This window comes from Lycium ferocissimum, chromosome 10, assembly GCF_029784015.1.
Source record: "Lycium ferocissimum isolate CSIRO_LF1 chromosome 10, AGI_CSIRO_Lferr_CH_V1, whole genome shotgun sequence".
NCBI lineage: Eukaryota > Viridiplantae > Streptophyta > Magnoliopsida > Solanales > Solanaceae > Lycium > Lycium ferocissimum.
The window spans coordinates 30,996,316-31,050,023 of NC_081351.1; the positions used below are offsets into that span (position 1 = coordinate 30,996,316).

General features: G+C 32.8%; 3 protein-coding genes and 1 pseudogene across 3 annotated transcripts; all 4 read left to right on the forward strand.

The window, feature by feature from the left end:
- The first annotated feature begins 5,393 nt into the window (after window positions 1–5,393).
- Window positions 5,394–7,134, forward strand: LOC132035316 (patatin-like protein 2; annotated as a pseudogene).
- An 11,658-nt stretch (window positions 7,135–18,792) lies between these two features.
- Window positions 18,793–22,447, forward strand: LOC132033351 (patatin-like protein 2). The gene is made up of 7 exons (XM_059423303.1): window positions 18,793–19,049; window positions 19,583–19,764; window positions 19,860–20,049; window positions 20,648–20,809; window positions 21,270–21,572; window positions 21,720–21,895; window positions 22,219–22,447. Exons 1-7 carry the CDS (start codon window positions 18,900–18,902, stop codon window positions 22,292–22,294), a joined length of 1,239 nt encoding a protein of 412 aa, XP_059279286.1. The 5' UTR covers window positions 18,793–18,899; the 3' UTR covers window positions 22,295–22,447.
- An 11,442-nt stretch (window positions 22,448–33,889) lies between these two features.
- Window positions 33,890–40,018, forward strand: LOC132035318 (patatin-like protein 2). The gene is made up of 7 exons (XM_059425588.1): window positions 33,890–34,095; window positions 34,658–34,863; window positions 34,958–35,144; window positions 37,646–37,822; window positions 38,337–38,639; window positions 39,422–39,597; window positions 39,716–40,018. The coding sequence occupies exons 1-7, from the start codon at window positions 33,964–33,966 to the stop codon at window positions 39,789–39,791; spliced, it is 1,257 nt and encodes a 418-aa protein (XP_059281571.1). The 5' UTR covers window positions 33,890–33,963; the 3' UTR covers window positions 39,792–40,018.
- A 4,658-nt stretch (window positions 40,019–44,676) lies between these two features.
- LOC132033352 (patatin-like protein 2) lies at window positions 44,677–49,031 on the forward strand. The gene is made up of 7 exons (XM_059423304.1): window positions 44,677–44,883; window positions 45,565–45,749; window positions 45,840–46,014; window positions 46,505–46,666; window positions 47,173–47,475; window positions 48,242–48,417; window positions 48,536–49,031. The coding sequence occupies exons 1-7, from the start codon at window positions 44,746–44,748 to the stop codon at window positions 48,603–48,605; spliced, it is 1,209 nt and encodes a 402-aa protein (XP_059279287.1). The 5' UTR covers window positions 44,677–44,745; the 3' UTR covers window positions 48,606–49,031.
- Window positions 49,032–53,708: the final 4,677 nt, after the last annotated feature.

A 53,708-nucleotide genomic window follows, 5' to 3' on the forward strand; every position in this document is an offset into this window, starting at 1 on the left:
GATATCTTAAAAGTTCTTCGAATGTTGGTCTAACTTTTTGTAAGATGAGAAATGAAGGCTTCTCGGCCCTTGGTTATGTGGACTCTGATTTTGCAGGTGATCCTGATAGAAGGAGATCAACAACGGGCTATATCTTTACTCTTGCAGGTAGTGCCATAAGTTGGAAGGCAACTCTCCAGTCTATAGTTGCTTTGTCCCACAACAAAGGCTTTAATATATGGCGACGAAAGCGATAAATAAGGCTATATGGTTGAAATGTTTGGTGTCATAATTGAGTAGGGTTCAACATGAACCAACTCTAAAATGTGATATCCAGAGTGTTATTCACTTGATAAAAAATCAAAGATTTCATGATCGCACGAAACACATTGATATCAGATTCCATTTTATTCGTGATGTTGTTGAACAAGACACTGTTAAGGTCTTGAAGGTTGACACAAAGTACAATGCAGGGGATATGTTGACCAAGGTGGTTCCTCTTGTCAAGTTCAGTCATTGTATGAATTTGGCAGGAGTTCGCATCAACTGATGCGTCAGGATGGAGAACGGCAGGGCAAGGTAGAGCTACAAGTATGTACAAAGTTTCGGTTAGTGTCTCTTGTTTTCTACACGGAGTTAGGTCACGTAGGCTTAGAGACATTGAACTGAATGACGTTCATATGGAAGCTCGAAATTCATCTCAAGGAGGAGATTGTGAAGTTGAGAAAATATTCAAACTAATTCCTACTCAAAAGCGGAAAGAAATAAAAGGAAATTTTTTTTCTTTGTTGGTTTTCTAGTATTATTGGGATTTAGATCCTTTCTAGGAAAGACTTAGACCTAGTAGTATAAATACATGCTAGCTAGGATTTATTAAGGCGAACAGATAGAAGAACCTAAGGTATTCCATCTTGTAACTTATTTTCTCCCTTGATAATAAGAAAAGTGTCAGCCGTTCTCCGTGGACTAGGATCACATCGATCCAAACCACGTTAATTACTGTGTTTTATCGTTTCCGCATTAACATTAACAAATGAAAATATTCCCAAGTCATATGTCACAACCCAAATTACGGGCAATGCGGGCACCTACCGTATTATTACCTAGTAGGTGAACCCTTACCAACTAACCCAATATTCAACACATTTTTATTATCAGCAATACACTTAATGTTCACAAATTTAAAAAGTAAGTACTCAAAATGACTCTGTTATCAATACAAGAAAACTGAAAAATCTCTGGGATCTAGACTAGACAGGTACAAGAGCTCCTATTACACAAGAACAAAACCAAAATAAACGACACAGCCTCTGCCTGGAACGAGATGAGCAAGGCTATAGGAAGATGTCCGGAAATCCACTAAGAGAAATTTTAAGTAATAACTTGCAACACATCTACACCCCAAAAAGGATGTAGCAAGAGTAGTATCAGTACACTAGACATACTGGTAAGCATCATAGGTCGACTAAGACTAGTTCACGCAACACAATATAAAATCAATAAGATAAACAGATAAGTCAACGTACGTCCTCAAGACTCCCAATATAGACAATTACACTGATACAAACTCACCTCTCTAACTCCTAGTTATTTCAGTTCCCTTATTTCCACAGTATTACCAGTTATCCGACTAGTCAGGTGTAGTCTTACCTCGCATTTCCTTTAGGGTCAAATAATTAAGTCTTATCTCCTTGATTTCACTAACGTCTACTCCCTAATTATTAGGCTTAGAGTTTTCTATCCAGTTTACTCGCTAAGGTATGATGCATCCATGGAACCTACTCATCACACGTCCACTACACACTATGACTCTCTAATCCATCAGATTTAACACAGAGACCCTGAACTTAATACTTTATTCTTATACCAACACCTTTATGCATGATCAAAACTCCCCAGACAGTTCAACACAATTATAAGAGATGCATAGTACAAATGTAGTAGAATGACAACATGTAAATATGAGTATATGAAGGTATGGAATGCAATGCGGTGCAATGACCAAATACACAATTGTACATACATGCTAACTGGTGTGATTGACCAGTAGTCATGGCCTGCACGAGACCCATGGTGTCCATGTACCCTCGTTCCGGAATGAACCTCGGACCACAAGCTCACAACCAGGCCACATCCTCACCCCCGATCAAATGTGCATGTTCATATATGTATGTATGTATATATATATATATATATATATATATATATATATATATATATATATATATATATATATGTGTGTGTGTGTGTGTGTGTGTGTGTATATATATTTCCACATCACTTCCCATGACTGACTATCAAGTAGTACTTCATATTCCACCCAACTCGGCCTTAAAATGGATAACTCAACTGATACTTACTCAGACTTTCCGTCTCATGCAGTGTTCAATAATCACACGCAACATGTGCAACAATTCTAGTGAATGAGATAAATGCCATGAAATATGCCCTTGACGGGCGTAACACTATTATGCCTTCGCTTCAACTTACCCAATGGAACCCTCTTTATTGACAAACATAATCAGCCGTATGAATATTTCAAGTAACTCAATAATTTAGTGCGGAAATTAAATATACCTTGGACTAATTATGCTAACCTATGGGATAACCCTTTTTAACAATGACAAGTAATCACTTCCTATCCGTAACACATAGACATCAACAATTGTAGAACTTAGTACCCATTTATACATTCGTTGTTACCCTAGTTATTGAATATACATAAACTTCCCTTAAATTATGAACATATCCATCCAAACTCCGTGTCCGAAGACCTAATCATGCATTCTCCCGTCAATTCTATACGTATATGTGATTCACTAATCAAAGTCTAACTCAAGTAAACCGTAACCTACCTTGATGACGAACAGCTATTCGAACTTCCATGTAGTATCCCCCCTCCTAGCCTTTATCCAAATCCCTGAGAAATATAGTTGAAGGGGAAGATGTGAAGAATGTTGGAGGAGCCTCTTTTTCTTGGTGTCAAGGGTTTTTCTTCATCTAAAACCTACTAGCAGCCTTGAAGGGTCTTTTATTAAAAGGGAGGGTGAAATAATAAACTAAGTATGGAAAAACGCGCCCACTGGTTCGCGATGACCGCGGCAGCACTATGTCGGTTATGGCAAGACCGCTGCGGCGGCGCCATGTCCGCTATGGCAGACCAATTTCTGCCCGGGCCCATGATTTTTAACTCTTTCCGAAATTGATTTCTTCCCGCTATTAATCATTCAAACACCCCATAGGGCTTATCATTTAAGATCGTAGGCCTAGATTGGGTACGAGTTTTGCGAAGTATTAAATAACGACCGGGCGGGTCGTGACATCATAACTGTAAAGTATATTCTGCAGTGTTACAGAAAAAAGAAATATCGTGAATAAACATTTGATACTTGAAGCCAAAAGGTCTGATGCATGTGATTCAAGAGAGGAAATTAAAGAGGAACATTAAAAAGCATTTTTACACTTCTACTTGAAAAATTATCGTGTTTGCAATATTAATATTATCGGGTATAATATGTCAATATGACACTGTTTTATATATGTTCTTAGGAAAATCTCTTTCGACGTTGAATAGTAAACTTATGCCAAACTTCTGATTTAACCAATTAAAGAAGCTTGAAAAGTTCAGCTCCAATAATATATATAGGAGCACAAGAGACTAGTATTACTCGTTGTATGCAAGACGAAATGTTTTGACGACTTTGACTATTTCTCCCAATTTATACTCATTTACTTTCACAACAAGAAATAATATTGCACTTAAACTAAAGAAGACTAAGAATCAGACAAGTAGCGTTACAAGTTTACCTAAGGAATGTGGTTGGATGAATAAGATCCACCCGTTTTTATTTAGAGATCTCAGACTCGAGCCTTGGGAGTAGATAAATTTTTAGCAAAGAGGATTTTATCTTAATGGACCACTAACGACAAATCTAAATCGGTCAGATAAGTGAGTTTCGGATACCAACTGAACAAAAAAGGAAAAAGAATATCTTACTAGGCTGACAAATCAAATCTTCGAAAGCGTTCCATAGTACTTAGATGTGGTTCATACGATAACCACACAAACTTTACGAGTACAAGAAGTACTTTTCAGTGCAAGAAAATTCAAATGTTTTTTTGTTGTTCGGAGTCCAGTTTAATTGAATAAAACCTAGGACAAAGGTATAAATATATAGTTAACTTTGCGATTTAGAGCAGATATATCTCTCATTAAAAAAGTGATACATACGTACCCCTGCCGTTACACAAATGGTGCAAATATACCCCTGCTGTTACATAGATGTTACAAATATATCCTTTTCGCTGTCAGATTTTTTTTAAAAATCATTTAGCTTATCTTTTAATTAAGAAAATGTCATGTGGTTTTAAAAAAAATAAGTCTACCCATTTTTTTAAAGCCACGAAGCAATTTTTTTTCTAGTGGGTGGTCTTGTTCGTTTTTAAATAATATCTCCTTTGCTTAAAAAAAAACCAGTCTAGCCAGTTTTTTAAACGAACCAGACCCAACCCACCATAAAAAATTACCACGTGGCTTTAAAAAATAAATCTACTAAAAAAATAGGTAGATTTATTTTTTTAAAGCCAAATGACATTTTTATTTAATTAAAAAACAAGCTAAATGATTTTCTTAAAAAAATTCTGTCAGCGAAAAGGGTATATTTGCACCATTTATGTAACGGCAGGGATATATATGCATCACTTTTTTCACAAGAGTTACATCTGCTCTAAATCACAAAGTTGAGGGATATATTTGCACCTATATTAAGCTTGTTTAATTTGCACTTCATGATACTCGGTCCTTATTGCTAAATGTTTCCCAAATTTTTCATTGAAACTTTCTTGATGTAATAAGTCAATCTTTGACCCATTAAGTCACCAAATTTCTCGAGAGCTAGGCTTATAAATATGTTTCCTTATACACAACGAAAGATATCATAAACTAGTTCTATAATATTCTCATAATACACACAATTCATAAATTCAACCCCTTTCTCGTCCAAGCTTTCTAGCTCTTACAGTAATATTATTTTATTCATTAAGAATCAGTTCTATTACCCTCTTTTGATTAAAATATCAGTTTAGAAGATTAAATCATCACAAATGGAGAGAAAAACATCTCAAATCCAACCTCCAACTTACGGGGACTTGATCACTGTTCTAAGCATTGATGGAGGTGGCATTCGAGGAATTATTCCAGCTACCATCCTCAGTTTTCTTGAATCCTACCTTCAGGTCAATTTTCTTTTATACACATAATTATTATACATAATGATCCGTCAATTCCTCTGTTAGAACTTTATTTTTTGCACGCATGGCAAATAAAACTGGTCATACTAAATTTGCAGGAATTGGATGGAAAGGACGCAGGACTTGCAGATTACTTTGATGTGATTGCTGGAACGAGCACCGGTGGCCTTGTGGCGGCCATGCTAACGGCTCCCGACGAAAACAATCGTCCACTTTATGCTGCAAAAGATATTACCCCATTCTACTTAGAGCACTGTCCAAGGATTTTTCCACAAAAGAAGTGGTATACATTTATATAATTTATTCTCTAGTGTTTCCTTTTATTTGTACTACGGCTAAACTACAATTTTAATTTGTTGAACTCACAAACATGCAGCGGTTTATTTGCTCCAATTGGGAATATAGTGCAAACTCTAATAGGACCAAAATACGATGGCAAGTACCTGCATGACTTGATCAGGAAAAAATTGAAAGATACTCGCCTTAGTAACACTATCACTAACGTTGTAATTCCTACTTTTGATATCAAGAAGTTGCACCCTACCATTTTCTCCACTTATGAGGTACATCTTCCTAAGTCCATCTTAATTCAGTACTTAATCATATTAATTAGTTTGACGCAAACGTGAGTAAGCGTTTCCTGTAAACTACTACTCCACTATTCACTATAGTCACTGCTCTGTCGCTAAATTGCTGATAGCTAACAAAATTTGATGATAACCCGCCAATAATCCGTTACCAATCCATCAGGAAATAGAATTAGCAACCGATTTTTTGTTTAGCTACAAAATTTGCATGTCGCTAATTCTTGTTTTTTTAGTAGTGATTTAGTTCTTAACCAAATGGGATCTTGATTGTTTGGTTGCAGACGAAACGATCAGCATGTTATGATGCAAAGATGTCCGATGTTTGTATTAGTACTTCAGCAGCTCCTACTTATTTTCCTGCTCATTCTTTCAAAGTTGAAGATAGCAAAGGCAAAGTTAGAGAACATCATCTCATTGATGGTGGTGTTGCTGCAAATAATCCGGTACTACAATTTATGAATACAAAAAAATTAACTTGTATATACTGTTAATGTAATTTTTTAATGAATAGTTTAATATTTTTAAAAATATGTTGGCATGTTGTTTTTCAGTGTTTGGTTGCAATATCGGAAGTAAGCAAAGAAATTTTAAAGGACAACCTAGATTTCTTCCCAATAAACCCCCCTGGATTATGGGCGTTTCCTTGTAATATCAATAGGAACGGGAGCTGCAAAATGTGAACAAAAATATAATTCATCCATGGCAGCCAAATGGGGTATTGTCGATTGGTTATTTCACAAAGGTTCCACACCACTTTGGTCGAAGTATTCACTCAATCAAGTCTTGATATGGTTGATTACCATAATTCTGTTGTTTTTCAAGCTTTTCACAGTGAAAATAGTTACCTTCGAATTCAAGTACGTATCATTTTCTTGTGTCTTATTATTATCCTTCTTTTCTTTTTGGAAGGATTTTAATAGGTAATGGTTGATTAATAAATTTTTTGATCGTTGAAATTAATAACAGGAGGATGAATTGAGTGGGACAGAAGCTTCAGTGGATGTGGCTACAAAGGAAAATTTGGAGAGGCTAGTAGAAATAGGGGAAAATTTATTGAAGAAGCCACTTTCAAGGGTTAATTTGGAAACAGGTTTGACAGAACCAATTCCTAAAGGAGGCACTAATGAGGAAGCCCTTAAGAGGTATATTATCACAACTTTGAGAAAATAAAATGGGAAGTATGTCAAATATTTGAAAACAAAATTACGCTACTATTGGACAACAAAAAAATGTGTTAGAAAAGGCCCTTTGTCCTTTGTGACTAAATTAATATATTAAGCATCGATTTAACCATGTATTCATTAATAGCATAATATATTTTTGTGTCTTACTGCTATGTTGTATCTAAATATAAGAAATTGAAATTATACATTATTTTTATCATAAGTTAAATCATTAAAATCTTTTTTGGTGACAGGTTTGCAACATTATTGGTCAACGAAAGAAGACTTCGTGAATCAAGATCGCCACTTATCAAAAAAGTCTCAAAATAAAAGTTCCTATATATTGGGGAATATTAGGCATAGGGTACTAACTTCATAAAATTCGATTTATTAGAAGTGTATTCATCATCATTCATATCCATGACCTATATGTAAGAAATGCTCTGTAGATTGGTATATATAGTCTGTACTTTGTACAAAATTCGTCTTACTTATTAATATTCTTTATTGTCTGGCTAAAGTCTTAAAACTTTTTTGGAACAATCAGCAGCATTTTTAATATGTTATGGTGTCCCAGTTGAGTTTCCAATAGATTACATAAACTAGTAAAAACAAAATTTTAACTTTTTCTTAAAGCTAGCACACAATGGTAGACGTATGTCACCACTTCAATTACAATAGTATGGGTTTGATTACCAGTTAACAAACTAGTTATTCCTAAATATGTATCTTCTACCATATTAAAGGGTAGTTTTATGCTAAGTTCCCACTTAATATACAAATATTAGCTTGATAAAAAAAATAAAAAAAAAACAAATTTCTGAGGCTCTATTTTAACTAGCATATCAATTTTAGTAGATTAAACACATATGGAGGGAATAATATCTCAAACCAATCTCCAACTTATGGAGGCTTGATCATCGTTCTTAGATCTATGGAGGCAGTGGGAAAGTCAGAAATTTAGACAAGGAGATTTAAAAAAAAAAAAAGATTCCATATGAATTCACACTTGTTATCTAAAGTAATTTTTGAACTCTGCTCCATTTCACTAAGCTTTTTCTTCATATCAAGAGAACTCAACAACTCATATATAACAGTAAAAAGTATTTCGATTTTGTTATCTTAGCTCAATACTATTAATTATTTTAGGCTTAATGCATATGCAGCCCCCTAAACTTGTCATTTTTTTTTTATATATAATTCACGCCATAAGTGGTGCCACCTTTTTATTGATTGACAAAAATATACAAAACATAGACAGAGGGGGACTAGGCCAAAAAACCTCTGCCATCGAGCCTACATCGGGAAACTATACAGGGGTAATTCACAACCCATAGATTGAGAAAAATATAGCCAAAAAACAGCTTTCAAAAAAAATTATTCTTGCGATGTCTGTGTCTTATGGAGGGCAGTTGAGTTTTGTCTAGAATATATGACCCGATCGCAGATATAGGAAGCTCCTTCGAATCAAAAATACTGATTTCAGCATTGTTTATCCCATATTTGGCCAAGGCATCCGCAACCTGATTTGATTCTCTATAGCAGTGTTGAATCTCAGAATCGGTACTTGAGAGAATCATTCTAATATCCATAATGATGTCGTGCAGATTCCACGCCAAACTGACTTTTCCTTTTATCATATTAACAATCAACTGAGAATCTCATTCTACGATAAAATTCGAGAAGCCGTTTGAGGTACACTAGGAAGCCCCCATATATGCAGCCTTGGCTTCAGCTAAATTACTGGTGCCTGCTCCAATATTGCTAGCAAAGGCCATAATCAAGCTTCCATCCGAATTTCTCACGATTCCTCCAGCCCCTGTTTGATTATCCCCATTGCGACTACCATCCGTATTAATTTTCGCCCAGTCTGGCCTAGGTTTAACCCATTTAACAAGAATGGTCTCAATATGAGAAGTAAGCGAGGAAGCTAGATCGCAAATGGATTGCCACTGCCATGGCCAAGCAACACTGCCCAAATTCTTAGATATGGCCCATCTCATATGATAAATTACCTGATGCTTCATTCTAGAAAAGGAGACTCTGTTAGTCCCTAAACTTGTCCTTTTTTTTTCATTTTGAAACCTCAACTAATTAATGTTGTTTCTATTGAACCCCTGAATTCGTCCTCAAGTGTGTCTATCAAAGCCTCTAAATCTGATTTTTATTAGAAGCAAAAATTAAATTGTGGTAATGAAGGTGAAGTAATATTTTAGACGTGTGGTAAACTATTCTTTAGGTCATGGATGTGTAGGTTTCTACTAGTTCTACTCTTCCTATCCACTGTCAGCTTAATTAAGAGCTTACTCTTTTTTTCCCTCTCAATTGTTGCTAATCTTAGCTAAAAGGTGGCATAATTAAATTAGAATATATATTAGCATGTTGCTACATTGAAGATAGAATACTATGTAAGTCAGATTGTGTTTGATAGACACACGTGAGGACCAGTTCAGGGGTTCAATAGGAATAACACTTAGTTAAGGTGCCAAAATGAAAAGAAAAGAAAAAAAGGAACAAGTTCAAGGGGGTGCATATGCATTAAGCCATTATTTAACTAAGGAGATTATGAAATATTTTGGCCTTCAATATTTTCGCTCCAAATAATACACATATCCACTAATTATTCTACTTGTGCCACACAAATACCAGAATGCAACGTCAAATATATTAATTTAAATACTTAAGAAAAATCAACTTTTTGAATAAGCAGCTACAGTATTGTGGAGACGTGGATCATATCCATCGTGATCATATCTTATAAATTTTAAATGTTGCTTCAAGGTAAAGGATACACAAAATTAATGTTGCGGTATTGAAGAAAATTCTTGATTATTGACCGATGATTTCTCAAGTCAACAAGAAAACCTCGTACTTATCACTATGGATCAAATTTCTAGCCATTTTGATTTTTTAAATTAACAAAGCCTCGAAGCGTTCAATTTTGCATCTGAATCATCTTCTAATCAACAATAAGTAGAATAAATAATATAGTATCTAATATTTTTTGCTTGTTTTGACTAGGACTTCTTCCTATATATTCAAATGATTTAGCGTACTACTCTTTCAATTCTCTTTACTTATTATACTTTTCTATTGGTTATTATACTACTGAACTACTATCTATATATTATTAAAAAGAGGATAGTTTTAGGACATAAATTAGTTAATTAGTTATTTAATTAGTTAGTTATTAGTTATTGTTTGAGTTTGAATTTAAAAATAATTGAATTGAGAAGTTACCAGTTTAATTTAAAATAGAAAATTAAAAAAAGAGGATAGTTTTAAGACAAAAATTAGTTAATTAGTTAGTTATTAGCTATTGTTTGAGTTTGAATTTAAAAATAATTGAATTGAGAAGTTACCAGTTTAATTTAAAATAGAAAATTAAAAAAATAAAAACTGCCGATCAAGTGGTTATAATTTTCAAGGTGAAGTTGTAAAAATTTGTAATTCATTTTCTTTATATTCTACTTCGGAAAGGAAAAATGAAGGGAAAAAATAGAAGGTGGTTTACTAATGAAATAAGAAACAAAGAGGGAGCAAGGCACGTTGCACTCTCCTTTTTTCTTTTTTCTTTTTTTTGTAAAAAAAAAACACACACACACAAAAAAGGGAATTTACGAAAAGGAAGTAGTGTTTCCTTCATAAAAGGATAGTTATATATATCTTCAAAACTCCTATTTTTTCTCTTACATAATTCTGCACATTCCAGATTCCTAAACTTTAGGAGAAAAAAACTCCCTCAAAGTACGATAAATTATAATTACAGTACAATTGCAATTTAAAGAGTCCTATAGTTAAGAAACTAATTTCCAAAAGCAAACCAAAATACAGTAGTTACCAATAGTAAACTGCTAGAAAAAATAACTGCCGTAAAATTCAAATTTACAATATAACTTCTCAGCTCTATCCTAAATTCATTCCCCATTTTCCTCCCACGTCTTACATAGCAAGCACACACAGTGCACTTTTCCCCCACGATCTGCACATTGCACGTCCCATAACACAACACTATATATAAGAGGGCAGATCCTCACACCGAGCATTACACAAAAAAATTACTTGTACCATTCTTTTTTTTTTTTTTTAAACGAGACGGTGCACAATTCAAGGCCCGACAATTCTAGCTTCACATCGCACTAACAAGATTGTCTATGAAGTGAACTAACATATAACAAATCGTGAAAAGAATAATTTCTCACTGAAAAGGTAACTTCTGTTATTGATTTCGTCAAAGAAGTTTCGATTAACATATTCGTCGTATATTTTAAATTTTATTTAGAAGTTCTAAGGGTAATTCACAAAAATATATGAGAAGCTTCTGATGCTCGCTCTCTCAAATTATCTTCTCTAATTTAAATTTTATTATTTATGCATCAAATATTTACATGGTTTATATGATTAAACTAAAATTGAAATTGCAATTTTAAAAATTATTACTATTCAATATGTGAATCGAATAAAAGACATATATATATATATATATATATATATATATATATTAGAAAGAAACTAAAAAAGATAATCAAAATAAAAAGAGGGGGCAAACGTATAAGAAAAAGTATACAAAAAACGATTAAAGTGGATTTAGAATTTAATTTAAGAATTATAATTTTAATCTCATAGGATAAAGAAAAAAATACGTGCCTTTTGATTGGGAAATCAGTGGGCGGTGGATATATGTTATTTATATACATATTTATCACTTCAGAGGTACATGTTTACTTAAACAATGTTTATGAGTATGTGATTATAATTTCCGTATGCTCATATCCTAATGTGGAATTTCTTTTTGTCAAGGTATAACATTATGCTCGGTTTAACTTTATTATTATTATTATTTTGATTTTTGTTTACAATTAACATTACATTTCTTTTATAACAGATGTTGCTAAAGATTCTGAAGTTTCCATAAAGATGATATTCAAAAATACTTCACAATGGAGAATCCAAATATATAAAGGAGTTTTACCAAATTGTCGAGGTATATTTTCATGGTTTATTATTATTATTATTATTGTTGTTGTTGTTGTTGTTGTTGTTGTTGTTGTTGTTGTTGTTATTTAAAACTAACATTACACATTTATCTTTGTCACAGACGTACCTAAGGAATCTGAATTTTCCATAGATATGATGTATACAAATATCTCACAAATGCAAAACGGGTATTTGAAAATGAACAAATACTGCGAGTAACCGAAATATGTAAAAGCGTTTTACTAAATCATTCGTGCAGTGAATGACTAAATGTATTATGAATGTACAAGATTTTTTTTTTTGGCATTATTCACTATTTTAGGAGCACTTCGCAAATAAAAGCTTATTTTGTATTATTATTTTGTTTGCTTTTATTTTGTATTATGTTATTCTGTTTGCTTTTATTATGTTATTATGTGTTTTACAATTCTGAATGCTTAATTTTCTTTCAAAATTACAATGATAGCAAATGGCTTTACTTTTCTCCACTTAAGAAAAAAACTACTTTTTATTTGAAAAAAGATAGAGGCGTTTCGAAAGAAAAAATGCTTTTAAATAGCAGTTAAAGTAACTTTTTTGTTATTAGAGAAAAGCTAAAATTTATAGATTCTCCCTATAAGCATAAATTAATTTTATTCTAAAATGTATTTGGTTTTATCATTTTTGTGTTTGGCCAAATTATTTGAGAATAATTTTATTAATACTAAAATAATAATTTGTGTTTGATCATTATTTTTCCAAAAGTACTTTAGTATTCTTGAAGCTTGGCCAAATAAGCCATAAGTTAATTGCAAGCTAATAAAAAGTTAATATTAAAAAGAGAGGATGATATATCTAAACAACTTCCTAAAAAATTATCTATTTATATTGTAATGAATTTTAAATAATGATTTATAAAATATTTCATTAATGACAGCCAAAATTCGACAAAGAATATACAGGGTCAAGATGTGATTATATTTTATATATTATATCTTAATGTAATAAATTTGTTGTATGTTTGGTCTATAACATAAACTGATGATAAAAGAGACAAAGAAAACAATGAAAGAGTGCATCAAAACCACAAAAAACATGTGATAAATTTAGATTTCGTGAAAAAAGTTCTCATTAATATATAATGATAGTGTGAATCAAAACGATGACGTAAAATTAATAATAAAATTGGTGCTAAGTATATCTAACAACTTTAAGTTTATATATATTCATAAAAATGTCAAACTCGTTAACAAGTCCGTCTTGAAGTTTAATGATGGGATGGACAAAGAGATAACAAAGATACACAAATTGCAAAAATTTGAAAAGCAAAATATTTAATCCTTTTATGTTTAAAATTCTTAAGTTATTTTTCTTACATAAATTTGGTTAGGATGTTGAGGGTTCCATGTAGAAAATAGGTAATTGTATGGGTGGAGTTGATATGTGGAAAAAATAGATCTGATGAGATGCATTAACAATTACTCGAAGTCGTTTGTGATTTTGAAGAAGTATATTGTTCATGCTTAATTTAACTTTTTTTTATAATTACTTTTTAATAATATATAGATTGTTTAAAATTAATATTACATTTATCTTTGTCACAAATATAATTAAGGAATCTGAAGTTTCCATAGATCTTATGTATACAATTATCTCACAAAAGCGAAAGGAATATTTGAAAATCCAACAAGCAAAATGGACAACTGAAATATATAAAGGAGTTTTACTAGATCGATCATTCGTTTAAAGAATGATTATGAATATATTATGTATATATAAGACTCTTAGAGTGTGATATTAGATTTAGTATTTATATACATGTATGTTTGTCTGTGTATTTGAATAAATATTACATTTATCTTTTGCATAATAGTGCATTTTGCATGGTAATAGTAGATGGACGTAGAATATCACAACGGAAGGAGTTATCTTTGTTGTAATGCTTTAACTATGAAGTAATATGATCAGGTAACGCTACCAATATTTTTGATATCTATCTGAATTGATGTTTTATTTCCTTAAATAAATTGATGTAAGAAGTGCTAGAAGCTTAAGAGTTTATGCAAGCAATTTTTTTTTTTTTTGGAATATATATATATGTAAGCAGTTACCTACTCTAATGCTTCCATTCTATCTTCTTTGATGTGAGTCCTTTTTTCCGTATCCGAATCTTGCCAAAAAGGCACCATCTTTGTACTTCAGGATTCGCGTTTCTTTATTTCCTTTTTTACTCTCACATAATATAATCTTTGGGTTTTTGCATACTTTGTTTTGTAGACGTTGGTACACGAAGCAATCCACATTTATCCTAATTTTATTCGAAATTTTTTATAATATATATGTATGCTAAAGATGTAACCATTGATAATATTAGTTGTGTTTGGCACCCAAATGTCGAATCTGCATATGCAAACCATATTCAGGATGAGGGTTTATGGAGATGGAGTTTTATTGACTTTATTAACATGATAGAGTTCTATGTTTTATTTTAGAACGAACAAGTAGCAAAGTTTACGGTATTCCCCTATTGCTGAAAAATGTCTCTATAAGTGGAATTATGTTGAACTTATATCAAATTCAGTTTGTTTATTTGATTAATGTAAGTGTTCATCTGGATGCCATTTTGTAAAGATCTCAACACAAGTATAAACTCAAAATTACATAACTCAATTACATTATTCGAGTCGCTATACAAGTACCTTTTACAACTTAGTGTGTAATATTTGGTGTAGTAGAAAGTGTTATTAACGAGCTAGCTGAATTGAACATTAGAACAATAAATGTTGTGCTTTGCCAGAAGTTTTTTAATTTTTTTAAAACTTATATGACAATATACTGGTAAGTGCTAGCTTATGGGATCTCTACTTTTAGGAACCCTTGATCTGTTACAAATTATTGATAGATTTTATGATAAAAAAACCAATTCTCTATAGATGTTTCACTATAAATATGTATAAAGAAACGACTATTTGACTTTGACATGAAACAAGAGAGAATTTTTTAACACGAATTGAGAGACACATTTTTCTTACATTTTAATTAAAGATAATAAATTTTCATGGATAAAAACTATTTTCGCTATATTAACCGATTAAAGTAAAAAATTATGTCCTTTGTTGTTCATATTTCACACATATATATTTTAAAATATGGGAATTGAGTATTAATTCGAATTTCAGCATAAATTTTAGAATTAGGTTTACATCACTGACGTCGCTAAAATTTTATTATATAAATAATTAATTTTCACATTTCATAATTTATTATTTTAAATATATTAAGCGGTATGATAAAAAATATTATTAGATTCAAATAAAATTAATACAATAATGTGTTGCTTTGTAATCTTAGCCTGGAATCTATGAGTAACTTATGAACTCAACTCTTAAAAAATTACTCCCTCCATCCCAATTTATGTGGCACTTTTCGCTTTTCAAGAATCAATTTAACTAAACTTTGAAGCTAAATTGGATTAGATTAACTTAATATTTTAGGACTAAAATTTATATATTTGAAAACTACATGAAAAGTACTATAATTTTCAACTTTTCTCATATCAATTTGGTGAAAAAATACATCTTAAAATGTTGGTCAAAGTTCATATAGTTTGAATCTCGGGAAACGAAAAGTGCCACATAAATTGGGACAAAGGGAGTATAACGATTCATCAATAAATTAAACCGCTGAATTTTATTGCACATAACATAATATTACTATAATTTTAAATGGAGGAAGTAATTTTTTCCTTTCCTGTTAGCCTTCTTATCAAAGGTTGTGGATCGAATAGTTTAACATTCACAGTTAATCAAATAATAAAAATCAAATGCAAAACTCTAGATATATTGTATCCACTTTTGTGATTGCAATTTTGAACCTTTAAACATTTAATAATTTATACAATGTGCAGATTGATGAGTTATCGATTAGAAGAGAGAAAGTAATTTTGTCTAACAAGCAAGTAGGGGTACCTTTTCTTCATAGACATTGAATTAATTCTCTTTTGTTTTTTCTTCTTGTGTTATAGAAGTGAAATGCAGGAATAGGAATAAATATTGTTAAGAAATACATACTAACTGTTTATATTATACTTAAAGAGGAGTGATAGGCAAGGACATAAGTGAAAAACAAATAAACAATCGTATGATAAAGTACTTAAAAATGCAAACGCAATAAATATGAAACAAGAAAAATAAGAAGTATAAAAAATTATACTGTAGAAATATATATACAAGGATAAGGCATATTCTAATTTGAGAAGGGAAGGTCTTTGATTTATGATCAGAAATATCATACTCTATAGATAGGACCACTAATTGAAATTTTAATAGATATTGAATAAAAACAAATACAATTTAAATTCATATGTAGGTAATATCAATAATTAAAACTAAAATTCAGTATCTCAAATTGAAAACTAAATATAAGTAATTCAAAATCATTATTTGAATTATGGGTAAAACACTAAATAAGAAAATAATGAAAAATATTATAGTAAACAAATGCATACAAGAGGATAATACGGATTGTGTGAGATATTTATGATTTTGGTTAATTTGTAAAATAAATAAAGTAAATAATTAAATAATGCTAAAAGTTATTATTAACAAATTTAAACAATAAACTAAGCTTATAAATTAGTTTGTTTTTCATAAGTATTAACTATTATAACCTGTCGAAGTGCTAAATATGCTAACATTCCCTCATGTAAGCTTTATAGTATTACTTTACAACAAGGTGCATCTTCAAATTGTTCAATAAATCTGTATATTCGTGATTACGTTTATCAACTCACCGCGCATCGCGCGGGTACATATACTAGTAGAATTAATATGTAAGAAAAGTGATGAGATTGACTTCTGATGTACTTCAGATGCTTTGACGGAATTCAGATCCATCCCTTTCTTTTCCCTTTTTTTTTTTTTTTTTTGGTGTAATTCCTTTTCTTCTTTTTTTTCGTTTCCTTTATCAAGAATTGGTCCTCCGTTTGTCAACAATTGGTCCTCCATTCTTTTTTCCTGCTGATTTATACAAGTATCCTTTTTCTGACTCATCATTTAGATTTTTTTCATATTTTTTTAAGTTGTGTTGTGTAATGTCTAAAAAATTTAAACCGTGATTTAAAAGCTCCATAAGTTGTAAAAAAATAAAAAGCAGGTCATAAAGTAGTGTCTCAAAAAGAGATAACCGGCGAAAAGTTATAGTACATATACTAATCTAGACTAAGTAATGACAAACAGACATGTTAGGTCGAATTTAAGGAGTTGAAACGGGTTGGATTGAATTTAAAGAGTTGAAAATGAGCTGCAAAATGGATCAAAACTCGGCTCTTTCATATTTTAGGTTGGTCGAAAACGAATCAGGTAAAAAAATCACCTGTGGTGGGATTAAGGCAGACCCAAACATGTATATTGCTCAAAAAAGGTACACTTTGTGGAGGACGACATAAACCAAGCCTCCACTACATAAAGAAGGATGATGCACTTCCCTATACACTTAGACTGATCACTGGCAAAAAATATGGTTAGGATCGACCTGTATAAGGTGTGCATATTATTTGGCAAAAGGACGGTTACTATACAAAGTGAGACCCAATGGAACATGACGATCAACTTGGATGTAAAGTTTTTGCTTTCCTCATTCTGAAACTAGGCATTTGAGTCTTATCCATCTTGTAAGCTCCAAAGGCTTCCTTGGGCGTGCTTTTGGCTTCATTTAATATCTCTGCAATAAGTTTCCTTCTCTGAAGCAGTGTTAGACTGTAAGATAAGTTTGGCCATATTATATTGGCATGTCAAAATTTTCCTTTTATATACAGATAAAGTATTTATAATTATATGTTTCTGTAAATTATCTTGGACTATATATCAGTATCTAGAAGAGTTCTTCTCAATTTAATGTCTAGCACACCTAAAATGAGATTAGACATTTTGAAGAGAAGGTACATATAATTCATATCTGCTAGCAATATGAAAGATACATCTATTCAAAACATATTAAACGCGTACTAGACAGATTATATGGATATACTTTTCTACTTTAAATTAATTTCTGAAGCTGCAAGACACAGACTCGTTGATAAATAAATCTCAAGAATTAAAGACTTTGTGCCCCTTCAAAGTAACAACATTTTAAAACTACAATAATGAGTTTACTAATTCAAATTAAAATAGCTTAAATAAGGAAAATTCCCCTTCAACCCAATTATTCCGGAAAGAAAAATAATAATGGGGGAGCACATTATTAGCTACTTCCGATATCTAAGGCATTTGCTTGTCAATAGAGAGTTTGCTGTCATCTTTCCACGTAACGAACAAAATTAATTAGTATACACTTACTTTTTCAAGATGAATTTAATTTATATATACGCCGACGCCGTTTACAACTTTTTTATTAAGTATTAACGATGTATGATTTAATTTGACATTGTAACAAGTCACTCGTCTTATTTTTCATTACTACTTACATTTATTATACTAAACAATTATCTAAAAAGCCGTAGAATAATATGAAAAAAAATGTTTATAGAAGTTTAAATCTTGCAAGATAACTATACTTCCGTTTTACGAATCAAAATTTGCAAGAGCTCAGAAAAATAAAATGTTATTGATAAACTATAGTATAATATAGTAGTAATTAATATGAGTCTCAAAAAATTTCTTGTTACGTGAAAGTTTTCGGTTAACACTATAGGCCGTCTTTGACTGGTTCTACATAAATATATTCGTGGTCATCACTCTTGATTTTTCAAAAAAAGAAAAGTAAAAGGTTATATCCAAAACATATCGAGGATAAAGAAGCAACTTGATGGGTATTGAGGACTATAAATAGATGATTCGGCTTTTGCTGGATATATCAATAAAAAGTATAAGCATTGTTCTGGAATATACTTGTTTCATAAACTCATCAATATTATTTCCATCTAAAGTATTAAATATATCCATCAAATTAAAACAAAGTAGGAAAAATGAAGAGGGCAATAATGTCATCAGGTGGTTCATTCAAGGTGCAGCCTCCAACTTATGGTAAACTCATAACAATTCTGAGCATCGATGGAGGTGGCATTAGGGGAATTATTGCTGCCACCGTTCTTGAGTACCTTGAGTCTCAACTCCAGGTGAAATCAATTCCATTATGCAACACACTTTTCGTTTTAGTATGTTAAAAAAAGAATGACATCTTTCTATATTAAAAACAATTTAAACTCTATGCGTAGACAAACACCTTCACATAAATTGATCAGACAAAGTGAGTCGTTCACAATGTTACCATCTATATTAATTTTATGGATATTTATTCACTATGTAAGTGGTTTTACCTCCTTTTAGTCTGTTAAAAAAAAAAAGAATGACATCTTTCTATATTAAGAAACAATCTGAACACTATGTGTCGTCAAACACCGTCACACTTCTCTTTTGAACATGTTTTAGTAGGTTGGTTTTCTTATTTTTTTGGTTACTAGTCTCGCTTATTATAAACGATTAATTAATTGATGTATCTTTTATTGATTTGATAGTAAAAATTTCTTTTTCACCGCCGCTTTATAGAAATCAAGTATATATGTGAACAACTATATATATGCTAAGTACCTTTTTTATGCTAAGTACTTTGAACTTATAGTTATTAAGTTTAAACTTTGGATCAATATAGGAATTGGATGGTGAGGATGCGAGACTTGCAGATTACTTCGACATAATTGCAGGAACAAGCACAGGCGGTCTTGTCATGGCCATGCTAACAACTCCAAACAAAGAAAAATGTCCTTTGTTTGCTGCTAAAGACACAAAGCCCTTCTATCTTGAGCATGGTCCTAAGATATTCCCACTGAAAAAGTAATTTTTTTTTTTTTTTTTTTTTGGAATTCTTGTTTAAGTACTAAAAATATTTGTCTTATTAGGACTGAAACCTTAATTAAACACTTTTACAGGATGGTACTGTTTGGATCAATAATGAAGACATTGAAATCTCTAATAGGACCAAAGTATAATGGGAAGTATCTTCACCAAGTCATAGAGGAGAAATTAGGGGAGACTCCTTTGCATGAGACATTAACTAATGTGGTTATTCCAACTTTTGATATCAAGAATTTACACCCAACTATTTTCTCCACTTTTGAGGTTTTTTTTCTCTCTCTATTCCTTGCCTGCGCTATGTTTATGTGAATAATAGTAGTAATATTTTTGCCTAGAATTTTGATCCTTGAAGATCACTAATTTGCATCCTTATTCCATGATTTTGTTAAAATGAATAGCCCAGTAATAATAATAAAGACTCGTTCAAGTTAGGATAAACCTCACAAAAATTTATCAATTTTTATTACCACGTCAAATTTATCCCCAGAAAATAGCTATTTAATAGTGTTGTTGTGTGTATCAAGTCCGCATATCTAAAACAGTTTGGCCAATTTAGGTGGCATATTACCCAAATTGATTCCAAAAAGGAAGTAATCAAAACTTAGAAAAATAGTCCTTTTGTGATTGATTTGTTTGATATAATCATGATAAAAGAATGAAAAAGCTATTAGTAGTTTAATTTGATAATAAAATAAATTATAGAAGAACGAAAGAACGAATGAAAAGTGATTTTGAATTGGTCGAGTTGGGTGATGATCCCTATATTTATCCAAATTGACGCGCTCATCTTAGCTCAAACAGATATTGATCAGGTTATGACTTAACCTGTTTATTAATTTGGCTTGTTTAACCCGTTTAACAGGCTAGAGAAAAGCCATTAATGGATGCTAGGCTTTCAGATATATGCATTAGTACATCCGCCGCACCAACATATCTTCCTGCACATTATTTCCGGACTCAAGACAAAGATGGCAACTTTCATGAGTTCAATCTTGTTGACGGTGGTGTTGCAGCTAACAATCCAGTACGTCAAATGCTATTTTGACTATATTCTAGTTTATGTGGGTAAATATATTTTGTAAAACATTTTCAAGAAACTAAGTAATTTCTAGTGTTCAAGTGGTTGCCATGAAAGATTCTCAGGGGAACATACTTTCCACCAGAGGAGGAAATGACTTCCTTCACAATTATCTCAGCTATTAACTTTTAACCAACACTTGAACATTATTATGATCAAACTTTAAAATTCAAAATTTCGTCAAAACATTTCTGATTTGCTAAAATTAGCATTGATCTCTAATAAATACTTTTTCCAAAAATATTTCCACTTTCCATAAAATAAGTCATTTTGGAAAAATGACTGCCGACATACTAAACACACCTTGTATACTTCTTTCTTGTTCTCTTTTTTTTTTTCCCGTACATATGACTTGTCAGGTTTGTATAGTCAGAAATCTGTATATTTGACTTTGTTTTTTTGGCAGGCTCTTGTTGCTACTAGTCAAGTGACCAAACAAATAATGACAGGAAATCCAAATTTTTTCCCAATCAAACCCATTGATTATGGAAGGTTTTTGGTGATTTCTATAGGCACTGGATCAGCAAAAGTGGAACAAAAATATAATGCTAAAATTGCATCCAAATGGGGTATCTTGGGATGGCTGCATAATGGAGGTTCAACTCCAATTGTGGATGTTTTTACTCAAGCCAGTGGTGATATGGTTGATTTTCATATTTCTATTGCTTTCCAAGCTCTTCATTCTGAAGAAAATTACCTTCGTATTCAGGTACTATTATATACACTGACTGTATAACAGTAATTATACTACCTAATGTGACATATCACTTATATATCATGTTTTGTAGGTTATATTATTTTATGCTTGCTATAAAAAATATTCTCTTGACTAAAATAACTATATTGTCAACTATAGGATGACACATTAACTGGAACAGACTCATCTGTTGACATAGCAACCAAAGAGAACATGGACAAATTGGTTGAAATAGGGACAACTTTATTGAAGAAACCAGTTTCAAGGGTAAATCTGCATACAGGTTTATTTGAGCAATGCAAAAATGGTGGCACAAATGAAGAAACTTTGAAAAGGTAATTATTCAACTCCTTGTGAATATTACCATGGTAATTATTCAACTCCTTGTGAATATTACCATCTTATCACTATAAAAACAATAGTTAAGCGACGCATATGTTCTGTAGCTAAACAGAAAAATCTATGGCGAATTAGTTTAATGATGATTTAGCGAAAAATTTATTAAAAAAAGATGTTACCTACAAGCTATGTAGCTACAGATTCAAAACGGAGTCCGTAGTTAATTTTAATTTTTTAAATGATATATATATAGAAATATTAATACCAAAAAAGCATTTCGTGTTAATTATTAATATTGAACTACTACTATTTTTGGCAGGTTTTCGAAGTTGCTTTCAGAAGAAAAAAGACTCAGGGATTCGAATTCACCTCATACAAATAAATCCTCAGAGTAGAATTTGTTTGGAGCACCAAGAAATTAATCCTCGTCATTAATTAGCTCAGTATTTAATTTAAAGCTTTAATTTGTAATAGATAAAGTGAATATTCAATTCGTGTATTAGGTACAGTGTAATTCAATTCGTGTGTTATGTGAAAATATTATAGATTATTGTTAATTTTCGGAAGGGCAAGGTTGACTAGTTGGTCATGCTTTGTTATCCAATTCATGTGTTACGAAAAAAATGTTGACTATGTTCCCATATCTTTTTTTCTTTTTTTTCGGTAACTAATAATCTTGTATTAATACCAAGTGAAATAATTACAAACCAGCAAAACTTTCACACAGCTTGCTCAATCTTTTGGGAGCACCCCTCACTTACTACATAACACTACATAGACTAGATACTATCCTATAATCAGTAAATGAGTAACAAGTACCTACAGTCTACTGTAACTTTTAACTCAGAATCTACATAGCAGTAGTCTAGCTTTCATCTCTGGTGGAGCTCTAATAGTGCAGATGCATGTGATTTCTTTAGCAATATGGTCCACTTGTGCTTCCCTTTTTTCAAAGATCCTATTGTTCCTTTCTCTCCAAATAGCATGGGTATACTCTTCATAGATCATTCTAATCAGCTGCGCTTGTCTGGTCTTGCCTTTGTTGCACTTTAGGACTGTTCGATGCTGCAAATCCCAGCTTTGAGTCACTGGCCATTGGAGCTGTAACCATGTCATCAATCTTTTCCATAATAGTTAAGCAAAACAACATTCAAAAAAGAGATGATTTCTAGTGTCATTTCCGTTGTGACCATTTGACAAACAAGATCAACTTGAATGTTCTATTTCAAAAGTCCGTCAATAGTAAGCAACCTATTTTGAATCTGCAGCCACATGATGAATAGAGCTTTAGGCCTGGCTAAGTTCTGAAACCATAAACACCTCCAAGGGACCTTAGGAAAATCTCCAAGCAGTTGCAAGTACAGGTGCTTGATCGGACTGCTCTTAGTGTTCTGGTTAGTAACATTATTGCCAAGTAGGTAGTCTTTAGCCCCAAGAATCTTTCTAACCATCCCCGTTCTCACTGAACTGGGTCAAAGAACTACCTTCCTGGAACTACCTCCTTACTTAGATCGTTCGTTCTCCGATTCAAACTCGGATCAGTTGGCAAGTGAATTCCGTGCCTGGGTACATAACTTGAAACTCGAAATTCGATCTTAAAAAGAGTGAAATCTAGCCTGTCTTTATCTTAGCTTGTTGTGACATCTTTTTTTTTTTTTTTTTTTTACTTTTTCCTCACTTTTTTACCTCCTATTTCTACTTTCTAGCATTTTGGTAGCCAAGCAGAGAGCATTATTGTTCTTGTCTAGATAGTTATAAGCTAAAGTATGTAAGAGGGTATTTTCTTTCACTAATTGATGAAAAAGGGAAAAAAGTGGGTATGTTGTTGCTGTTGTTGTTGATGAAAAGGTGCAGTGAATATTTTTTTGCCATCACTTCAATGGCTTGATAAATCATGACTAATCTGAGGTTGTTGAACAACGTAAATAGAGGTGATATTCTTTGGGTAGGTTACGTAGTTAATATAGCTAGAGGTTTTATTGCAATTAGATCTTTACTTGTTAAATCTGATAATCTATATATAATATAAAGCTAGGCATATATAAGGTGATGTGGCACCTCTTTATGACCTCCATTCCTATATATTTATCTTTTTTCTCCTTTTTTCTTTCATTCTACTAACTAAAAGGACTATTAAAGAGCCTTAAAAATTCCTAAAGAAAATATTCCTTTGGAATAAAAACCCATTACTGAGTCAACCACGTAATTGTAATAAATCCTAAGTAATTGTTTCTCTAGGCCAGCCCACGCAGCAGTAATTAAATCTGTTTATGTAAAACCTTAATAGTCTCAATTATTATCAACTCCAACCTTTCATATTCTATTGTAGCATTTATATCTATTAATACTTGATTTCTTTAATGATACTTATTTAACATCATTATCATTTTATAACGTAAAAGTTACTAAATATATATATAGAGATAGAGGTAATGTGTTGAGGTCGTGGATTGTTTGATAACTTGTGAAACAGTGAATGCAGGCATGGATGGGAATATTCAAATCTCTCAAAAATAATTTTGTGAATATGCCTTCTTTGATCAGTAAGTTTGATATGCTGCTTCTATTCTTTAAGTAAGCATTTTGTTTTTTCATTTTTTGGATTTCTCATAAGAAAGCATTTTCACATGTATTCGTCGTTCTGAAATGTGTATGCATGTTTACTTACATTTTTATAAGGCATATTCTCATGCAGCTTTTAACTTTGATGTGGGCAAAGAATAATATTGCGCATAAATTAAGAATTCTTAAGCTATAAAAAAACTTGAAAGAACATAGTTTCGAAGAGCACCCTGACAACTTCTAACTAAAGGTAAAGCAGATCTAGGATTTAAACTATATGGGTCAATCTTTTAAGATTTTCACAATTGAACCATTATATGTATCTACTATTTATTGCAATTTTAGTAACTTTTATACACAAATTTGTGCTTCGCATCGAAAGTTATGGGTTCAATTAAACCCGTACCTATAATGGTACATCTGCCCCTGACAGCAAACATTGAAAGCAAATAAAAAATTTACGCCCGTTTGAGCAAGAAAGCGTACAGGTTCTTGAAATTTATTTTCCGCTCTATGACTTTTAATAAATTGAACGTTATAGCTTCGTTAATTAACTTTTTACGCTTTACAAGTTGTTATTATTTATTACAATGATTCTAAATGTTCGGAGCATCATAGTCCTCCTTTAGTATATTAACCCTAAGACTATCTTTAAGAAATAATCTGAATGTTTTAAGATTAAAGTGTGAGAAAAATGATATGATGAGATAAATTTTAGATATAAAGTGTCGGTTTCCAAATTTTGGTTTAGGAGTAAATTATTTATTATTTGTTATATGTAATATAAACCTACTAATAATTCTTGAATTGTTAACTTGAAATAGTACTTATTGATATAAGTTTATATCAAAAGCTAACTCTTTAATTAAAAGGAGAAAATGTTTGTACATATACTAAATGAACAAAGAAAAATCATACTCTAGAATTTATTTCACCTATGCATGTATAGAGAAGCTATTTTAGAGGGACAAAAACACTTTTCCTTCTTTACATGTTTTTTAAGACAATGTAAGCCTTTTAAGTGATGAGAAATTTGAGAAACGTATGAAATTAAGTGTTAATAACAAAATCTATTAGAACTTGATACCTATATATATATATATATATATATATATATATATATATATATAAGATCTAGAGATTAAAGTATTTTGCTATACAATTATTAGAAGAAAAAAAAATTATGATCGCGCGAAGAGCGAACAATTTCACTAGTTGTTTAAATTAATTTGAAGAAAAGGTAAGCAACTAGGAGAAAGGTGTTGGAGGGATATAGATTATTGGACGCAGTGGACTAACATTTAAAACTTGTCAATTTCGACGCAGGGTAGCAAAAAATGTTGCCTTGTGTGTTGTTATTTTCAGTTTCTTGGTATTTCATATTCTAAATTAAATAGGCATGATATCTTGTGATTTTTGAATTTGTCATCTTTTATTCAATGTATATTTAAATTGTCTTTTACTATAATTATCTTGTATGCTTAGATATTTGGTAGTTTCCACCCTCCGGAAATTGATATAGCAAGAAAGTGGATACACTCTTAGGAGCGTGAGGTTGATGAAAAATCGATAAACCGGCTTTTTCAATTGTTAAATATCACAAAGTCATATATAATGATTTATTGTTTGTTTCAACTTTATTTTAGTTTCCTTCTTACTTATTTTAATGTACCACATATATTTTACCTCAACTGTGTATTTTTGTATTTCTTTCTTTAGATGCAACCAATATTATTCCAATTGTACATCTTTTCTTTTTCTGAATTTTTTGCAAAAAATAATAATTCCTAGAACTTTATTATTTCTATACAAATAAATCTTTTAGTCGAAGTAATGAATTTTCAACCATGTGGTTCTTTTTATTTCATCGTTAGATGCAATACAATTTGTTTCAACTATGCATTGTTCTTTTCCGAGCTAAATTTGTAACAAAAAGTTTGGGTTAGTTAAATAAGAAAATTAGCCTAAATAATGGAGTTCGAAACATGGGTGGAGTTAGAGCTTTGTGTACGGGTTCGGCAAAACGCAACAAATTAACTCAAATCATGTATTTATATTTAAAAGTCCACTTAAAATGTATAAATAATTTATCAAGAACCGAACAAGTTGTATCCAAAACTCATAAACTCAAACATATCTCTAACAAATTTAGCTTGAAAATATGACCTTAATGAGTTTAAGTAGGGGGAAAAATTGTACACAATCAAAAATACCATGCGGATAAAATATCCTTGGGCTGAGGACTCAGGTCGCCCTGGGAGGTAAAAACTACCAAGTAGCCAAGATAGGGATAATTAGGAGCAAATATAGTTTAGGTGTGCTAGTTATGTTAATTTGCTTAACTTTTGTTTTAATGAGGTTAAAAGTTATTTGAACCACACTCAAAACACATATCAGCAGATTCATCACATTACTCGCATAAACTATGGCTTTCAACCGATAATGCAATACCCAAAATTACTCATAGGTTACAACATAACCACAAATAATTTAACTTATATGTTTGTTCTTTCTCTTTTTTGTTCAGCCTGTTTTATTGATCATATTTTATTTTATTTTAAAACGTGGGACATATTTTAGCTTACAACATTATTCAAAGTGGTCAGCTTGTACCCTTGAAAACAAAATAAGGACCGATCCATACAGCTTGTACCCAAAAGAACAAAATAAGACCTTTCTATGTGACTAACGTCAATCTAAGATCACAACAAACGTTATTTTTGCAGGAGGTATATACAATATAAGTAATTCATACTTTAACAGTGTAATAATTTGTTGAAACGACTGATTTACGCAAATATCGCTTTTTTAGGCGATCAATTATATTTTGTCTTTATTTTTAAAAATTTGCAAATACATTCCTTAGGAAATTATCCTTTTGGACAATATTAGACTGGGGTTTAATGTTTGCTCATATATTCCTTAATCTTACAGGCAAAACATTAATAAACTTTCAACTAGCGTTTACAATAACTTACTAAATTTTAGACTACAGTCTAATGTTTTCTCATAAGATTTTTAGTTTACTCAAAAAGAATCTTTAGATCGTGGTCTAAAAGATCCATAAATTGCAAGAGAAATTAAAAAAAAAATAAAAAAAAAAATCATTTACTAAACAATGTCCCAAAAAGGGTGAAAAGTTTATGATGTGTTGTAATTGATGGGAGTCACCTGTCTTAATTAGCGGATTGGGATTGTAATAGAAAAATTCCTAGTATGGAACACTTCCGCTTTGGTGGTCCATATACAATGTGAATTCGAATTAGTCGGGCCAATGAGTACTAGTTATCCGATGATTTAATAAAAAAATAATAACTAGTTCCCTTTGTCCATTCAAAATTTTCCTAGAAATTGAGAAAACTAAAAGGATATTAAACTATACATTCGTCTGATAATTAATGAGTCTCCAAAACATATCCTGGATTTCAAGTTAAAGATGCAACTTTACATATATATATAAGTGGGGCATTGAGGGCTACAAATAGATTATTCGACCTTGCTGAAAATTAATATATAAACGGCTATAAGTAGATGATTCTGATAGAATATGTAAATATTAATTAGAAGATTTTGTAGTCTACTATTTTAGGTTAGCATATTTTGTATATTGTGTAATCTCCTATTTTAGGTTAGAATATTATTCTCCTATTTTGTATATAACCCAATTCAAGTAATGAAAGGAGGACAGGGAAAATATTTCTTACATGGTATCAGAATAGGGTTTCTTTCTTCTTCCTCCTTCCGCTACGCCCTAAATCCCTATTTTTTGTTTTCCTCCCTAAGCCGTCGCCCCCTTCCTTTCTTTTCCCATGGCCGACGCACCAACCACCCCGGCTAAGCCCACGTTCCACCCGGCCCTCGCGGTCTCCAATATCAAGAATCACATCTCGGTACTCTTGAGATGGAAAACTCACAATATGGTACATGGGCCGAGCTTTTCAAAATTCATGCTCGTTCTCACAAGGTCCTTCATCACATCATTCCTCCACCTAAGGGTAAGGAGAAGCGAAGCTCCTAAAACTGATGAGGAAATTGAATTATGGACCACCATTGACGCCACCGTGATTCAATGGATTTATTCGACGATTTCGAATGATCTGTTAAACACTATCCTTGAACCGGATGCTACTGCCATGGAGGCTTGGTTACATTCAATGCTTTTACGAACCCTAAGACAATCTAAGATAGAATTTCTCGGATAACTCAAGCTCACGCCGAGGGAAATCAAAAAATTCCCGCGGCCAAAATTCTGGAACTGGCCGTAAGGGGGGCTCGGGCCACGGCTCAGGCAGCGGCAAAATCACCGGTGGCCACGGTAATGCCGAAGCCGCGGCGGTCGGCCAGCAGCGGGGACTATCGGCGGTGGCGGTCGGCCAGCAGCTTGGCCACGCGGCAATGGGTCCCCCGGCCCCGCCGGGCGCCTCCTCCTCCTCGCCGTGCCCGAAGTAGCCTCTTGGGCTCGTCCGCCGCCGCCGCGCCACGGCGACGGGGTATTTTGGGCCCTCCTCCGCCCTCGGCGGCTAGCTTACACCGCGGCGGTGGCTTCTCCCGGGTCGTATGTTCCAACCGACATTGAGTCCGCAATGCACACCATGACCTTGAACCCGCCCGACCAAAATTGGTACATGGACACCGGAGCCACTTCTCATATGACATCCTCGGACGGTAATCTCTCGTCTTATTTTAATTTGAGCGGTGAAATAATGGTATTGTTGTGGGAAATGGTCATTCGATTCCAATTCGTGGTTGTGGTCACACTAGTTTGCCTCCCCCAAACCCCCTTTATCCTTACGAAATGTCTTACATGCTCCTAAACTCATTAAAAATTTAATCTCAGTCCGGAAGTTTACTACTGATAATTCGTGTGCCGTGATTTTGATCCATATGGGTTTTCGCGAAGGATTTTCGACGGGGATGCCACTAATGCGGTGTGATAGTCGGGGAGATCTTTATCCGGTTACCACCATCAAATATCCAACCACCACTCCATCCAACTTTGCGGCGTTGTCTTCTCCTTTTTTGGCATGCTCGGGGTCATCCGGGAAATTCTATCTTAGATTGTCTTAGGGTTCGTAAAAGCATTGAATGTAATAAATCTAGTCTTTCTAGTATTTGTCGTTCTTGTGTTCTTGGTAAACACATTAAGTTGCCGTTTGATTCTTCTATTTCCGAAACTTTGATGCCATTTGATATTATTCATAGTGATTTGTGGACCTCTCCCGTGTTAAGTTCATTGGGTCATCGATATTATGTTCTGTTTATGGATGATTTTTTGAAATTTTTATGGACTTTTCCGTTGGCTAAGAAATCCGATGTTTATCCAAAATTCTTAGCGTTGAAAACCCACATTCACACTCAATTTGAACGTCATATTAAAAATGTCCAATGTGATAATGGGAGGGAATATGATAATGATCAATTCGGGAAATTTTGTGAGTCTAATGGGATGTCATTTCGTCTTTCTTGTCCACATACGTCTTCACAAATGGAAAGCCGAAAGAAAAATTCGTTCTATCAATAATATCACTCGGACTCTTCTTGCACATGCTTCTCTCCCTCCTTCGTTCTGGAATCACGCCTTACAAATGGCAACATATCTTCTTAATATTTTACCAAGTAAATTATTAGGTCATGTTTCTCCTCTTCAAGTGCTCTACCAACGAAATCCATCTTACTCTCATCTTCGGGTTTTTGGGCGTTTATGCTATCCCCTCTTTCCTTCTCCAACTATCCACAAATTGCAAGCCGGTCTACACGTGTGTCTTTTTGGGGTATCCCACAAATCATAGAGGGTATAAGTGTTATGATTTATCGTCCCATAAAATCATTATTTCTCGTCACGTGATTTTTGATGAGAATGTCTTCCCACTTTTCCAAATTACAATCTCCCACTTCTATTACTTATGAGTTTTTGGACGATGGCATTTCCCCATTGTGGTTGCATCACTTGGCTTCTCCTACCCCCTCCCACCGTGACCCGGCCCTGCCAGATCCACTCCACCGGCACCCAGCCATCCCCCTATCCCCCCGGCGCGGTCCCTCCCACCGTCACCCCAGCCTTCTCCTTCTCCCAATCCGTCTCGAATGGTGACCCGGAGTCAGCATGGTATTTTTAAGCCAAAACGCCTCTTTAACTTAAATACCATGGTTACGAAATTCCCTCTTCCTCGTAACCCTCTGACCGCCCCTCGCAACCCGAATTGGAAAATGGCTATGAATGATGAATTTGATGCTCTTATTAAAAATAAGACGTGGGAGTTGGTGCCCCGTCCACCTAATGTGAATGTTATTCATTCTATGCGGATTTTCACTCATAAAGAAAAATCTAATGGTGACTTTGAGAGGCATAAAGCCCGTCTTGTAGGTGATGGTAAGACTCAACAGGTTGGCATTGATGGTGGTGAGACCTTCAGTCCAGTGGTCAAGCCGGCTACGATCCGTACAGTTCTCAGTCTTTCCCTATCAAAGAGGTGGCCTATTCATCAGCCTAGATGTCAAAAATGCTTTCTTACACGGTGAGCTCCGGAAACGAGTGTATATGCATCAACCTCTGGGTTTCAGAGATCCTACTCATCCGGATTATGTATGTTTACTCGTAAGTCCTTATATGGACTTAAGCGAGGCCCCGAGAGCATGGTACAAGCGTTTTTTTCGTGATTATGTCTCTTCTCTTGGTTTTTCAAACAATGGATCGACAATTCTTTGTTCATCTACAAAAGGGGTCCGAGATGGCATACATCTACTTTATGTTGATGATATTATTCTTCTTTTACTTCGCATTCTCTCCGATGCTCCATTATGGCTCTTCTTGCCTCGGAATTTGCTATGAAGGATCTGGGTCCTTTGAATTATTTCCTTGGCATTCATGTCACTCGACATAAGGATGGGATGTTTCTTTCGCAACGCAAGTATGCCAAGGAAATCATTGATAAAGCTGGGATGTCTTCGTGTAAGGCTACTTACTCTCGGTTGATACTAAACCGAAGGTGAGCGGCACATCGGGTGCTCCTTATGATGACACGACTCACTATCGCGATCTCGTAGGTGCCACGGTATCTTACTTTCACGAGGCCGGATATCTCTTATCTTCCCATTCAACGGTATGCTTACACATGCATGCACGCGCGATCGGTTCATATGCATGCACTTAAGCGTATCATCCGTTACATTCGGGGTACACTTGACTTGGTATGGTTTGCATCTTTATCCGTCCTCGATTCGGATCTTCTTTCTTACAACGATGCGGATTGGGGGGGCCCGACACACGTCGGTCAACGTCCGGTTCTTGTGTTTTTCTTGGGGATAACTTGATATCGTGGTCTTGAAACGCCAACCTACCCTCTCGCTCGAGTGCGGAGGCGGAGTATAGGGGGGTTGCTAATGTTGTCTCCGAGTCCCGCTTTCGCAATCTTCTCTTGGAATTACATTGTCCTATTCATAAGGCCACTATGGTATATTGTGACAATGTGAGTGCCATTTATCTTTCGGGAAATCCGGTGCAACATCGTCGCACCAAACACATTGAAATGGACATTCACTTTGTTCGTGAGAAGGTTGCGCGCGGACGGATTCGTGTCCTTCATGTTCCTTCCCGCTATCGGTTGCGGATATTTTCATCAAGGGACTACCACGGTCTTATTTGAAGATTTTCGACGAGTCTCGGCGTTCGTAAGCCTCCGTTTCGACTGCGGGGTGTGATAGAATATGTAAATATTAATTAGAAGATTTTGTAGTCTACTATTTTAGGTTAGCATATTTTGGATGTTGTGTAATCTCCTATTTTAGGTTAGAATATTATTCTCCTATTTTGTATATAAACCAATTCAAGTAATGAAAGGAGGACAGGGAAAATATTTCTTACAGATTCAACTGATTATGCAGTATTCGAAATTACTCAATTGTAACACAAGCACAAATAATTTAGCTTAAGTTTTGTTCAGCCTGTTTTATTCATGTTTAAATTTAAAAACGCGGGACATATGTATTTTAGAACATATTCAAAGTGGCCATCAGCAACATCTTGTACCCTCCAAAACATAGGGACTTTTCATATACCTTGCACCAAAAAAACAAAATAAGGGCCTTTCACCACATCAAATTAAAATCACAATAAACGTTTTTTAAATATTTCAGGAGGGAAAGACAATATAAATAATTTTTATATTATCAGTGCATTTAATTTAGTGAAACGAGTTACTATTAACTTTTCCTTCAAATTACTACTTACTATTGTTATGAACAATTATATAGATTATCTTTTAAGCGATCTAATGATAGTGTCAAATTATAGAAATAGTCTTTCAAGATTACATCACTGGTTGTTCAATTATACCTTGCAATTCAGACTTATTAATCAAAATACTCAGATTTGAGCTTTGAAGATAGAAAATTCATGATATGAAGCGCATTTAATTTGATGGTTATACAAGCTGAATTCGGATTGTCGGACCAGTCGGTACTAGTGGTAGTAGGGGCACAAACTATATAATTTCAATAAAAAAATTCTGATCGCTAAATAACTAATTCCACTTGTCCATTCAAAATTTTCCTAACAAAAATAACAAAGGAGCTCTCCTAACTAGGAGTGAGCATGGTATGATAGATATTGATTACCATACTGAAATCGAAATTTTTTATACTTCAGTTTCGGTATTATGGTATTTGGTACGTATTTGGTATGCATTTTTAAAAAGTTTGGTATTCGGTACGGTATTCGATATTCATAAAAAAAAATATCGAAATACCGAATACCATACCGAAGTATATAATTACATATACAAATCATATATCTTAGTATTATACTACTAACAAATATATAAACTAGTATTATTAGAAAACTAATTGTTTAAACGTTAAACTTTGACTACACTATCTTGATTTAAATGTCTTTTTTGTGTAATTGATTTACGAAGGGGATTGCTTGTACTTTCTTTTGAATATTTTTACACATGTAAGGTGTTTAGTACATAATAATTGAGACGTTTCTTAAGTAGCGCAAGTCATAACTCCACGATATGAGTATATGTAAGTCGAAGTCGGACAAACTATGGTACCGATTTACCGTACCGTAAAATACTAAAACCGAACTTTAAAATACCGAACCATACCAAATTAATTTGGTACGGTAATGATATAGTATTTTTAGATACCGAAAACCGAAATTACCGTACCGAAGTTTCAAATACCGTACCATGCCTACCCCTACTCCTAACCTAAGCAAGTCATGGAGTCCCTTTCAACAGAGGCAAAGGTCATTTCTATTAAAACATTACTTTCCTTTGAGAAAAATAAAAGGATATTTATGAGTGTTCCAAAACTTATCCTGGATTGCAAAGTTAAAGAAGCTACTTGACATGGTGGGGCATTGATGAGGGCTATAAATACATGATTCGACCTTGCTGAAAATCAATAAAAAGTTTTAGGTGGTGTTCTTGAATCTAATTATTTTCTTCAGAAAACAAAGCAATATATATTCCAGCAACAACTTTAAAATTTATTAAAAATGAAGAGGTCATCTTCCAAGCATCAGCCCCAAACTAAGGGTAACTTCGTAACAATTCTCAGCATTGATGGAGGTGGTATTAGGGGATTAATTCCTGCAACTATTCTTGAGTACCTTGAATCTCAACTCCAGGTGATAAAGCTTAAAATTTTCTACCCTTATTTTCATTTTATATCATCAGTGTAGCTTAACCTGTTATATCATATTACTTATCATTTTTTTTGAGTTACTAATTAATTATGCTTATTAAATAGAATTATATATAATTACCTTTTAAGTGATATAATTGTGTAAAATAATTTATACACCAACAAAGTTAATAAAGTAAAAGACATATAGAACGTATAAATACTCTTATAGCCTGTTTTGTCAAGCTTATGTTAAGCAAAGTAGTTTTCCCAAAGTACTTTTAGAAGCTTGGTCAAACACAAAATGCAACTCTCACATTTACAAAAGCATGCACAAACTAATACTCCAAAAGTTTGTGTGGCATTATGGGCGGTTAACTGTAATAGTTATTTTTACTTGACCTGATAGTGGAAATTTCTTTTGCACTGCCACAATAGAAATTAAGTTTGTGAACAACCATATATTGTGTAATTAGCAACTACATAATACATATGCTAAGTATCTTCTTTATGTTAATTAAGTACTTAGAACTTATATTTAACGAGTTTAAATTTTGGATGAATAGGAATTGAATGGCAAGGATGTGAAACTTGCAGATTACTTTGATATAATTGCAGGAACGAGCACGGGTGGCCTTGTGACGGCCATGCTAACAGCTCCAAACAAAGATGAACGTGCTCCAAACAAAGACAAACGTCCTTTGTTTGCTGCTAAAGACATAAAGCCATTTTATTTAGAACATGGCCCTAAGATATTGCCACAAAAAAATTTGTAAAATCTATATTTCATTTTTTTTTCATGTGAAATTCTGTAAAAACACTAATGTTATTTTAAGATTGACACTTTATCTTGTTTTTCATCATAGGACGGCGTTTGGATCAATTATGAGGAATTTAGAATTAGCAATGGGACTGCGATATGATGGAAAGTATCTTCACAAACTCATACGAGGGAAACTAGGAGAGACTCGTTTGCATGAGACATTGACTAATGTGGTTATTCCAACTTTTGATATCAAGAAAATGCAGCCTACAATTTTCTCCACTTATGAGGTCCTTCTCTCCACAAGTTATCTGTTTTCATTAGTTGTGTCAAATTTAACAGATGAAAATATTAGTTGATGAGTCAGTTTGGGCGTAACAATTAACATGTTTAAAAGTTTTGTTCAATTTGAACTGCATATTTAATCCAAATTGATCCAGGAAAGAAGTTATCAGAACATATAAGAAAATAAGTTTTTTTTATGATTAATTTATTTAATGTAGCCGTGATAAATAAAGTAAACGTGATAAATAAAGTAAATGCTTTCATTAGTTTGATTTGGTAGTTAGGTAAATTATAAAAGAACAAACAAATTAATGAAAAATAATTTTAAATTGGATAGGTGAGGTTATGACTCATTGTTTGGTCATACTGACCTGTCCATCTTAACTCAAGCAAACATTAATTGTCTAATGGATCAACCTCTTTTACCACACTCATCTTAACTCAATCAAATGTTTACCAAGCTAAGACTTAATGTCAAGCCCCGAACCACGGTCTGGGCGTAACACGACACTCGGTGCCTGACTGCATGTGACCGAGACAACCATATGGCTTGCTGAATCAACATGGGCCATAAAGATGAGCCGAATATAACATGAAACATGATGAGCCTTAACAAAACATGAGAAGTCATAATATATTTAATAAAATACTTGTATAAAAAGTGAATGCGGAAATATCATGAACTAAGCCAAAGATGGCTACAGTATTGACATAAGTGACTAACTAGTCTATGAAACCTCTGACTCCGGCCTAAAACATACTTGGCAGGACAAGGCCCCCGAAGATACCTTAACTTGCTAAACATGACATGAAAATAAATAAGGATAAAACCCCGAATAAGATGGGGCTCACCAACAAGCTGATACGAGCAAATCCTACTGGGCAGATGCGGCGTCCTGTATATCCATACGTGCATCATGAAATGCAAGCCCCCGGGCAATAGAAAAGGGATGTCAGCACATTGAATGTACTGGTATGTAAAGTAACTGAATGAAATAAGTATGGTACATGAAATAACATGATAAGAGCTTAAACTGAAACTTAAACCTGGTCATGAGCATGAACATGAATACGTATGCAAATAACATGAGTAAAAATATCTGTGGGAGAGCATTAGTATAACCGACATGTAACCACCACGTTGACACGTGGCGTCTGATCTCTGCACGATCAGCTAAGCCATCTTGTACCTTGCCGGGGTACAAGACATGAACATGACATGAATGGATCCATATCCCTCAATGGGGAATATATGAAGGAATCGTCCTATTGGGCGGAGCGAACATTATCCTATGTTGGCATACGGAGTTTCAGGTATAAAACCTTCTTGGTAATCTATGCAACTCCCAAAAAACATGGACATGATATAGTTGGCTGAGAAGCACGTGAATTTCGTAAAAACATGACTTGTAGTACATAGATGTCTTGATTCATAATCATGGATAAAGATTATATAATTTATTTGCATGAAAACGTGTAGTCATGTAGGATATTCATGAAAGTAAGCATAATATTTAATGACTTGCATGTAGGAACCCATGGAATGCAATATATGGGTTTTCATGGATTATGGACGGATTCCCAATAGCCAAAATGGAATATTAGGAATACAACAACGAATATATATATATATTTCAAACGTGGTAAATCATGGTGCATGGACTTAGGGTTATCCTGAACTTGGCAAAAAAAATCTAGTTTAGTGAACTCTTGCATAATCATGGAAGAACATGGCGTGGGGAAGGACAAAGATGTTCCTACACGTAAATAGAACCCTACATACCTGGTTATGCTCCAAAACTTGTATCAATAATCTGAACTTGAAGAAGAATCCCTAAAGCTTTAGTCTTGAATCATTTAAATGGGTTTTCTTGAAAACCCTAGGTTAGGAATGATGAACTCTCATTAGATCACATGAATACATGTTAGAATGATTGGAACAGGCTTAGAATGATTGGAATAGGCTTATCTTGGTATTTTGGATTGATGGGAGAAGAAAATCTTCATTCCATGGCTTGGAGAATGTGAAAAGTGAAAAAGAACTGAACGTGACATATTTATGCTTAACTGAGTCGGGAAATTATACGGTTAACTTATACGGTCCGTATAAAGTTATACGGTCCGTACAAACTGACCGTATTTAACGATGATTAAAATTCCAGAAACTGGAATTTCCCAAAAGAGTTTCACTTACTGAAAATATGGTCTGTATAACATTATACGGTCCGTATAGCACTATACGGTCCATATCGAAGCATTTCAAAAACTTGGTAGAAACTAGGTTTATTGTACTCGCCTTACACCAACTAGAAGTATGACCCGTATATTATTATACGGTCCGTATATCTAGTCGTGAAAATGGGATTTTGCTGAACTGCAGCAAATTAAATTCCAACTTCCCATCTGATATTCTAAGTCTCAAATCATGAATCATAGCCTAGTTTAAAGGTACGAGGTGTTACACTTAATCTATTTATTAATTTGACCAGTTTAACCCGTCCAACAGGCCAGAGAAAATCCATTAATGGATGCTAGGCTTTCAGATATATGCATTGGTACATCTGCTGCTCCAACATATCTTCCTGCACATTATTTCAAGACCCAGACCGAAGGCAAAGATGGCATAATTCATCATCGTGATGTGTTCAATCTTGTTGATGGTGCAATTGCAGCTAACAATCCGGTACATATAACTATATAATTTAACCTATTTTTTAGTTTCTATATATGTTTTGTTCCCTCTTTTTCTGTCTTTTTACATGAGAGGTTTGTGACTACTTTCACATGTAGTTATTGAATTTTATTTACTAATATAACAACACATGATTTTTTTCTTCACATTAGGGTAGTTAAATTTTATCCATATATAATGAGGAACTCACTAAACTTTACCTACCGCATAACAGTACAATAGTACTATTTTTTGTATTACATCAAAGTAACTAAACGTTATTTATTTTAGTGATAACTTACAAGATTTTACCCACTATAGCGACAAAATCTATCCATTAAGGTGACTTTATTGTTAAAGTAAATAAATTTTTGTGAAATTACTGTTATAATAGATAAAGTTCAATTACTTTCATATGACAAAAAAACTTTGTTATAAAGTAGTCGATGAAGTTCAGTGACACACATGAAATTAACTCAAAATTTGTGTAGTGTCAAAAATTTATATGAGTTGGTTGCTTTTGCAGGCCCTTATTGCTACAAGTGAAGTGACAAAACGAATATACAGAGAAGACCCAGATTTCTACCCAATCAAGACCACTGATTATAGAAAAATTTTGGTGATCTCAATAGGCACCGGAAAAGCAAAACCAAAACCAAACCATAATGCTAAAACTGCATCCAAATGGGGTATATTAGGATGGCTGTTTAGTGAAGGTTCAAGTCCAATTATTGATGCTTTTACTGATGCTAGTGATGATATGGTTGATTATCATATTTCTGTTGCTTTCCAAGCTCTTCATTCTGAAGAACATTACCTTCGTATTCAGGTATAGTTATAGTCCTAAATACTAATCGTTTTAACAAACTGAACTTGTTTCTGAATATTTTAGGTTCATTTAGCACTCTTTTTTCTTCTTCTATCAAATCTAGTCTTATTGTTCCAATTAGTCTAGTAATTGTCTAGTGCGATATTTAAGAAGAGATAAATGATAGTTCAGGAATATACTCTTATGGTCAAGGCTATAAAATGTCTTTAGCAATTGTGCAAAATCCTTAAAAGACTGATAATACAAAGACTGGAGGAGTAATAGCACTTATGGCCAAACCTTCAAAATTTTCTTATTTTGAAAAGTGATTTTTTTATAAAGTACTGTTAGGAATAGTATTTTGTGTTTGACTAATCAATTTGAAAATCACTTTTATAAGAGCACAAATTTGTGCATGCTCTGGAAAATTTTATTGTACTTTCAGCTTATGAAAAATAATTTTTGCTACTACTCAAAAGCCCTTATATTTTTCCTAAACATTTGGCCAAACACCTCAACTCTCTAAAATATATATTTTTTTTAAAAATACTTTTTTGCTTTCAGTTGGTCAAATAGGCTACAGATGTAGTTGAAGCTTCTTTTGTTTCAAACAATATAACCAACTTTATTTACAACCTCCCACCCCCAACCCACCCACCTAAAAGAAAAAAAGTTAAAGCTGCTTAATTAGTTTACAGATGCTTGTATTTTCAAATAAAATATTAGAAAATTAGGAAAATCATAGTATGTGACTTTGTCTTGACTAAGCTAGGAGTATTAATTATGTTGCTCAACAATGTTAGGATGACACATTAAGTGGAACAGAATCCTCTGTTGACATAGCAACCATAGAGAACATGAACAAATTGGTCAAAAGAGGAGAAACTTTATTGAAGAAACAAGTTTCAAGGGTAAATCTGAAGACAGGTCTATTTGAACCACAAGAAACTGGTGGTACAAATGAAGAAACTTTGAAAAGGTAATTATTCAACTCTCTAGTGATCATTAATGTCCTGCATATACAATAGTATCAATACCAAGATTAATCCGTATATAATTTTGTGTTAATTATTGAATTGAACATATTATTTTGTCAGGTTTGCGAATTTGCTTTCTGAAGAAAAAAGTTTCAGGGATTCCAAGTCACTTCATACAAACAATACATCATACTAGCTCATCATTTGTAGAGACGAAGCCATAATTTGAAGTTTATTGGGCTTTTAATTAATAATGTATACATATTAAATAAATTTCTTAAAAGAAATACGATGTTTAAATAAAAACTTCTAAGTTGTGTCGAATCCGCTTCTTATGCTCTAGCGCCGCCCCTGAATTCATTTGTTTGGAGCACACAAGAATCCTTGTTCATTTGTTCGTGCATGGAGTTGTAATTCGATTTATATATTCTACATTTGACTACTGGACCAGTGTAATTATATTCAAATAGTATGTTATGAAAAAATATATATAACAGATGAAAATATGTAAAATTATTGTTATAGATGACGAAAAAAACTAATATAGCGGAGTAATAATTAACTGTAAATTTCTTTTTAATTTTCGCAAGGGAATAAGTACACTAGTTAATCCTGCTTAGTTATCGATGAGTAACATGAGTCTCATCTCTTAATGGTGCAGGGTAAATTAACATCTATTTTCGTGTTACTTACATATTGATTTTGAGAAAGAATAAAAGTCAAAAAATCACGATTAAACCTAAAACCATATTTGAACAATTAAAATGGTGTAAAATCAAATACGGTAAAACATTAGATGTTCACAGGGATCTAATTAAAAGAGGTACCAGTTATGAACAACTGGCCCAATCGATACCAACAAGATCGTTGGTTCTCAAATGGGGACCATCGTTAGGTGTCAATTGTCTCTCGTTAATTAAAAAGAAAAATAATGCTAATAATTTTATAGCTAAATAATCTCTTCCACCTAATATTAATATACTAGTCTTTTTGAGTTTAGCTTTCTTGTTATATTCTAAATTTTTTAATGAATCGATTGTCCTAGTGGAATCCATACTTTTCGTTCCTTTTGAAACTTAATACTTCGTGTGAATATTTTTATATCTTCCCTTATTCCTTGTAATTCCCAAATTATGGCAGATATGGTCTCTTCGTGTATAATACTTTGTAAGAATCTATTTTCTATTAATGATACTAATTTTTCTGTATTTATTACTTCTAAAAATGCACTCAAAGCTTTTTTTCTCCTATTATTTCTATTTCATATAATATTTTTATTATATCATTTAAATCTTTTTGGTTTTTTATTACTATATATACATTACTACTATATATAAGAGCAAACTTAGGGACTTTTGTAGTCCTCACAAAAATTTCCAATTTTTTTTTAAACTTTTTAATTAATTACTTTTAGGTCCTAATCTTATTTATTTAAGTCAAATTAATTTTTTTTGTTTTTAAGGTCTACTTTTCAAAAGCTATCGAACCTCCTACCTCATTTTTCATGTTCTTTGGTTTTCTGTTTGGTGCTCGATATCCGCATTTGAGCCCAATTAATCCAGATAATTCGCACTGTATCGCGCCCATTCGGGAAGCGCTCCCTCCAAAGATTTTTTCCATATCCATGTTCGAACCCCTAATCCCTAATTAAGGGAGGAACAGCTCCATCCGCTGCACAAGTTGAATTATGTATTTGTCTTAAAAGTTCATTAACTATGTATAAATTATTTATTTAGAACTAAATAACTTCAGAAAATTAGGATACATAACTTATAAATGTCAAATTCTGGCTCCGCATTTGATTTAAAGTAAATAATTTCATCAAAATGGAAGTTGAAATATTAAAGGAGTGGAATGAAAGTTTTGCTTTCATATATTGAAAATATACTTATATGAAATTTAATTATTACTAACGTAATTACTCACTTGCGGGACTACAATGGGTATATGGTTGTTGTTGTTGTTGTTGTTGTACACTTGTACTAACACAAATTATATTTCTTTAATTAAAATATTTACTTTTATATCTTGAGTAAGCTCGGGCCTCACATAACTAGTATATATATATATAAGTACAACTTATGTGAATAAATGTTGTTGTTTTTCGACATGTTTGACTTGTGTATTCTATCACCTTTTAAATCTGATAATCGTTTAAATAGATTTAAGGAAGAAAGAAGTAAAGCAAATAGGAGGTTGGTGGAGTGGGGGTTGTTGAGAGGAAGAACAAAAAAGAGCCAATGAGACATGATTGGTGCTACTATATATAAGAGCAAACTTAGGGACTTTTGTAGTCCTCACAAAAATTTTCAAATTTTTTTTAAACTTTTTAATTAATTACTTTTAGGTCCTAATCTTATTTATTTAAGTCAAATTAATTTTTTTTGTTTTTAAGGTCTACTTTTCAAAAGCTATCGAACCTCCTACCTCATTTTTCATGTTCTTTGGTTTTCTGTTTGGTGCTCGATATCCGCATTTGAGCCCAATTAATCCAGATAATTCGCACTGTATCGCGCCCATTCGGGGGAAGCGCTCCCTCCAAAGATTTTTTTCCATATCCATGTTCGAATCCCTAATCCCTAATTAAGGGAGGAACAGCTCCATCCGCTGCACAAGTTGAATTATGTATTTGTCTTAAAAGTTCATTAACTATGTATAAATTATTTATTTAGAACTAAATAACTTCGAAAATTAGGATACATAACTTATAAATGTCAAATTCGGCTCCGCATTTGATTTAAAGTAAATAATTTCATCAAAATGGAAGTTGAAATATTAAAGGAGTGGAATGAAAGTTTTGCTTTCATATATTGAAAATATACTTATATGAAATTTAATTATTACTAACGTAATTACTCACTTGGGGACTACAATGGGTATATGGTTTTTGTTGTTGTTGTACACTTGTACTAACACAAATTATATTTCTTTAATTAAAATATTTACTTTTATATCTTGAGTAAGCTCGGGTCTCACATAACTAGTATATATATATATAAGTACAACTTATGTGAATAAATGTTGTTGTTTTTCGACATGTTTGACTTGTGTAATCTATCACCTTTTAAATCTGATAATCGTTTAAATAGATTTAAGGAAGAAAGAAGTAAAGCAAATAGGAGGTTGGTGGAGTGGGGGTTGTTGAGAGGAAGAACAAAAAAGAGCCAATGAGACATGATTGATGAGAGGTGGAGAAGATAATGATGTTGGAGATAGAGGACCCTGCCATGATTTTTCGGACGTTTGATATTGATGAAAAATAAATCAACTTTGAAGTGGAACACTTTTCGATTTGTTCGTTGTGACATAGTTATATATAAGAGATAATAGTCAAAAACACACCCCAACTATTACTTTTTTTTTAGTTTCATACCTAAACTATCAGAAAGTTGAGAAAATTACCTAAACTATCACTATCTAATTTGCAAAACACGCCTCAAATTATTCTTGAATGGCATGTGATCTACACTCTCCATTTTATATAAAAATGTTGCCAAGTGTTATCCACGTGGATAAATAATGTCACAATAGCACCTACATAAAAATTAAAAAAAAAAAACTATTTGTTTTAAAAAACAAGCTAAAGGCTGATTTTTTTTTAAAAAAAAATAATGCAGTTTTTTTAAAAAAATATACCCTTTTTTTATAAAAAAAAATATTGTATTTATTAATTTTCATGTAGGTGCCACCATAACATTACTTATGCCATGTGGACAATTTTTTTGAGAAAATTTCAGCTTTACTTGCCTTTTGAAAAGTGAATTCACACATTTAGTTCAGGTGTGTTTTGCAAACTAGATAGTGATAGTTTAGGTAGTTTTCTCAACCTTATGATAGTTTAGGTATGAAACTCAAAAGAAAGTGATAGTTAGGGTGTGTTTTTGACCCTTATCTCTATATATAATGATTATTTGTTTTAACTATATATTTCTCTTTATAATATCACACATATTTGTAGGTCGGTGTCTAAGGAGTGGAAGACTGAAAGCTATCAAATAGGCAAAGATAAGAAGTAATTAGGATCAAAGATAATTTAGGTGTACATTGAATGAAAGGTATGTAGTTCAGAAGGATCCAAAATATTATGCCAATTAAATGGTCAATAAAACATTACTATTGTTAATTTTTCTAAGTTTGTGCTAGTTAGGTTAATTTGTTTAACTTTTATTTCAACTGGGCTAAAGATTCCTTGAACCACACTCATAGTTTATAGTACATATCAGCAGATTATCATATTATTCGCGTAAAATATGGCATTCAACTAATTATGCAATATTAAAATTACTCATATATGTTCTTAACTACAAAAAAAAAAAAAATTAGCCTATATGTTTGCTCCTCTTTTTTGTTCAGCCTGTTTTATTCATGTTTATCTTTAAAAAAAAAAAAACGTGGTACAATGTATTTTAGCTTACAACATATTCAAAGGGCATCATGAGCAACATATTTTAAAAAAAAACATGGTACAATGTATTAGAAAACAAAATACGGACATTTCCACGTGACTACATCAAATCAAAATCACAATACACGTGTTATTTCAATTTTTCATGGACTGACAATATAAATAATTTTATATTAACAATGCATTTAATTTGTTGAAACTGAGTTACTATTATCTTAATCTTCAAACCGCTATTTACGCTTACGAATAATTATGTAATTTATTTTTAAGCGATTTAATAACTATATCAATGTACATAAGTTGTTAAATTCTTCCAAGATTACATCAAACCTTGGTCAGAAATTTTGAATTCAAGTCCTAAAAATTGAAAAGTTCTTGATATAAAACGTTTTTTCCTTTAATGGTTCATATACAAGGTGAATCCGAACTTGTTAAATACTGAATACCAAATCATTTTAATAAAAAGTATTATGGTCGCCAATAACTAGTTTCACTTGGCCACCCAAAATTTCTTAGAATGGATAAAACAAAAAACATATTCAACTATATATTAGTATCATATTCATGGACTTCTAAAAAGTAAAATAAAATATATCGGTCTCCAATTGCAAGTTGATCAAAAAGCATCATGACATAGTGGGGCATCCATTACATTGAGGGCTATAAATAGATGAATCGACCTTGCTGAAAATCAATAGTATTCCATCATAACTGTTAAAATTTATCAAAAATAAAGAGTGGAATAATGTCATCAGGTGGTTCATCCAAGCTGCTCCAGCCTCCAACTCATGGTAAACTCGTAACAATTCTGAGCATCGATGGAGGTGGCATTAGGGGAATTATTCCTGCAACTGTTCTTGAGTACCTTGAATCTCAACTCCAGGTGATGAGCTTAAACTATTCTACCCCTACTTATTTACATTTTATATCATTAGTGTAGTTTAACCTGTTATATTAGATTACTTAGCTTATTAATTATTTTTCCAGTAACTAATTAAGTATGCTTATTAAAAAAGGTTATATATAATTATCCTTTTCAGTGATATGATTGTGTAAAATAATGTTTACACCGTCAAAGTTTATAAAGTAAAAGACATATATAACTTAGCGCTCTTATAGCCTGTTAATTTAGCCAAGCTTCTGGATAGCTAAAAGTGCTTATTTTAGACAGTTGATTTGTTTGGTCAAGCTTTTTGGAAGAAAAAGCGCTTAGCAGGTAGCAAAAGCTGGAAAAAATAGTTTTTCCCCTAAAATCACATTTGAAACCTCGGTCAAAAACAAGTTGTAGCTTAATGTTGCTCAAAAGTATTTTTCACATTAATTAGTCAAACAAACTGTTATTCTCTAAAAAAAATATATATAATAGTTATTAATCACTGATTATTAGTGGTTAACTATGGTAGTTAGCGTTTACTTACTTGATAATGTAAATTTATTTTTGCTCTGCCACTATAAAGAAATTAAGTATATGAACAACCATTTATTTGTGTAATTAGCAAGTACGTAATACATTATGCTAAGTACTTTGAACTTACATTTAACTAGTTTAACTATGGATGAATAGGAATTGGATGGTGAGGATGCGAGACTTGCAGATTACTTCGACATAATTGCAGGAACGAGCACGGGTGGTCTTGTCACGGCTATGCTAGCAGCTCCAAACAAAGAAAAACGTCCTCTATTTGCTGCTAAAGACATAAAGCCTTTCTATCTTGAGCATGGCCCTAAAATATTCCCACAAAACAAATTGTAAATTTTCTAATTGTTTTTTTCATGTGTAATTCTTGTCAAAGCTCTAATATTATCTTAGGACTGACACTGTCTTTCTTTTCATCATAGGATGATTATGAAGATGTTGAAACCCATAATAGGTCCAAGGTATGACGGGAAGTATCTTCACCAAGTCATACGAGAGAAACTAGGAGAAACTCGTATGCATGAGACATTGACTAATGTGGTTATTCCAACTTTTGACATCAAGAATATGCAACCTACAATTTTCTCCACTTATGAGGTCCCTTTCTCCATAAATTTATTTGTTTTTATTAGGGGTGTCAAATTTAACACGTGAAAATATTAGTCGACGGGTCATTTTGGATATTGTAACAAATTAGCATGTTTAAAAGTTTGGTTCAATTTGGATTGCATATTAGTCCAAATTGATCCGGGAAAAGATGTTATCAAAATATAAAATAAAATAAATGATTTTTTATGATTGATAATTTGATATAGTAATGATAACTAAAAAAGGAATACTTTTGTTGGTTTGATTTGGTACTTAGGTAAATTATAAAAAAAAACAAATATAAACGAATGGAAAATTTTGAATTGAGCGAGTCAGTTTACTCATTTTAGCCATTCTGACTTATTCATCTTGACTCAAGCAAACATTAGCTAAGTTACGACTCAACCTCTTTTAACAAGTTCATCTTAACTCAATAAAACATATTAATCAGGCTATGGTTGAATCTGCTATAATTTGACTCGTCTAACCTGTCCGACAGGTCAGAGAAAATCCATTAATGGATGCTAAGCTTTCAGATGTATGCATCAGTTCATCTGCTGCTCCAACATATCTTCCTGCACATCAATTCCGGACCCAAGACAAAGATGGAAACTTTCACGAGTTCAATCTTGTTGATGGTGGAGTCGCAGCTAACAATCCAAAGATGCATAACTATTTAACTTATTTTCTAGTTTCTATCTTTTTTCCCCTCTTTTCTTTCTTCTTACATGAGAGATTTAATTTGTTGTTAATTTCACGTATAGTTACTGAAAAGAGGTTAAATTAAACAGTTATATGTACAAAACTAAGTGTACGTATACTCAAATTCATAGTCAAAATTAAGTGTGTTGACCCTTATATTTCGAACCCCTCAGATAGATTGCGACAAAAGGAGTATAACAATAAAGTTACTAAACATTTGACCCACTATAGCGACAAGATTTATCCATCAAGGTGACTCTATTCACATAGATTGCAATAGGGTATATGTTTAGTTACTTTCTTGGGACACGAGATAATGTTATGAGTTTATTATGGTATTGGTAAAGATTAATTACTTTAATATGACAAAAAAATATTGTTATAAAGTAGTGACAATATACTTAGAATTACTCAAAGTTTGTAGTACTGTCTGAAATTTATATGACTTGGTTGCTTTTTTTGCAGGCCCTTGTTGCTACAAATCAAGTGACCAAACAAATAATGACTGGAAATCCAGATTTTTTCCCAATCAAACCCACTGATTGTGGAAGATTTTTGGTGATCTCTATAGGCACTGGCTCAGCAAAAGTGGAACAAAAATATAATGCTAAAATTGCATCCAAATGGGGTATCTTGGGATGGCTCCTTAATGGAGGTTCAAATCCAATTCTGGATGTTTTTAGTTATGCCAGTGGTGATATGGTTGATTTGCATATTTCAGTTGTTTTCCAAGCTTTTCATTCTGAGGAAAATTATCTGCGTATTCAGGTATTGGTTAAACTAAAAATAGCCGGCAAATTTTATAATATATCTACAACAGTGTATAATCAATGTTATATGTACCGGTTAGGAAAAGTAAAATATGAATCCGACCGACTTTTTAAATAAAGTAGTCATAATTATTTTCGTGCTTGTCTTGCTTTGTTCTTACAAATGGAAATTTGGTGAATATACTTTTAATACTACATCTGGCCCTAAATATTGATCGTTTTAATTAAATGAAATTATTTCTAAATATTTGACATTTATAGTCATTTAGTGCTCTTTTTATTCTTCTTTCAATCTCCGCTTATTGTCTCAATTAGGCGAGCATTTAACCTTTGAGAATATACTCCTATAATTTAGGCTATAAAATGTCTATTTCTAACGGGTGTGCAAAATCCTTAAAAGCGGAGTAGTACATTCTAAAGATGTTTAGTAGATGCTTGTATTTCAAAATTAGGAAAGTTATAGGTGTTGTAACAGGTGGCGGAGTCATATGTATTCAAGGCGTGTCAATTAACACCTCCTCGTTGGAAAATTACACTGCATAACTCTGTATATTCTTTTCATATATGTATACTATATTCGTCAGAAAATCACACTTAGTAACTAGGTAATTTTTTTTTTTTTTTACGTAGATATACCACATATTGGTTCTCCTTGGCTTCTTTGTGGATTTGCTCCTTTATATTTTGATAGCCCTTCGTGAAAATTCCAACTCTGCTACTAATTTCATTTTGACTTTATTAATTGTGTTGCTCAACAATGCTAGGATGACACGTTAAGTGGAACAGATGCCTCTGTTGACATAACAACCGAAGAGAACATGGCCAAATTGGTTGAAAGAGGAGAAACTTTATTGAAAAAACCAGTTTCAAGGGTGAATCTGAAGACAGGTCTACTTGAAGAATGCAAAAATGCTGGCACAAACGGAGAAACTTTGAAATGGTAATTATTCAACTCTCTTGTGAATATATGTATGTGTGTGTATATAGTAATATCAATACCAAGATTAATCGGTATATATGCGGTGTTGATTAATTATTGAACTGATATTTTTTGTCAGGTTTGCGAAGTTGCTTTCTGAAGAAAAAAGATTCAGGCACTCCAAATCACCTGCTGCCAACAATTTGTAGAGGTGGAATCAGGATCTGAAACTTATGAGTTCTGAATTTATAGTCATTTTGAGTTACTAGATTTTAAATTAATATTTTATAAATATTAAATAAATTTCTTAAAACAAATATGTGATTTAAATTAAAATTACTGGATTCTACCAAATCCGCTTCCTACGTACGATCTAGCTTTGACGTTGATCATTTGTTCATGGCAGTTGTAATTCCATTTATATATTCTAGCTTTTGATTGCTGGACTAGTGTGATTGTATTAAAATAGTGTGTTGTTGAAATATGTATAATAGATGAAAATATGTAAAATTATTTTTACCATGCTTAGTTATACAATTTGTAAGGGCATATGTAGACTAGTTGGTCACCGGGGGCAGATGCAATTATGTAGCTGTTGATTCATCTGAACTAGTATTTTCGGTGAGGAACATAAATCTATGATGTAAAAATTTATTAAAGTTATAATAAATAATAGGTCTGAACTCATAATTTCAAAAATACAATATATTTATACTAAAACTCTTAAAAAGTTGAACTCATAAACCTTAAGTTTTGGATCCACCTATATTGTGTTCTTTATGCTTTATATACAATAACGCGGCCCTAAAGACATGATGGAAGAGACTCAGGAATGATATCCTGCTAAACAATTGTAATTAGTCTTAAGTACTCTAAACTAATATTGATTCTATTACTAGCAGTTTTGTTATCATAACAAAGTGGTGTGAAGTTAATGGAATGAATCGGATTAAAGTGATTTAAAAGTAAATAGACAAATTAAAAATGATTATGCAGCGGAGATAAAATTACAACCTATTGTCTAATTTAAATTGGCGAAACTTATTTTGATTCAAGCAAATTTTACAACATATTATGATTTATGACTCAGTTACTTATTAATTTCACCGCTTCATGTCTCCTAAATTTAGCCTAACATGTGCATTTGACATAGCCAAAAGTAGAATCATAAAAAATTTATTGTAGTACTAAATACGTTTCGTTATTTATCGATAATATCTTTTTTATGTACTGATATTAAAATTCAAAGATTTGAAATGAGATAATGAAAAAGTATGTATTACCAATTTTCACTCGCATAACTTCTAGTACCTCTTTTCATATGAAATTCATGCTCAAACAAAGTTGTTAACTTCTAAATATTTCTTTTAAGCTTCAACCGTAAATAATGGGATAATTTTAGAGATCTCTCTTGAAGTTTCGACTTGTAACATTTACCTCCCTTGTGGTTCCAAGTATTACGTTAACCTGACTAAGCTCTAAAATCTCGAAGGACAACCTTGATGCACCTATGTACTGTGCCCGTTAATAACCTGACTAATGCCAAGATTAGCTTCTTCTTCTTTCCATCAAAATGCCAACAATATCTTTAATAATATTACTAGTTATAATCTAGAGATATAATTAAAATAATTAATATGATGTAACAGACTAAATGCTGGTCGAATGGTAAAAACTAAAACTAAAATAGATTAATTTAATTACACAGCAACAACATAAAATTTAGGGCAAACTTGTCAATTCTAAGTTTTAGAATAGTTTTGTTATATTAATCATCAAATAAGGGAGGTTAACATAATATTTGAAACTACAAGAAGATAGGTGTTACAAGATGAAACCTCAGGGAGCTCAGTAAAATCATCCCTTAAATAATTTTGTTTATTTGACAAATTTAAACAAAATATTATCAAGATGCCTACTAATTAGGACCCCTTTGGCATGAATATTATTCACTTTTTTCTGGAATTTTTTTTGACTTTATTTGAAATTTAGCGCCTGACCATGAAAATTTCAAATACAACTTCTTTTTAAAACAAAAAACTTTTTTCCGCTTTCAGTACGTTTAAACAAACAATTTATTTATTTATTTGTAAAAACTATAACCGAACACAACTCCAACTTCAAAATTTCAAATAAGTGAAAAATACTTGGTTTCTATTGCCCCAAATATCTACTAAGAAATATTTTGGTGATAAATAACATAAATATCCAAAGTACAGGGGTCTTAGTGCAATAACATTATTTTACACACGATATAAATCCCTACTTTCTCCACTCAGATCAGAGAAACATCAGTCGTAATAAGAAATATTTTGATGATAAATAACATAGATATCCGAAGTATAGGGGCCTCTAAGTGCAATAACACTATTTTATACACGATATGAATCCCCACTTTCTCCTCTCAGATCAAAGAATCTCAGTCGGAGTAGTAAAAAATATTTTGGTGATAAATTATATAATATCCGAATTATAGGGGGTTTAAGAGCAATAACACCACTTTACACAATGTAAATACCCCAACTACTCTCAAATCGAAGAAATTTCAGTCATTATTAATCTTTTTGTCAAAGAAATCCAAAAAAAAAAAAAAAAATCTAGTTTACCAATCTTGTTGGTTCTAGGTTTTAAAAATTCATTTTGTTATATTAATCATCAAATTGTCTTTTCTTTTGGTAAAGAGTGTTACACCTCAGAAATTCCCCGTTAGCGTATAGTGAATAAACTAACGAAGGGCATGACGTGTACGATGTTTTGATAAGAGAGGAATAGCCTCTAATGGTCCTAATTAAGATTTCCAAAGACATTTATGGTAAGGAAAGAATGTTGTTAAGGAAAGCAAGTCATATGTCGTGTGACGGACAAGAATTTCGAGTATCAAGTTAATGACGTTCTAATGATGCTTTGGGATAGAGTTATGACGTCCCTTAGATTGTTTATGAACTGCTAAACAAGTGTTAAGAAGGTTCCGTAAGGATCGGAGATCAAACGAAGTGACGAAAACAAGATCAGTGGACTGATGGATTATACGGCTCATTATACGGACCGTATAATGTTATACGGACCGTATAATGGACCGCAGAACCATCACAGTGAAGGCCCCTCACTGGTGGGATTATACGGTCAGTTATACGGACCGTATAATGGTTACAGAGAAGAGATGTTGAGAGGTCCATTTCACGGTCACTTATACGGACTGTATAAGTGTCCGTATAATTACCCGACGGGACCAGATTTTAAGTTATTAAAAGGGGACCCAAGTTCATTTTAATTCATTTCATTTTCATTCCACACAAGTCAAGAACTCTCTAGAATATTCTCTACACTTCATTCACAAGGATCCAAAGGAAATTGATGATCAACTTCATCAAACTAACATAAATCAAGAAAAGGAACACATTAAAGTCATCCAAGCCAAGAAATTTCAAGAGAAGTGAACTAGGGTTTTAGTGCAAGAAGAGTAATACCACTCAAGGCTTGTTCCTACAAAATCTAAGTAAGTTTTATGATGTTTTCATGATGTTTAAGATATTGAGAAGTTGGAACACTTGGATTGTAGAAGAATATGGAAAATGGGTCATAAATGTGAATAGTGCTATTGTTGAGTAGTAGTTTGGAATGAATCATGAATATGGATATGTTGTGAGTATAAGTAGATTATGAATGACATTTAGAACATGGGATGAGCATTATACGTGAAAGAACGTAATAGTGAATGATGACCATGATTATGGGGTAATTGAAGTGAAATTGTGAAATGTGAATAATGTAGATAACTGATGATTGTTATTCATGATATTATAAATGATGTTACGAATGTTAGGGAGTTGATATGGAATATGGAGGAAGTCATATAAACAAAGGAAATGCTACCCAATTTTCCCTAGCTTTAGTAAACACGTTCTTATAATTGTTTAGCTAATGTCGATACGAACTCTCTTGAAGGTAAAGACGTGAGCATTAAAGGAGAACGAGCAAGCAATAGAGTAGTTAAACGACAAAGGTATGTGAGGCTAGTCCTTTCTTTCTAAGGCATGAATCTTATGGCATGAAAATCTTCCTTCTTTGTGAATTTCCTATCTTTAAGAAAACTAAGAGTCCCTGTTCATGAATAGCTATATGAGATAAGAGATACGTTATGAGTGCAATGATGATGATGATGAGCTTAAGTCTAAAGACTTTGGAGTCCATGATATGATGCCCTTATAAAGCTAATGATTTTGATTATTATATACACTCACCTTATGCTAATTCCTTCAAGGTGAGGCAGAATGCTTGTAAATGCTCCATAATGGAATCAGGGGTTCACGACCTTACGTCACCCCGATAAAGTATAGATGTTCTTGAGTTTCCATGCATACATTATGATGAATATTCTATGATGAGCATATTATGATGAGTACATGATGATGATATTACACCGCGCCTATATGGCCAGGCAGTCACCGCTAAGGCGGGCAGCGAATACACCATGGCGGACGGCGGCGTACACCACCACTAGCCGGGCGGCATGAGATGATACCCCGGATGCGGGAGGCCTAGACGCAAGCTAATGCTAATGTTATTGACTATCACACCGTACCTATATGGACGGGCAGCTTATACATTTATGCATATATGATATGATGATGAGTATGAGAGTAAGCCAGCATGCACTATTTCTTTTATGATTCAGTCAGTTACAGATTGCCCCTCATTTAATGCCCCCTCGTTTATTGATGTTTCTTTATTGTTTATGCCTTACATACTCAGTACAATGTTCGTACTGACGTCCGTTTTCTTTGGACGCTGTGTTCATGCCCACAGGTAGACAGGGAGGTGACCCAGACTCGTAGGAGCTACCAGCTGATTTGAGAGCACTCCTCCTTTTTCCCGGAAGTGCCATTGATTATTCTTTTGGTATATATGTGTATATATTTTGGGCACGACGGGGTCCTGTCCCTTCCCTAGGTCTAGTACTCCAGTAAAGGCTCGTAGATACGCAGTGTGGGTAGTATGGTCTCACAAGTTTCTCATATGTATATGCATGTATTCATATTTTATTTTGATAGCCTAAAGGGCTTATGTTTATAAAGTAAATATGTTTCAACTGAAAGTCGTTTTCTACGATTATGAGTATAAGAGGTATGAATGCAAGCAGGATGAGTAATAGAATAAGTGGTGCTCGGTGGTTAGCCCCGGGTGCCCGTCATGGCCCTAGTCGAGTCGTGACAGAGAGTCTATCGGAAACAGCGTCTGTACCCCATAAAGGTTGAAGTAAGATCTGAGTACATCTTCCCTAGACCCCATTTGTGGGATCACACTGGGTATAT

Excerpts from the sequence above, each read along its gene's own strand:
- LOC132033351 (XM_059423303.1), top strand. The coding sequence starts at position 18,900 with ATGAAGAGGGCAATAATGTCATCAGGTGGTTCATTCAAGGTGCAGCCT. Across the intron at positions 19,050-19,582 it reads ACCTTGAGTCTCAACTCCAG|GAATTGGATGGTGAGGATGC; the intron begins GTGAAATCAATT and ends GGATCAATATAG. Across the intron at positions 20,810-21,269 it reads GTGTTGCAGCTAACAATCCA|GCTCTTGTTGCTACTAGTCA; the intron begins GTACGTCAAATG and ends TTTTTTTGGCAG.
- LOC132035318 (XM_059425588.1), top strand. The coding sequence starts at position 33,964 with ATGAAGAGGTCATCTTCCAAGCATCAGCCCCAAACTAAGGGTAACTTC. Across the intron at positions 35,145-37,645 it reads CAATTTTCTCCACTTATGAG|GCCAGAGAAAATCCATTAAT; the intron begins GTCCTTCTCTCC and ends CCCGTCCAACAG. Across the intron at positions 38,640-39,421 it reads AACATTACCTTCGTATTCAG|GATGACACATTAAGTGGAAC; the intron begins GTATAGTTATAG and ends CAACAATGTTAG.
- LOC132033352 (XM_059423304.1), top strand. The coding sequence starts at position 44,746 with ATGTCATCAGGTGGTTCATCCAAGCTGCTCCAGCCTCCAACTCATGGT. Across the intron at positions 44,884-45,564 it reads ACCTTGAATCTCAACTCCAG|GAATTGGATGGTGAGGATGC; the intron begins GTGATGAGCTTA and ends ATGGATGAATAG. Across the intron at positions 46,667-47,172 it reads GAGTCGCAGCTAACAATCCA|GCCCTTGTTGCTACAAATCA; the intron begins AAGATGCATAAC and ends CTTTTTTTGCAG.